At 41.7% G+C, this 72,089-nt stretch overlaps 2 non-coding genes across 2 annotated transcripts; both read right to left on the reverse strand.

Annotated features, from left to right (window-relative positions):
* Positions 1-7,659: 7,659 nt before the first annotated feature.
* LOC120577973 (small nucleolar RNA R71) lies at positions 7,660-7,766 on the reverse strand. The gene has a single exon (XR_005643949.1). It is a non-coding gene; the product is annotated as a small nucleolar RNA R71 (small nucleolar RNA).
* A 13,610-nt stretch (positions 7,767-21,376) lies between these two features.
* Positions 21,377-21,483, reverse strand: LOC120577981 (small nucleolar RNA R71). The gene has a single exon (XR_005643957.1). It is a non-coding gene; the product is annotated as a small nucleolar RNA R71 (small nucleolar RNA).
* Positions 21,484-72,089: the final 50,606 nt, after the last annotated feature.

The following is a 72,089-nucleotide window of genomic DNA, read 5'->3' on the forward strand; positions in this document are numbered from 1 at the left end:
GACCCCACAAAGCAGCATAAAAAGGACCAGAGCGAAACAGATGTTGAGTAGTCTCAAGATCACCACAACCAACCACACAGAACTGGTTGTCATGAGAAAGAACGCCACGCACACACAAGTTATCCTTCGTCGGTAATCTATTCCATAGGAGTCTCCAAGCAAGAATAGAAACCTTCAAAGGAACCTGTTTATGCCAAATTAAATCCGCTAGAGCTTCGGATATCTGAACCGGTTGACTGGTAAGCATCTGGTAAACACCGCTAACTGAGTATCCGCTCGACGGATCAAGTCTCCACACCCACTGATCTGTAGTATTAAGCTGCAAGGAAACGTTAGACAATAAAATCCTACACTCCCCTACCAACTCCTCCTCCCATGCCCACAACCGCCTACGCCACTGCCACGCCACCCCCCTTCGTCCCAACCTAACTCAAACATATCTGCCACCGAAATAGATTTATTGACAGCTAATTCGAACAAACGCCCAAAACGGACACTCAAAGGCACATCTCCTACCCACGGATCCAACCAAAACAACGTGTCTACCCCATCTCCAACCTTACGCTCGACATTGTCCCTAAACCACCCTTCACCTACATCACCTAACCCATCACGAATACTCGCCACCTCCTTCCACCACGAAGAAACACTCCGGCCCCCAACCACCAACCTCCCATCCTCCTCACCATAACACGCCACCAACACCCTATACCACATACTACCCTTATCAACTAATAACCTCCAACACCATTTACCTAACAGAGAAACATTAAACTCCCTCATCCTCCTCACCCCCAAGTCACCATTAATTTTACTAGCACAAATGTTGTTCCAACTAACCCATGAAATTTTCCTCTGATCCTCACTCCCACCCCAAAAAAATTTTATAAATAAAGATTCAAGGGTTGAGATTATACCTGATGGTGCTCTGAAGAAGGAAAAAGCATAGACAGGAAGAGAAGACAAGACAGACTTAAGGAGAACCAGACGACCACCAAAAGATAAGAATTTACTACGCCACCCTGATAATCTCTTTTTAACTCTAGCCACCACTGGCTCCCAAAACGACAATCGCCTCGGATCACCACCAATCGGAAGACCCAAATACAAAAAGGGAACCTTTCCCACTTTACAACCAAGCATAGACGCTGCTTCATTCAACCAAGAATCTGTAACATTAACCCCCACCAACAAACTTTTATGGAAGTTAACTTTTAGTCCCGACATCGCCTCAAAAAGAAGAAGAACAGCCCGCAAAGCACGAACATTAGCCCAACTTTTTACTCCCACAAGAAGTGTGTCGTCTGCAAACTGAAGATGGGAAACAACCATGGAATCATGCGCCCCTATAGAGTAGCCAGAAAAAATATTATTTTCAACCATAGATTGCATCAAAACATTCAAGCCTTCTGCTACTAATAAGAAAAGAAACGGGGATAAAGGATCTCCTTGTCTCAATCCCCTTTCTAACGGGAATTCAGTTGTCGGACTACCGTTAACCAATACAGACGTTGTTGCTGTGCAAACACATTCCTTAATCCATTTCCTCCACAAAGTCGGAAAGCCCATTCTAGCCATAACCGTATCAAGATAACACCAATCAACAGAGTCGTAAGCCTTTTCAAAATCAACCTTAAATAACATAAGCTCTTTTTTACTGTTACGAGCCTCATCGACTATTTCATTAGCAATAAGAATGCCATCAAGGATCTGTCTGTCTCTAACAAAAGCAGACTGTGACTCAGAAATTACACTTCCAATAACCAAACGCAATCTATTAGAAAGTAATTTCGCAAGGATCTTATACATGCTCCCCACCAAAGAAATAGGGCGAAAATCATTCAGTGTTTGAGGATTGTCAACTTTAGGTATGAGTGCTATAAAAGTGCTATTTATACCTTTAGTTAATTTCCCATTACGGTGAAATTCAGAGATAAAACACATGATATTATCCTTCAGCTCGCTCCAAAACTCCTTAATGAAGCCAAAATTCACACCATCAGGACCCGGGCTCTTATAACTGTCACAGTCCCACACTGCCGCCTTAACCTCCTCCACAGAAAATAATTTAATCAAATTCCCTCCTTCTGAGAAAGACAACCTCTTAAAAGGAAGGTTATCGGCATTTGGCCTTTCCACATTCAACGCTTTAAAATGAGACGCAAAAAGAGAAAAAACCGCATGACGAATAGGATTAACCCCCTCCACCGCCACATCCTCCACGAAGATAATTGAAATAGCATTTTTGCGCTTCCTGCTGGACAAAACGGAATGAAAGTACTTAGAATTTGCATCTCCTTCACGCAACCACTGTAACCGAGACTGTTGCCAGCATATACTAGTGTGAATCTGGGAAAAAGAATGGATATCAGTAGTAATATCATGCATCTCCTCGATCTCATCCTCTGACAAAACCGACTCCTCCGCTTTTTTATCCAATTCTGACAACCGCAATTTCAAAGTATCGACTTTTCCCGGCAAATTCTGACTATGATTATTATGCCACTCCTTCAGAGTGAATTTAATGAGTTTCAATTTCTCTTTCAGAACAAAACCACCCCGACCAGTGACATTGAAAGAATTCCATTTATCTGTGACGAACTGTTTAAAACCAGGAACATCTTGCCAATACTTCAACATACGAGAGGGTCTTGGACCCCAATTTTCCTCATCAACTGACAAAAGCAAGGGACAATGATCAGATAATCCTCGCAATTGAGCCACCTGAATACAATTCGGCCACACCAAGCACCACTCATCGTTAAGCAAAAATCTATCCAAACGACTCATAGACAAACTATCACCTTTATACCAAGTAAAAAGACGACCACACAACGGTAAATCCACCAGATCATTATCATCAATGAAGCGACTAAAGTGAACATGATCCAATGAACCCTGAGTGGTTCTAATAGATCTTCTCTCCTCCACGTTTCGAACAGCGTTGAAATCGCCACAAACACAAACCTTCTTTCCCCTAAGAGTTTCAAGCCGAGCTGACAAAGTAACACACTTGTTATTATTTCGGACTGTTTGCAGGTTGATGCATATGACATAAGTAATTTTGGAGAAGGGAAGAGAAACAAAGAATACAAAAACAAAGTTTAAAAGATAAGGAGAGTATCAAAAATCAAATATTTTTTTTAGAAGATTGGGTAGGGCTAGTGTGTTGGTTTGGGACCTTGAAGTGTGCTCCTCTCAAGATCAATTCTCCTCAGTGTCAATTTGAGTGACCTAGTTTGGCTTCTTTATTAAAAAAAAGAAAGATTAGAACCTTTTATGCCTTTGTTGTTTATGAATTTAGAAGTCAAGTATTAGATCATTCAATGACTAAATGTGATCGCCAAATTGAAAGTTAACAAAACTAGAGAGGATCTGAGTTCATTTTTTTTTTTTGAAAGGAGGATCTGAGTTCATGTGTGATATAGGAAGTTGTTCTTTTAAATATTTAATGGTTTTGTGAAAATAAAACATTTAACAAGCATCATTTTCTGTTTTAACCCTTCATTTAAAACACACTATTTTCTAACCAAAAAAATAAATAAATACACTATTTTATTTGAATGTATAGAAGATCATATCCTTTTCATTCCTTATTGTCTCCATATCTAGAGGTCCACCAATAAATTTATCGAGTAACTATAAAGGCAGCAAAGGTAAAAGAACATCGCAATCCATGGTTAATATTGGTAGATATCCGTTAAAAAACTTCAAGAATTTTGCAAACATAAAAATTTATCAAATATTGTTGTGTTATTTAATTCTTCATCAATAAAAATTTAACAAACAACAAAACAAATATGCATCTTGAAAGATTATATGAAGCCCTTAGATTCATCTACTGTTTAAGAGATCAATGCTCCTATATCAAGAACAAACAAGGCATGCCTAGTTTTAGGTTTTGCTAGTTCTTGTTTTGGTTTTTGTTTTCCTTTCTTGTATCTGTTACACATCTTTATTAATATATTTTGGGTTGGTTAGTGCTTTGCTACCAACTCCTCTTTAAAAATAAAAAAAAAAAAAAAAAAAGCTCCTAACAATTAATTGAAAGAATCCAACAGTTGATCGTTGTCTACAAAGGCACAAAAATAAAAAGAGGATCCAATTTGATGCTGGAAACATAAGAAGCTACATCTTAAAAAAATAAGAAAAGTGTAAAATTGCTTAATGAGAATTGCTTTTATCTTTTTATTTTTAATCATTCATATTAAACAAAGGACACACAGATATACATCACATATATGTTGTTAGAAATCATTTGGCAAATTTTTGTATTTATAAAAAATTATTTATGTTTTCATTTTAATAATCTAGACTAAATTAAATTAAAATCTAAAAAAAATTGGTACTGAATAGAATGAAAAATCGAAACAAGTATTGGATTAAGGGTTGAGAGGTAGATCCCTTATGTAAAAAAAAAAAAAAAATTAAATCTACAAAATTAATAAACAAATAATCATTCATCACATAGATAATTGATGAGAATAAGTTGTCATAAAAAAACATACTAAGAGGGATGAATTCTCCTTCAGAGCCACAACGTTTGCACACTGATCTCTGGAAAGCCTGAATTTGAAATAAAATAAAAAATTAAATTATAAATCTGCAAAAAAATTGTTAAGTTACAAAGAAAAGTTAGATCGAGATCAAACTATTTAGTTTTTAACTAAGAATTTTGATTTTTTTCAAAAACATAAATATGCATTAAAATATGGAACTTCCTAACGCGATCTGAATGGATCCAACATCATTGAACATGTAAATGTGTACTAACTGCAAAAAATCCAAACAGAAATAAAATTGAAACTTTTCTAAGAGAGCAAGAGATTACAAAACGATCCACATACTGATTAATATGGTGGGATACGTCAAGAACTTCTTGTTGACTATATTTGAGGAATGGACTGAGAATGAAATAGATGAGAAAGAAAAGAAAATTATGTTTGTGATTTGAGAATTTGAGAATGGTAAGAGATTGAAGAAGAAATTTGTTAAAAAGAAAAATGATCGAGGGCACACCGTCACTATATGAAAATATAACCAATAAAAAACACAAGTACCAATCATAGGCCTCCACGTATCCAAAAGTGGACCCCTTTTGTCTGTCACGATAGTGTTGGTAGGGTACATGATCAGAAAAGTGGACCCCAATATTTATTGCATATAAAATGTTTGAATTATTTTTTATTAAAAATAACCAAATAATTTATTACGAAACAAACAATTAACAATAAAAATTATAAAGTAATTAAGTGATATGATTAATTGGTTTGACCAAAATTTATCGATAAATTACTCCTAACAGATTAATTATATGCTTATTACTTCGAATAACTAACTAAAATAAGAATTTAATGATGTATTTTTTACCATCTAAAATAAGAACTTAATAATGAATTTTTGACCATGTAAAAAGATTAATTATATGCTTTTGAAAAAAACTAAATTTATTACTATATATTATTTTAATGTTGAAGTATTTAGTTTATTATAAAGTATGTGTATTTTTAAAGTTTTCTTACGTATAAATATTTTAATTTTTTTTTTTATTAATTATGATTAAATAGTTTCTTTTGGAAAGAAACAATTAATAGTGAAAATGAGAAAGTAATAATGTTATATGACAGATTGGTTTGACTAAAATTTATTGATAGATTAATAAGTGCTAGTTTAATCGTACGTGCGTTTAGAAGATCCAACCCAATTGATCATACCTGATCAGAAGGTGACTGTCGGTGTCGTGAATGTGGTGGTTGTGGGTGGTTGAATAAAATGCTTCTTGGAGCGGATAGGGGGTGTGTACCTGCAGACACTCCGACGCTCAAGTCAATAGAGATCAGAGAGTGAGGGTTTGAGAGGAAGAAAGATTCTACCTTGGGGACTGCTTTAAGTCCCCTATTTATAGAGGTGGATGGCTGCAGAGCCGTTGTAATGGCACACCTTACTCGGACGGTTACAAAATCGTGGGAAGTGTAACCGTGATGAGTCATTTAATATCTATTTTTATATGTTATTTAGTTTAGTTTTAAATAGATTTTATTTTATTTTATATTAGTATTATTTCCTTTTTGAGTTAGTTTACTACAAATTGCATTTTATTATATTTCAGGAACGAATATTGGATGAATTGAGTCTTGAAGCAAAAGAAAGGGACTTGGAGCTGATTTAGTACGAAAATACGAAGATTCAGAGACAAAAATATGTCTCCCCCAAAGTCAGAAGCTTGGCACGGCCGTGCCACCCTCCAGAGTCACTTTTGCTGCTTTTACTTAGATTTTAAGCTACTCTATTTTAGCCCGCAGTTTCTTGTGGAACATTCCAGTAATGTAATTGCTTAGATATTAAGTCGAATGTATACTATAAATAGAGTAGCTAGCCATCACAAATATTCATCTTTTCCTAGAATTCAATAAGTGACAATTGTCTTTCTAATAACACTTCTTTTCTTTTCTTATACTTTCTTGTCATTTACTTTTATGCTTTCTCTCTTCTTCCCCATGTCTACGATGAACATGAGTGAGTAGACTTCTCTTTGTCTTGGGATTGTTGGATAAGTCTAAATGACATAATCCTAATCAAGCCAATCTCTAAGCCTTAATCTTATGTAACCCTAATTTCTTATCTAAATTCACCGCTATAACATGGATCAACCTGTGGAAACGAAAGTGGAGGGTTTGATAATTGTTTATCCATTATCTCAAATATCAATTAATAAAACGAAAGTGGAGCTTTGATATTCGAACAAGTGAATTTAGACAAGGATTGCAAAGGCAGCGAAATAGTCTTTGCAATCTTTGAGGCATATAGTTTCGATCTTCAAGGGAACTAATAATGATCAAGTCAACGAAATAGGCTTGGTTGTTAGAGGAACCAAAATCTAATAGTAATCAAGTCAGCGAAATAGGCTTGGTTGCTAGAGGAACAAAAGAGAAACTGTCTTGAGAAATTAGGTCTAACATAAAGTTATAAGCTTATAGTTTGGTTTGTGAAGGACTTGTTATTTAGATGAACCAATGATCCCAAGGCTCCTTTTATATAAGACCGTGCACGTGCGGTTTTATCTCATCAAGTTTTTGGCGCCGCTGCCGGGGAGTAAACTAATTTAATTAACTCTTTCTTTGTGATTAGAACTCTTTCTTCTTCCTCTTTTCTTCTACTTCTTTCTTTCTTTGTGTTACCATTAACTTCTTGGGTTCTCAATTTCTTATGCGAAGAAGTAAAAGTCTCGGAGAATTTATTCCTGAGATTGAAAGATATTTGCATAAGAAAAAGAGAGAGGCGCAAAATAATATTGCTATGGCTGAACGCACTCTCAAAGAGTATGCTACTCCTTCAACGGAAGAGCCACAAGCTATTATTGTGTACCCGACGGTTGAGGGTAACAATTTCGAGATCAAGCCTGCACTACTCAATTTGGTGCAGCAAAATTAGTTTTCTGGATCATCCACTGAGGATCCAAATCTCCATATTTCTTCCTTCCTTAGACTCAGTGGCACTATAAAAGAGAACCAAGAAGCCGTAAGACTTCATCTCTTTCCCTTTTCCTTAAGGGATAGAGCTAGCGCTTGGTTCCATTCCCTAGAAGTCGGTTCCATCACTTCATGGGATCAAATGAGGCGAGCATTCCTTGCCCGATTCTTTCCCCCCTCTAAAACCTCCAAACTAAGAGACCAAATCACGTGGTTCAATCAAAAAGATGGGGAGTCTCTCTATGATGCGTGGGAGCGTTTCAAGGAAATGCTTAGACTTTGTCCCCACCATGGTTTAGAAAAGTGGCTCATAGTCCACACTTTTTATAATGGCCTAACTTATACTACTAAGATGTCTGTTGATGCAGCTGCAGGTGGAGCACTAATGAATAAGAACTACACGGAGGCTTATGCTTTGATTGAAGATATGGCTCAGAATCACTACCAATGGACCAACGAAAGAGCCATCACCGCCTCTACACCCTCCAAAAAGGAGGCAGGTATTTACGAGGTCTTTGATTATGATCACCTTGCTGCTAAGGTCGATGCATTAACTCAAAAATTTGAAAAACTTAATGTTAATGCTATCACACCTTCTCCTACATCTCCTCCTTGTGAAATTAGTGGTATATTTGGTCATATTGGTGTTGATTGTCAGTTAGGTAATGCTACTAATAGTATTGAGCAATTGAACTATGCTAAATACAACCAAGGAACGAGGCCAAATCAAAACTTTTACAAAAACCCTCAAGGTTCCTATGGACAAGTAGCACCACCTGGCTATACAAACAACCAGAGGGTGGCTCAGAAATCAAGTTTGGAAATTTTGTTGGAAAACTGCATGATGAATCAAAATAAACAACTTCAAGAACTGAAAAACCAAACAGAATTTCTGAATGACTCTCTCTCCAAACTCACTACCAAGGTTGATTCTATCGCCACACACACTAAAATGCTCGAGACCCAAATCTCCTAAGTGGCCCAACAAGTGGCCACCTCTTCTCAAACACCGGGAGTCTTTCCCGGTCAAACCGAAACAAACCCCAAAGCTCATGTCAATGCTATTTCTCTTGGGGGTAGTAAGTTAGAAGAGACTGTTGCTAAAGCCAAATGTGTCAAGGGAGAGAGTGTTAAGCTTCTAGGTTGATGGGATAAAACCGCAAGTGCACAGTCCTATCGAAGTAGTAAAAATAGAGTATCGTTCCGACAGGGAGTTAGGAATTCAATTAACTTTATATAATAATTAGACTAAGGGTTTATAAGGTAGAAAAGTTTGGGTTTTTTAATTAAAAGCAAATAATAAAAGAAAAGATAAAAGCCTTGGAATTATTGGTTCATCCTAATGACAAGTCCTTCACAAACCAAACTATTAAACTTATAACCTTATGTTAGACCTAATTTCTCAAGACAGTTTCTCTTTTGTTCCTCTAGCAACCAAGCCTATTTCGCTGACTTGATTACTATTAGATTTTGGTTCCTCTAACAACCAAGCCTATTTCGCTGACTTGATCATTATTAGTTCCCTTGAAGATCGAAACTATATGTCTCAAAGATTGTAAAGACTATTTCGCTACCTTTGCAATCTTTGTCTAAATTCACTTGTTCGAATATCAAAGCTCCACTTTCGTTTTATGAATTGATATTTGAGATGATGGATAAAGAATTATCAAACCCTCCACTTTCGTTTCCACAGTTTGATAATGGTTGATCCATGTTAAAGCGGTGAATTTAGATAAGGAATTAGGGTTACATAAGATTAAGGTTTAAAGCTTGGTTTGATTAGGATTATGTCATTAGACTTATCCAACAATCCCAAGACAAGAGAAGTCTACTCACTAATGTTCATCGTAGACAAGGAGAAGAAGAGAGAAAGCATAAAAATAAATAGCAAGAAAGTAAATGAACTTTTATTAGAAAGACAATTGTCACATATTGCATTCCAAGAAAAGATGAATATTTGTGATGGATAGCTACTCTATTTATAGCATACATTTGACTTAAAATCTAAGCAATTACATTACTGGAATGTTCCACAAGAAACTGCGGGCTAAAATAGAGTAGCTTAAAATCTAAGCAAAAGCAGCAAAAGTGACTCTGGAGGGTGGCACGGCCGTGCCAATCTTAGCACGGGCCGTGCCAAGCTTCTGACTTTGGGGAGACGTATTTTTGTCTCTGAATCTTCATATTTTCATACTAAATCAGCTCCAAGTCCCTTTCTTTTGCTCCAAGACTCAATCCATCCAATATTCGTTCCTGAAATATAATAAAATGCAATTTGTAGTAAACTAACTCAAAAAGGAAATAATACTAATATAAAATAAAATAAAATTTATTTAAAACTAAACTAAATAACATATAAAAATAGATATTAAATGACTCATCAAACTCCTCCACACTTGAATCTTTGCTTGTCCTCAAGCAAAAGGCATAAACATGGTAGCATAAAATAACATTATCATATGACAATTACATTAAGGCACATGTCTCCTCAAAGGCTTTTATTTCAAAGAGTACACTAATCACAAACTCAAGCATTTCTTTATAATCCTTTTTCAACCCAACAATCAAGTCTTAAGTGAGTGTGTGTGTGTGTAGTCCAACCCTTTTCTTGCTCCTGTATAAGATAGATATAATGAGGAACATGTTCTAATCCTAGTACTAAATTAACTAAGAAAAATTCTTCTTTCAATTCATATAAGAGAGATGGGAGTTTTTGTGATCTTTTTGATCTTTTGCCAATTACATTTTGGATACTTTATTTAAGTAACAACACCTTCACGTAGGAGGTTGGAGGGCCTACCCCCTTCCCCAATCTAGATTCAATGGTGCCCCGTAAAAACATCATCTTCACGTAGGAAGTCGGAGGGCCTACCCCCTTCCCCAATCTAGATTCAATGATGCCTTTTAAAGTTTTTTTTCCAAGATAACATTACCTTCACGTAGGAAGTCGGAGGGCCTACCTCCTTCCCCAATCTAGATTCAATAATGCAACCTTGAAATAAATTTTAAGCTTGGCTTTTTTTTTTATAAACTCCTTTATACTAACTTATATTATTTTTACTTTGAGAATTTTTAAAGGTTAACGTACCACTAAAATTAGAACGTATTTCCTTAAAATACCTATTCATACATTTACTCAAGGGAAGCAACTTGTGCATTTTTTTTTATTCACTTTAAAACAAGATGTGGGTATATAAGGAGAACTTAAAACACAAGAGTTTACTTTCATGTACAAGAAACGACCAATAAGAGGAGACAATAAAAAATTTATGTCATGATTTTTCAAAATAAAAACAAGCTACTTAATCATGCCTTTCACAATAAAACAAAACAAAAAGAATAAAGTTCAAGGGATTTTGGAAACACTACGACTAAAGACACTTTATTAGGCTTCCCCCACACTTAGGAGAAGCATTGTCCTCAATGATTCAAAATAAGAGAAATAAATAAGAAGGAGGAGGAGGAGGAGGAGGAGGAGGAGTAAGAGAAGAGAGGAAGAGGAAATCTCACATTTTTCATTGAGTTCTATAGGGAGGACCTTGGAGGTGAAAATGGTGCATCATGTTCCGAAGCATTTGGTTATTTTCTTCGGATATGCGGTTGCCCCTTAGGACATCATTCCTTAGTCCCGACAATTCAACACCTTGCTTTAGTTCCTTGGTGCTTATCCTCTCGGCCTCGGTATGCATCCATGCCCATTTTGCATTTTCATTTGTTTCTCCGGCATCATGGTCATGGTGCTCCTCATCATGGTGCAATTGTGCACCTTCCTCTTCTTGGTGCAAATGTGCATCTTCCTCGCCTTCATTATCGTGTTCTTCATGTACCTGTGGATCATCAACAACATACAACAAATTTTCTTCCACCTCGGTGTTAGTCCGAGATGGGTTAGAAAGTATAATCAAAATAGGCACATTGAGTTTGAGTGTGTAGGACATGGGTGGATGGGGCTTAATGAAGTTCATAAAGATAAGGGTCGCTATGTTAAGCCTATTGTTTCCCTCAATGTTGTTAATCCCTTGGTCCTCACCCACTCCCAATTGCCTAGCTATGTATGTGATGATACCGCCCACAACTATCTCTTCCCTACTATCAGACCTATTACCGACATGGGAAAGGTAATCAAGCAAGTAAAAGCATGTGTTAACGGGGTAGTTGTTAAGCATGGCCCACGACATGAAGAGTTCATCCGTCCTAGTGTTCCCCAATTCGGTCCTACCTCAAATAGTGCAAGTAATTACCCTTTGAAGGTACCTAAGCATCGGGTTGTGAATATTGCTTAGCTTTGTTTGAACATGTGTTAAATTGCCTAAGATCGGTGATATGTTCCCAAAAGATGGCGGGTTGATAGTCAGCCGGCTTAAGACTTTGATCCCAAGAGTCGTGGATGAACCCTGCATTAGCAAAGCCCATCTCATCACAAAAGTGTTGAAGAGACATCTTGTAATCAATGTTCATAAGCTGGAAAAAGATTCTATGATTAGGGTTATTAAAATTCATCCTATCCTTTCTAAAAACAATTGAACTTAAAAACTCATTGGTGAAATTTTCATAACCCCGCATAGGTCATAACTTAGCAACCCACCCTAATCGTCCTAGAAATTTAAACACATTGTCTCTAAGGCCTAGTGTAACCAAGTCATAATTATCAGGGTACCTGCAAGGATGTGAAAGGTTTAGAGATGACAGTTTTATACCTATCCCTTTGCTTGTTGTCCTTGAATATTATGCCATGATTCTTTGCCGGTACTTGCTTCTTTGGGGGAGGTCCTCTTGAAGATTTTGCAACTTCTTTTCCACTTCTTTTGGAAGCCATAGCCTTGACCTTGGTTGGAGTTGGTGTGGTTTTGGTGAAGGTTGGGTTTAGTGATTGTTTTTGGTGGAAGAGGTTGGTGTAGTGATGGGGAGAAGGTTTAAGTGAGTTTTAGGGGTTGGGTTGTGGAAATTGGTGATGAAGTTGTGGGTTTTGGGTGAGGTTAATGGGGGCTATGAATTTGGATGATTTTTGGATTGGATGGATGAAAGTTTTTTTTTTTTTTTTTGAATGAAAGGTTGTGGTTGGAATGGTTTTTGTGGTTATGAAGGTTTTAGAGAGAAGATGGAAGGATGAGAGATGTTTGGTTTGGTGAATGAGGGAAGAAAAAATGAGGTTTAACCTTACCTGGGGTCGGGCACGGCCGTGCTGAGGTTGGCACGGGCCGTGCCAAGTTCCTGGGTTTGGCTTGGGTTTGGAGAGGCAAGGTCTGGCACGGCCGTGCCAGTGTGAGCACGGGCCGTGCCAAGGTTCTGGAGACCGGGACTTCAAAAAAAAATCTTTTTCTTGAATCATTCTTGGACAATTACCTACAAAATAACTTAAAACAACAAGAAACAAATAAAACAAAAGCAATTAAATGCGTGGGTTGCCTCCCACGAAGCGCTCGTTTAAAGTCATTAGCTTGACGATCAAAGGGTTTCTCTATCCTATACCCAATCTTTCACAAAGGGACAATGGCATCAAACTGACATTCTCCTCCAAATCACACATGGCTCTTTCTATAATCTCGGATCCTACGACACATGGTTTGGAAAAATTCTTTGGATCCTTAAGTTTAGATGGCAAATTGGCTTGAATGATTTCAATAAATTTCCTAACCTGCTCATCTAGTTTGAACTCATCAAACCCTTGTGGGAAAGGAATTTTTGGTTCATACGGTGGTGATTTGTTAAGCTTTTCACTCTCTATCACAACTTTCTCACTTTGTGGCTTTTCACTCTCTACCTCTAATTGTTTACCATCCCTAAGTGTAACATCATTCGGTTGACCCTTTGGGTTAGCCTTAGGTTGGCTCAGAAGGATTATGGAGGTTTGGGAGGGAAAGGCTACTTGAGGGTTTTGAGTCTCTAGGATTTTGTTGTGAGTACAAAGAGAATCTACTTTTGAGGAAAGCCTATCGAGAGAGTCCTTCAAATTTCTAGCTTGGATTTCAAATTCTTTGTTATGCCTAGAGTTATCTAATACAAGATTTTCTAGCAAAAGTTCCAAGTTGGATCTTTGAGGGACTCCTTGGTTATTTTCAAAATCAGGTGGTGTTGTTTGTTGTGCAAAAGGATTTTGAGGGGTTTGAAAAAATTGATCGTTCCTAAACCCTTGATTATAATGAGCATAGGTTACTTGCTCAGGACTTCTAACAACACTACCTAGTTGACCAGTATGACCAAATATTCCATAACAAGGAGGAAAAACAGGGGAAGGAGTCCAAGGATAATAGTTTTGAGCCATGCGTGAAATCAGAACGATTCAAAGTGAAATAAAAGAGAATAAGATGGAGAGAGAGAGAGATATATTATAGCTAAAAATAAAAAAAATAAAAAAATAAAAATAAAAAAAAGTGGATAAGAAAAGGAAATAAAATATTTTATATATATATACATATATTATTTACTTGTAAAATTATATGTGTATATATATATATATATATATATATATATATATATATATATTTTATTTATTTATTATTTTTTTTTGGTTAGACTAACCACTATTAAAAAGTTAATCAAATTACAATAACTCCCCGGCAGCGGCGCCAAAAACTTGATGGGATAAAACCGCAAGTGCACGGTCCTATCGAAGTAGTAAAAATAGAGTATCGTTCCGACAGGGAGTTAGGAATTCAATTAACTTTATATAATGATTAGACTAAAGGTTTATAAGGTAGAAAAGTTTGGGTTTTTTAATTATGGCTTAATTGCACTTTTCCCCCCTATCTTTTGCCAATTGTGCGATTTTGCACCCCCTCTTTTTTTTTTGAGCGATTTTGCACCCCATCTTTTTGCCCCCTTTCTGATTTTGCACCTCATCTTTGTGTTCAATTGCACTTTTGCCCCTTATCTTTTTGCTAATTGTGCAATTTTGCACCCTCACTTATATTTTTTGAGCGATTTTGCACCCTATCTTTTGCCCCTTTTCCCCTCTTTTAATGATGATTTTGAACAAAACACAGTTGGCAAAAGATAGGGTGCAAAATCGCTCAAAAAAAAAGAGGGGGTGCAAAATCGCACAATTAACAAAAGATAGGGGGGAAAAGTGCAATTAAGCCTTTAATTAAATGCAAATAATAAAAGAAAAGATAAAAGCCTTGGAATTATTGGTTCATCCTAATGACAAGTCCTTCACAAACCAAACTATTAAACTTATAACCTTATGTTAGACCTAATTTCTCAAGACAGTTTCTCTTTTGTTCCTCTAGCAACCAAGCCTATTTCGCTGACTTGATTACTATTAGATTTTGGTTCCTCTAAAAACCAAGTCTATTTCGTTGACTTGATCATTATTAGTTCCCTTGAAGATCGAAACTATATGTCTCAAAGATTGTAAAGACTATTTCGCTGCCTTTGCAATCTTTGTCTAAATTCACTTGTTCGAATATCAAAGCTCCACTTTCGTTTTATGAATTGATATTTGAGATGATGGATAAACAATTATCAAACCCTCCACTTTCGTTTCCACAGTTTGATAATGGTTGATCCATGTTAAAGCAATGAATTTAGATAAGGAATTAGGGTTACATAAGATTAAGGTTTAAAGCTTGGTTTGATTAGGATTATGTCATTAGACTTATCCAACAATCCCAAGACAAGAGAAGTCTACTCACTAATTTTCATCGTAGACAAGGAGAAGAAGAGAGAAAGCATAAAAATAAATAACAAGAAAGTAAATGAACTTTTATTAGAAAGACAATTGTCACATATTGCATTCCAAGAAAAGATGAATATTTGTGATGGATAGCTACTCTATTTATAGCATACATTCAACTTAAAATCTAAGCAATTACATTACTGGAATGTTCTACAAGAAACTGCGGGCTAAAATAGAGTAGCTTAAAATCTAAGCAAAAGCAGCAAAAGTGACTCTGGAGGGTGGCACGGCCGTGCCAATGTTAGCACGGGCCGTGCCAAGCTTCTGACTTTGGGGAGACGTATTTTTGTCTCTGAATCTTCGTATTTTCGTACTAAATCAGCTCCAAGTCCCTTTCTTTTGCTCCAAGACTCAACCCATCCAATATTCATTCATAAAATATAATAAAATGCAAGTTGTAGTAAACTAACTCAAAAAGGAAATAATACTAATATAAAATAAAATAAAATTTATTTAAAACTAAACTAAATAACATATAAAAATAGATATTAAATGACTCATCATAGGTGAGAAGGATGTGATAGAGAAACCACTTGACAAGAACAAAGCCCTTTCCCCATTAAGGCTTGTTAAGCTTAACTTGGAGGCTCAATTTAATAAATTCTTAAACATACTTAAAAAGATTTGCATTAAGATTCCCTTTGCTGATGCTTTGTCTCGTATGCCTCTATATGCCAAGTTTTTAAAAGAAATTTTTTCAAAGAAAAAGGCTACAGAGCACAATTAGACAATAGCTTTGACAAGAGAAAGAAGTGCAATCATCAAGAAGCCACCTCCAAAGCTTAGAGATCCAGGAAGTTTTGCCATCCCTTGTATGATAGGGAGTGAAACTTTAAACCGAGCCTTATGTGATTTAGGAGCTAATGTTAGTCTGTTGCCCTAACCCCTCTTTAAAAGGATGGGAATAGGGGAATTAAAACCTACTGAAACAACATTGAAGTTAGCCGATCGTTCTGATATCCAACCTGTCGGATATGTTAAGGACATCCCCGTTAGAATAGAAGGGATATACATCCCAACTGATTTCATGGTGCTTGACATAGATGAGGACAATGAGTGCCCTATAATTCTAGGACGACCCTTTCTCGCTATTGCGGGTGCTATAGTAGATGTTAAGAATGGTAGGATTATTTTTCAAGTGAGTGATGAGATGATAGGATTTGAGTTGGAGAATTATATGAAAGGTCCCGCTCTTTATTCTTGTAACATGATTAAAGGTCATGATGTGAAAGAACGCTCATTAGCGTCATCTACACAATATGCCCTCTTTGATCCTTTCTAAGGACACTTTCTTAACGTCAAGCTAATGACTATAAAGAAGCGCTTCGTGGGAGGCAACCACGCATTTAACTGCTTTTGTTTTGTTGTTTATTTTGTTGTTTTAAGTTATTTTGTAGGTAATTGTCCGAGCATGATTCAAGAAAGCGGAAAATTTTGAAGCTCCTATGTCCAGAACCTTGGCACGGCCGTGCCAGACCTTGCCACACCAAGACCATGAAAAAAGAGCCAGGAACTTGGCACGTCCCGTGCCAACCTCAGCACGACCGTGCCCGACCCCAGGTAAGGATTATCCTCGTTTTTTTTCATCTTCTCCTTCCCTCATTCACCAAACCAATCATCTCTCATCCTTCCATTTTCTCTCTAAAACCTCCATAACCAAAAAACCTCAAACCTCCATATCTCCCACAAAACTTCACCAATTCACACAATTTCTCCACCCAATCAATCACAAACACCATTCCAATCATAACCCTCCATTCAAAAACAACTTTCATTCATCCAAACCAAAATCACCCAAATTCGTAACCCCCATTAACCTAACCCAAAAACCAGAAATTCATCACCCAACTCCACAACCCAACTCTTAAAACTCACTTAACCTTTAACCCCATCACTAAACCAACCATTTCCACCAAACACTTCCCCAAAACCCAACCTTTACCAACATCACAAAAGGTTAAACCAAGGTCAAGGATAATGGCATCTAGGAAAGGTGGAGCAAGCTCTTCCGGAGGACCACAATCAAAGAAGAAAACGCAAGTCAAGAATCATGGCATAATCTTCAAGGACACCAAGCAAAGGGACAAGTATAAGATTCTTATCTCTAAACGTTTACACCCTTGTCGATATCCCGATTCTTATACTTTGAGTGTGCTAGGACTAAGGGATAATGTGTTTAGCTTACTAGAAAATTTAGGATGCGTTGATATGCTTAGACCTATGCAAGGTTTTGAAAATTTCACTTATGAATTCTTAAGTTCTATTGAATTTACGAAGGATAAAGTGAACTTTGATAACCCCGACCATAGAGTCTCCTTCCGAATTTTGAATATAGATTACGAGATGTCTCTTGAAAATTTTTGTTTAGAGATGGACTTCGCAAATGCGGGGTTCATCCATGACTCTTGGAATCCAAATCTCAAGTCGGAAGACTATGATCCCGCTAGCTTTTGGAAACGCATTACCGGGTTAAGGCAATATAATCCTCGTAACAATAAGGCTAGTAACATTCACAACCCAGTGCTAAGATACCTCCAAAGAGTCATGGCTTGTACCATTTGGGGTAGAAAAGAGGTAGGAACAACTAGGACGGATGATCTCTTTATGCTTTGGGCAATGCTTAGTAACAACCCCGTTCATACTTGCTTCTACCTACTTAATTACCTTTCCTCCATAGGTGCTAGGCCTGATAATAGAGCTGAGATAGTAGTGATGAGTCATTTATTATCTATTTTAATATGTTATTTAGTCTCGTTTTCATTAGATTTAAGTTTATTTTATATTTATATTATTTCCTTTTTGAACTATTTTACTTTAATTCCATATTGTTATATTTCAGGAACGAATATTTGATGGATTGAGTCTTGGAGCAAAAGAAAGGGATTTGGAGCTGATTCGGTACGAAAATACGAAGATTTGGAGACAAAATATATCTCCCCCAAAGTCAGAAGCTTTGCACGGCCCGTGCTAGGCTTGGCACGGCCGTGCCACACTCCAGAACTACTTTTGCTGCTTTTTCTTATATTTTGTGAGCTCTCCTCTTCCTTTACTCTTCTTTACTTCTCTTCTTTCTTCATCCTCTTCTTCTTCTTCTTCTTCTTCTTCTTCTTCTTTTGAATCATTGAGGACAATGCTTCTCCTAAGTGTGGGGGGAGCCTAATAAAGTGTCTTGAGTCGTAGTGTTACCAAACTCCCTTGAACTTTATTCTTTTGTTTTGTTTTATTGTAAAAGGCATGATTAAATAGCTTGTTTTTATTATAAAATATCATGACATAAATTTTTTATTGTCTCCTCTTAATTGGTTATTTCTTGTACATGAAAGTGAACTCTTGTATTTTAAGTTTTCTTGATATACCCACATCTTGCTTCAAAGTGAATACAATTCTCCAATGAAACACAAGTTGCTTCCCTTGAGTAAGTGTATGAATAGGTATTTTAAGGAAATACGTTTTAATTTTAGTGGTACGTTGACCTTTAAAAACTCTCAAAGTAAAAGTAGTATAAGTTAGTATAAAGGAGTTTATAAAAAGCCAAATAGCCAAAATAATTTCAAGGTTGCATTATTGAATCTAGATTGGGGAAGGAGGTAGGCCCTCCGACTTCCTACGTGAAGGTAATGTTATCTTGAAAATTTTTAAAAAGCATCATTGAATCTAGATTGGGGAAGGGGGTAGGCCCTCCAACTTTCTACGTGAAGATGATGTTTTAAGGAGCACCACTGAATCTAGATTGGGGAAGGGGGTAGGCCCTCCGACTTCCTACGTGAAGGTGTTATTTCTTAAATAAAGTATGTTGAAATTCCAAAAATGTGCAAATGGCAAAGATCAAAAAGATTGCAAATACTCTCATCTCTCTTATATGAAATGAAGAAAGAGTTTTTCTTGGTTGGTTTAGTACTAGGATTAGAACATGTTTCCTCATAATATCTATCTCATACAGGAGCAAGAAAAGGGTTGGACTACACACACACACACACACACACACACACACACACACTCACTTGAAACTTGATTGTTGGGTTGAATAAGGTTTACAAGAAATGCTTGAGTTTGTGATTAGTGTACGCTTGAAATTGAAGCCCTTGAGGAGACATGTCTTTAATTGAATAGTCATATGATAATATTATTTTGTGCTACCATGTTTATGCCTTTTTCTTGAGGACAAGCAAAGATTCAAGTGTGGGGGAGTTTGATGAGTCATTTATTATCTATTTTAATATGTTATTTAGTCTCGTTTTAATTAGATTTAAGTTTATTTTATATTTATATTATTTCCTTTTTGAACTATTTTACTTTAATTTCATATTGTTATATTTCAGGAACGAATATTTGATGGATTGAGTCTTGGAGCAAAAGAAAAGGATCTGGAGCTGATTCGGTACGAAAATACGAAGATTTGGAGACAAAATATATCTCCCCCAAAGTCAGAAGCTTGGCACGGCCCGTGCTAGACTTGGCACGGCCGTGCCACACTCCAGAACTACTTTTGCTGCTTTTGCTTAGATTTTAAGCTACTCTGTTTTAGTTTACTTGTGGAACATTCTAGTGATTGCTTAGATTTTAAGTCGAATGTAACCTATAAATAGAGTAGCTAGCCATCACAAATATTCATCTTTTCTTGGAATGCAATATGTGACAATTGTCTTTCTAATAAAAGTTAATTTTACTTTCTTGTTATTTACTTTTATGTTTTCTCTCTTCTTCTCCTTGTCTACGATGAACATTAGTGAGTAGACTTCTCTTGTCTTGGGATTGTTGGATAAGTCTAATGGCATAATCCTAATCAAACCAAGCTTTAAACCTTAATCTTATGTAACCCTAATTCCTTATCTAAATTCACCGCTTTAACATGGATCAACCATTATCAAACTGTGGAAACGAAAGTGGAGGGTTTGATAATTGTTTATCCATCATCTCAAATATCAATTCATAAAACGAAAGTGGAGCTTTGATATTCGAAAAAATGAATTTAGACAAAGATTGTAAAGGCAGCGAAATAGTCTTTATAATCTTTGAGACATATAGTTTCGATCTTCAAGGGAACTAATAATGATCAAGTCAGCGAAATAGGCTTGGTTGTTAGAGGAACCAAAATCTAATAGTAATCAAGTCAGCGAAATAGGCTTGGTTGCTAGAGGAACAAAAGAGAAACTGTCTTTAGAAGTTAGGTCTAACATAAGGTTATAAGTTTAATAGTTTGGTTTGAGAAGGACTTGTCGTTAGGATGAACCAATAATCCCAAGGCTTTTATCTTTTCTTTTCTTTTATTTTCTTGTAATTAAAAATCCAAACTTTAAACTTTGAAACTTTCATCTAATCATTATTAAAAGTTAATTGAATTCATAACTCCCTGTCGGAACGATACTCTTTTATTACTACACCGGTGGAACCGTGCACTTGCGGTTTTATCCCATCAAGTTTTTGGCGCCGCTGCCGGGGAGTTATTGTAATTTGATTAACTTTTTAATAGTGGCTAGTCTAAAATATATATATATATATATATATATATATATATATATATATATATATATACATATAATTTTACAAGTAAATAATATATATCTAAAATATTTTTTTTATTTTTTTTATTTTTTATTTTTAGCTATAATATCTCTCTCTCTCTCTCTATAAAAAAATAAAAAATAAAAAATAAAAATATATATATATATATATATTTATATATAAAATATCTCTCTCTCTCTCTCTATAAATAAAAATATATATATATTTATATATAAAATCTCTCTCCCTCCCTTTCTCCTTATTTTATTTTATTTTATTTTTTTATTATTTTTTATTTTCTATCTTTAACCATTTTGATTTCAGGCATGACTCCAAGAAGATCCACACAATAATAACGATATGGCTGAAAAACGTGCTCTCAAAGAGTATCGCAATCACATCTTCAGATGAGCCGTACGATGCTATTGTGTACCCAACAGTTAAGGGTATTAAATTTGAAATAAAGCCTGCACTTATTTACGTAGTGCAGCAAAATCAATTTTTCGGATCACCCACTGAGGATTCGAATCTTCATGTTTCAATTTTTTTAAGACTCAGTGGAACTTTGAAGGCAAACCAATAGGCCGTAAGGCTGCACCTCTTTCCTTTCTCTTTGAGGGATAGAGCTAGTGCTTGGTTTCATTCATTGCAAATTGGTTCTATCACTTCATGGCACCAAATGAGGAAGGCATTTCTTTCCCAATTCTTTCCCCATAGTAAAATTGCTCAATTGAGAAGTCAAATCACATAATTCACTCAAAAAGATGGTGAATCTCTTTACAATGCGTGGGAGCGTTTCAAAGAAATGCTTAGGCTTTGCCCCCATCATGGTTTTGAGAATTGGGCTTATTATCAACACTTTTTATAATGGTCTTTTGTTTTCCACGAAAATGACTGTTGATGCAGCTGCAGGTGGAGCTTTAATGAATAAAACTTTCACAGGAGCATATGATTTGATCGAGGACATGGCACAAAACCACTATCAGTGGACAAGTGAGAGAGTTATCGCTGATGTTACTCCTCCACCCTCTAAAAAAGGGGTAGGTATGTGCCAAGTTTCTACCCTTGATCATCTATCTACTAAGGTGGACACACTTCTTCAAAAATTTGATAAATTAACTGTAAGTGTCGTCACACCTACTCTTGTTTCACCACCTTGTGAATTTTGTGGAATACTTGACCATACTGGTGTTGAATGCCAACTAGGTAGTGTTCCTAAAAGTCCCGAGCAAAAATTTTATACCTTTGGACAACAAACAACACCACCCGTTTATGCAAACAACGAAAGAGTCCCTCAGAAATCCAGCTTGGAAATTTTACTAGAAAAACATGCTATGGAGCAATCCAAGCAATTTCAAGAACTTAAAAATCAAACTGGATCTTTGAATGACTCTTTTGTCAAGCTTACATCTAAAGTGGACTCCATAGCTACTCACACTAGAATGCTAGAAACTCAAATCTCTCAAGTAGCCCAAAAAGTAGCTGCTTCCTCTCAAACCCCCGAAGTCTTTCCAGGTCAAACTGAAGCCAACCCCAAAGACCTTATAAATGCTATTCAACTTAGGGACGGTAATCAGTTAGAGGACCCCATTATGAAAACTAGGACAATTGAGGGTGAGATAGAGAGTGAAAAGCAACAAGGTGAGAAAGTCATAGGAGAGAGTGATAAGCCAATCGTTTCACCACCTTATAAACTCAAAATCCATGTCCCACAAAGGCTTGTTAAGCCTAACCTCATAGTGATTGAGAGGTTTTCCACCCCTTGTGTGATTGACAGTGAAACCATTGAAAAAGCTATGTGTAATTTGGGAGAGAATCTCAGGTTGATTCCACTATCCCTAAAAGATTGGGTATTGGGTAGAGAAACCTTCTAATCGTCAAGCTAATGACTCTAAAAGAGCGCTTCGTGGGAGGCAACCCACGAGTTTAATTGCTTTTATTTTGTTTGTTTTGTGTTGTTTTAATTTATTTTGTAGGTATTTGTCCAAATATGATGCAAAAAAACGAAGAAAAATTGAGCCTTGCACGTCCAGAAGCTTGGCACGGCCAGTGCCAATGTTGGCACGGCCGTGCCTGTGACCTAGCCAACATCCACCAACTTCCAGAGAGTTGGCACGACCCGTGCCTATGGTGGCACGGCCGTGCCATCGTCCCAGACCCTCTTTTACCATTTTTTTTCACTTTTCTTCTTCTTCCTTCATTCTCAAACACAAACTTCCCTCATCCTTCAACTTCTCTCTCTAAACCTCCATAACATCAATCTTCAAACCTCCATATCTATCCCCATTCACCATTCCAAAAAAATTCTTCACCAATCTCCACCATTCAACTCATAAACCTCACTAAAACCAAACCCCATCACTAAACCAACCCTTCCCACATAAACCTTGTCCAAGCCTAACCTCCACGCACACCCAAATCAAGCTAAGGTCAATGGAATAAAAAAGGAAAGGTGAGAAGATTGAAGCTTCCGAAAGTGGTGCAAGCAAGAAGCAATCAACAACCCGCAATCATGGGATCCAATTCAAGGATTCCGAGCAAAGAAATAGGTAAATCTCTAATCTTTAGAACTATCTCTCCTTGCAAGTACCTTGATGTTAATGCTATGGATAGACTAGAAATAGATGAACATATGATTAGGCTGTTGAATAAATTCAAAACCCTGTGCTTAGGTACCTTCACACGGTTATTGCTTGCACCATATGGGGTAGAAAAGAGGTAGGAATGATGATGAATGTTGAGCTATTTTTGTTGTGGGCTATGCTTTATAACCACTATGTTAACATTTTCTATTATTTGATTTATTATCCTATTTCAATTGCTAGAAAGAAATTGGATATAAAGGTGATATAGTGGTAGGTGGAATCATCACTTTCATTGTTAGAAAATTTGAGGTAAATGTGAATAAAAGGATAAATAGGATTGAGGGAAACTACTATCTAGACTTAGAAACCCTCACTACCATGTTTTTTTTTTAGAATTCATGGCCCTTCTCACAATTACCAATATGAGTGGAGAGTCAATGCTACTAATTTCTTGATCATTCTACCTAGTTCAGATATTACTAATCCGGAGGTGGTAGAAAACTAGGTTTATGTTGGCACTAACCCACAGGTACACAATGATGGTGATGATGGTGGTGATGAAGAGGAGGTAGGTGCAAACTTGCACCATTAACAAGAAGTCGGTGGAAACTATAATGATGAACGGTGGGCATTGATGCAAACCGAAGTTCAAAGAACATGCACCGAGCAACAAAGACAAGGTGTTGAAATGATCGGGCTAAGAAACGATGTCCTAAGGGGCAATCAAATAAATGAATAAAACAATCAAATGTTCCGATACATGATGCAACATCTTCACCTCCAAGGTCCACCTTATGGACTTCAATAAAATTGTGAGCTCTCCTCTTCCTTTACTCTTCTCTACTTCTCTTCTTTCTTCATCCTCTTCTTCTTCTTCTTCTTCTTCTTATTTTGAATCATTGAGGAAGGTCATTTTGAACGGTCGGATTAAACGTGGCTGGTGTCGTTCACGATCGAGGCACGTTTAGCAACCCGCAGTGAACTAGTTCCTAAGTTGACTAGTCAATTAGGTGATAGTTCGTCCGGATGACGTACCTCCGTGAACCCGATCTGAGAAATTCAAGTTTCTGCATCCTTCTATGTTTGATAAGGTCATTTTGAACGGTCGGATTAAACGTGGCTGGTCTCGTTCACGATCGAGGCACGTTTAAGTCCCCGCGGTGAACTAGTTCCTAAGTTGACTAGTCAATTAGATGATAGTTCGTCCGGATGACGTACCTCCGTGAACCCGATATGAGAAATTCAATTTTCTGCATCCTTCTATGTTTGATAAGGTCATTTTGAACGGTCGGATTGAAGGTGCTTGGTGTTCTTCACATTCTAGGCACGTTTAGGTCCCCACGGTGAACTAGTTCCTAAGTTGACTAGTCAATTAGGTGATAGTTCGTCCGGATGACGTACCTTCGTGAACCCGATATGAGAAATTCAAGTTTCTGCATCCTTCTATGTTTGATAAGGTCATTTTGAACGGTCGGATTGAACGTGGCTGGTGTCGTTCACGATCTAGGCACGTTTAGGTCCCCGCAGTGAACTAGTTCCTAAGTTGACTAGTCAATTAGGTGATAGTTCGTCCGGATGACGTACCTCCGTGAACTCGATCTGAGAAATTCAAGTTTCTGCATCCTTCTATGTTTGATAAGGTCATTTTGAACGGTCGGATTGAACGTGGCTGGTGTCGTTCACGATCGAGACACGTTTAGGTCCCCGCAGTGAACTAGTTCCTAAGTTGACTAGTCAATTAGGTGATAGTTCGTCCGGATGACGTACCTCCGTGAACCCGATCTGAGAAATTCAAGTTTCTGCATCCTTCTATGTTTGATAAGGTCTTTTTGAACGGTCGGATTGAACGTGGCTGGTGTCGTTCACAATCTAGGCACGTTTAGGTCCCGCAGCGAACTAGTTCCTAAGTTGACTAGTCAATTAGGTGATAGTTCGTCCGGATGACGTACCTCCGTGAATCCGATCTGAGAAATTCAAGTTTCTGCATCCTTCTATGTTTGATAAGGTCATTTTGAACGGTCGGATTGAACGTGGCTGGTGTCGTTCACGATCGAGACACGTTTAGGTCCCGCAGTGAACTAGTTCCTAAGTTGACTAGTCAATTAGGTGATAGTTTGTCCGGATGACGTACCTCCGTGAACCCGATCTGAGAAATTCAAGTTTCTGCATCCTTCTATCTTTGATAAGGTCATTTTGAACGGTCGGATTGAACGTGGCTGGTGTCGTTCACGATCGAGGCACGTTTAGGTCCCGCAGCGAACTAGTTCCTAAGTTGACTAGTCAATTAGGTGATAGTTCGTCCGGATGACGTACCTCCGTGAATCCGATCTGAGAAATTCAAGTTTCTGCATCCTTCTATGTTTGATAAGGTCATTTTGAACGGTCGGATTGAACGTGGCTGGTGTCGTTCACGATCGAGACACGTTTAGGTCCCCGCAGTGAACTAGTTCCTAAGTTGACTAGTCAATTAGGTGATAGTTCGTCCGGATGACGTACCTCCGTGAACCCGATCTGAGAAATTCAAGTTTCTGCATCCTTCTATGTTTGATAAGGTCATTTTGAACGGTTGGATTGAACGTGGCTGGTGTCGTTCACGATCGAGGCACGTTTAGGTCCCTGCAGTGAACTAGTTCCTAAGTTGACTAGTCAATTAGGTGATAGTTCGTCCGGATGACGTACCTCCGTGAACCCGATCTGAGAAATTCAAGTTTCTGTATCCTTCTATGTTTGATAAGGTCATTTTGAACGTTCGGATTGAAGGTGCTTGGTGTTCTTCACATTCTAGGCACGTTTAGGTCCTCGCGGTGAACTAGGTCCTAAGTTGACTAGTCAATTAGGTGATAGTTCGTCCGGATGACGTACCTCCGTGAACCCGATATGAGAAATTCGAGTTTCTGCATCCTTCTATGTTTGATAAGGTCATTTTGAACGGTCGGATTGAACGTGGCTGGTGTCGTTCACGATCGAGACACGTTTAGGTCCCGCAGTGAACTAGATCCTAAGTTGACTAGTCAATTAGGTGATAGTTCGTCCGGATGACTTACCTCCGTGAACCCGATCTGAGAAATTCAAGTTTCTGCATCCTTCTATGTTTGATAAGGTCATTTTGAACGGTCGGATTGAACGTGGCTGGTGTCGTTCACGATCGAGGCACGTTTAGGTCCCCACAGCGAACTAGTTCCTAAGTTGACTAGTCAATTAGGTGATAGTTCGTCCGGATGACGTACCTCCGTGAACCCGATATGAGAAATTCAAGTTTCTGCATCCTTCTATGTTTGATAAGGTCATTTTGAACGGTCGGATTGAACGTGGCTGGTGTCGTTCACGATCGAGACACGTTTAGGTCCCCGTAGTGAACTAGTTCCTAAGTTGACTAGTCAATTAGGTGATAGTTCGTCCGGATGACTTACCTCCGTGAACCCGATGTGAGAAATTCAAGTTTCTGCATCCTTCTATGTTTGATAAGGTCATTTTGAACGGTCGGATTGAACGTGGCTGGTGTCGTTCACGATCGAGGCACGTTTAGGTCCCACAGCGAACTAGTTCCTAAGTTGACTAGTCAATTAGGTGATAGTTCGTCCGGATGACGTACCTCCGTGAACTCGATCTGAGAAATTCAAGTTTCTGCATCCTTCAATGTTTGATAAGGTCATTTTGAACGGTCGGATTGAACGTGGCTGGTATCGTTCACGATCGAGACACGTTTAGGTCCCCGCAGTGAACTAGTTCCTAAGTTGACTAGTCAATTAGGTGATAGTTCGTCCGGATGACGTACCTCCGTGAACCCGATCTGAGAAATTCAAGTTTCTGCATCCTTCTATGTTTGATAAGGTCTTTCTGAACGGTAGGATTGAACGTGGCTGGTGTCGTTCACGATCTAGGCACGTTTAGGTCCCCGCAGCGAACTAGTTCCTAAGTTGACTAGTCAATTAGGTGATAGTTCGTCCGGATGACGTACCTCCGTGAATCCGATCTGAGAAATTCAAGTTTCTGCATCCTTCTATTTTGATAAGGTCATTTTGAACGGTCGGATTGAACGTGGCTGGTGTCGTTCACGATCGAGACACGTTTAGGTCCCCGCAGTGAACTAGTTCCTAAGTTGACTAGTCAATTAGGTGATAGTTCGTCCGGATGACGTACCTCCGTGAACCCGATCTGAGAAATTCAAGTTTCTGCATCCTTCTATGTTTGATAAGGTCATTTTGAACGGTTGGATTGAACGTGGCTGGTGTCGTTCACGATCGAGGCACGTTTAGGTCCCTGCAGTGAACTAGTTCCTAAGTTGACTAGTCAATTAGGTGATAGTTCGTCCGGATGACGTACCTCCGTGAACCCGATCTGAGAAATTCAAGTTTCTGCATCCTTCTATGTTTGATAAGGTCATTTTGAACGTTCGGATTGAACGTGCTGGTGTCTTCACATTCTAGGCACGTTTAGGTCCCGCAGTGAACTAGTTCCTAAGTTGACTAGTCAATTAGGTGATAGTTCGTCCGGATGATGTACCTCCGTGAACCCGATATGAGAAATTCAAGTTTCTGCATCCTTCTATGTTTGATAAGGTCATTTTGAACGGTCGGATTGAACGTGGCTGGTGTCGTTCACGATCGAGGCACTTTAGGTCCCTGCAGTGAACTAGTTCCTAAGTTGACTAGTCAATTAGGTGATAGTTCGTCCGGATGACGTACCTCCGTGAACCCGATCTGAGAAATTCAAGTTTCTGCATCCTTCTATGTTTGATAAGGTCATTTTGAACGGTTGGATTGAACGTGGCTGGTGTCGTTCACGATCGAGGCACGTTTAGGTCCCGCAGTGAACTAGTTCCTAAGTTGACTAGTCAATTAGGTGATAGTTTGTCCGGATGACGTACCTCCGTGAACCCGATCTGAGAAATTCAAGTTCTGCATCCTTCTATGTTTGATAAGGTCATTTTGAACGGTCGGATTGAACGTGGCTGGTGTCGTTCACGATCGAGACACGTTTAGGTCCCCGAGTGAACTAGTTCTAAGTTGACTAGTCAATTAGGTGATAGTTCGTCCGGATGACGTACCTCCGTGAACCCGATCTGAGAAATTCAGTTTCTGCATCCTTCTATGTTTGATAAGGTCATTGTGAACGGTCGGATTGAACGTGGCTGGTGTCGTTCACGATCGAGACACGTTTAGGTCCCCGTAGTGAACTAGTTCTAAGTTGACTAGTCAATTAGGTGATAGTTCGTCCGGATGACTTACCTCCGTGAACCCGATCTGAGAAATTCGAGTTTCTGCATCCTTCTATGTTTGATAAGGTCATTTTGAACGGTCGGATTGAACGTGGCTGGTGTCGTTCACGATCGAGACACGTTTAGGTCCCGTAGTGAACTAGTTCCTAAGTTGACTAGTCAATTAGGTGATAGTTCTCCGGATGACTTACCTCCGTGAACCCGATCTGAGAAATTCAAGTTTCTGCATCCTTCTATGTTTGATAAGGTCATTTTGAACGGTCGGATTGAACGTGGCTGGTGTCGTTCACGATCGAGACACGTTTAGGTCCCGCAGTGAACTAGTTCCTAAGTTGACTAGTCAATTAGGTGATAGTTCGTCCGGATGACTTACCTCCGTGAACCCGATCTGAGAAATTCAAGTTTCTGCATCCTTCTATGTTTGATAAGGTCATTTTGAACGGTCGGATTGAACGTGGCAGGTGTCGTTCACGATCGAGGCACGTTTAGGTCCCCAGCGAACTAGTTCCTAAGTTGACTAGTCAATTAGGTGATAGTTCGTCCGGATGACGTACCTCCGTGAACCCGATATGAGAAATTCAAGTTTCTGCATCCTTCTATGTTTGATAAGGTCATTTTGAACGGTCGGATTGAACGTGGCTGGTGTCGTTCACGATCGAGACACGTTTAGGTCCCCGCAGTGAACTAGTTCCTAAGTTGACTAGTCAATTAGGTGATAGTTCGTCCGGATGACTTACCTCCGTGAACCCGATCTGAGAAATTCAAGTTTCTGCATCCTTCTATGTTTGATAAGGTCATTTTGAACGGTCGGATTGAACGTGGCTGGTGTCGTTCACGATCGAGGCACGTTTAGGTCCCGCAGTGAACTAGTTCCTAAGTTGACTAGTCAATTAGGGATAGTTCGTCCGGATGACGTACCTCCGTGAACCCGATTGAGAAATTCAAGTTTCTGCATCCTTCTATGTTTGATAAGGTCATTTTGAACGGTCGGATTGAACGTGGCTGGTGTCGTTCACGATCGAGGCACGTTTAGGTCCCCGCAGCGAACTAGTTCCTAAGTTGACTAGTCAATTAGGTGATAGTTCGTCCGGATGACGTACCTCCGTGAACCCGATATGAGAAATTCAAGTTTCTGCATCCTTCTATGTTTGATAAGGTCATTTTGAACGGTCGGATTGAACGTGGCTGGTGTCGTTCACGATCGAGGACACGTTTAGGTCCCCGCAGTGAACTAGTTCCTAAGTTGACTAGTCAATTAGGTGATAGTTCGTCCGGATGACGTACCTCCGTGAACCCGATTGAGAAATTCGAGTTTCTGCATCCTTCTATGTTTGATAAGGTCATTTTGAACGGTCGGATTGAACGTGGCTGGTGTCGTTCACGATCGAGACACGTTTAGGTCCCCGCAGTGAACTAGTTCCTAAGTTGACTAGTCAATTAGGTGATAGTTCGTCCGGATGACGTACCTCCGTGAACCGATCTGAGAAATTCAAGTTTCTGCATCCTTCAATGTTTGATAAGGTCATTTTGAACGGTCGGATTGAACGTGGCTGGTGTCGTTCACGATCGAGACACGTTTAGGTCCCGCAGTGAACTAGTTCCTAAGTTGACTAGTCAATTAGGTGATAGTTCGTCCGGATGACGTACCTCCGTGAACCCGATCTGAGAAATTCAAGTTTCTGCATCCTTCTATGTTTGATAAGGTCATTTTGAACGGTCGGATTGAACGTGGCTGGTGTCGTTCACGATGTAGGCACGTTTAGGTCCCGCAGTGAACTAGTTCCTAAGTTGACTAGTCAATTAGGTGATAGTTCGTCCGGATGACGTACCTCCGTGAATCCGATCTGAGAAATTCAAGTTTCTGCATCCTTCTATGTTTGATAAGGTCATTTTGAACGGTCGGATTGAACGTGGCTGGTGTCGTTCACGATCGAGGCACGTTTAGGTCCCCGCAGTGAACTAGTTCCTAAGTTGACTAGTCAATTAGGTGATAGTTCGTCCGGATGACGTACCTCCGTGAACCCGATCTGAGAAATTCAAGTTTCTGCATCCTTCTATGTTTGATAAGGTCATTTTGAACGGTCGGATTGAACGTGGCTGGTGTCGTTCACGATCGAGGCACGTTTAGGTCCCCGCAGTGAACTAGTTCCTAAGTTGACTAGTCAATTAGGTGATAGTTCGTCCGGATGACGTACCTCCGTGAACCCGATCTGAGAAATTCAAGTTTCTGCATCCTTCTATGTTTGATAAGGTCATTTTGAACGGTCGGATTGAACGTGGCTGGTGTCGTTCACGATCGAGGCACGTTTAGGTCCCGCAGCGAACTAGTTCCTAAGTTGACTAGTCAATTAGGTGATAGTTCGTCCGGATGACGTACCTCCGTGAACCCGATCTGAGAAATTCAAGTTTCTGCATCCTTCTATGTTTGATAAGGTCATTTTGAACGGTCGGATTGAACGTGGCTGGTGTCGTTCACGATCTAGGCACGTTTAGGTCCCGCAGTGAACTAGTTCCTAAGTTGACTAGTCAATTAGGTGATAGTTCGTCCGGATGACGTACCTCCGTGAACCCGATCTGAGAAATTCAAGTTTCTGCATCCTTCTATGTTTGATAAGGTCATTTTGAACGGTCGGATTGAACGTGGCTGGTGTCGTTCACGATCGAGACACGTTTAGGTCCCGCAGTGAACTAGTTCCTAAGTTGACTAGTCAATTAGGTGATAGTTCGTCCGGATGACGTACCTCCGTGAACCCGATCTGAGAAATTCAAGTTTCTGCATCCTTCTATGTTTGATAAGGTCATTTTGAACGGTCGGATTGAACGTGGCTGGTGTCGTTCACGATCGAGCACGTTTAGGTCCCCGCAGTGAACTAGTTCCTAAGTTGACTAGTCAATTAGGTGATAGTTCGTCCGGATGACGTACCTCCGTGAACCCGATCTGAGAAATTCAAGTTTCTGCATCCTTCTATGTTTGATAAGGTCATTTTGAACGGTCGGATTGAACGTGGCTGGTGTCGTTCACGATCGAGACACGTTTAGGTCCCGCAGTGAACTAGTTCCTAAGTTGACTAGTCAATTAGGTGATAGTTCGTCCGGATGACGTACCTCCGTGAACCCGATCTGAGAAATTCAAGTTTCTGCATCCTTCTATGTTTGATAAGGTCATTTTGAACGGTCGGATTGAACGTGGCTGGTGTCGTTCACGATCTAGGCACGTTTAGGTCCCGCAGTGAACTAGTTCCTAAGTTGACTAGTCAATTAGGTGATAGTTCGTCCGGATGACGTACCTCCGTGAACCCGATCTGAGAAATTCAAGTTTCTGCATCCTTCTATGTTTGATAAGGTCATTTTGAACGGTCGGATTGAACGTGGCTGGTGTCGTTCACGATCGAGGCACGTTTAGGTCCCGCAGTGAACTAGTTCCTAAGTTGACTAGTCAATTAGGTGATAGTTCGTCCGGATGACGTACCTCCGTGAACCCGATCTGAGAAATTCAAGTTTCTGCATCCTTCTATGTTTGATAAGGTCATTTTGAACGGTCGGATTGAACGTGGCTGGTGTCGTTCACGATCGAGGCACGTTTAGGTCCCCGCAGGAACTAGTTCCTAAGTTGACTAGTCAATTAGGTGATAGTTCGTCCGGATGACGTACCTCCGTGAACCCGATCTGAGAAATTCAAGTTTCTGCATCCTTCTATGTTTGATAAGGTCATTTTGAACGGTCGGATTGAACGTGGCTGGTGTCGTTCACGATCGAGGCACGTTTAGGTCCCGCAGTGAACTAGTTCCTAAGTTGACTAGTCAATTAGGTGATAGTTCGTCCGGATGACGTACCTCCGTGAACCCGATCTGAGAAATTCAAGTTTCTGCATCCTTCTATGTTTGATAAGGTCATTTTGAACGGTCGGATTGAACGTGGCTGGTGTCGTTCACGATCGAGGCACGTTTAGGTCCCGCAGTGAACTAGTTCCTAAGTTGACTAGTCAATTAGGTGATAGTTCGTCCGGATGACGTACCTCCGTGAACCCGATCTGAGAAATTCAAGTTTCTGCATCCTTCTATGTTTGATAAGGTCATTTTGAACGGTCGGATTGAACGTGGCTGGTGTCGTTCACGATCGAGGCACGTTTAGGTCCCGCAGTGAACTAGTTCCTAAGTTGACTAGTCAATTAGGTGATAGTTCGTCCGGATGACGTACCTCCGTGAACCCGATCTGAGAAATTCAAGTTTCTGCATCCTTCTATGTTTGATAAGGTCATTTTGAACGGTCGGATTGAACGTGGCTGGTGTCGTTCACGATCTAGGCACGTTTAGGTCCCGCAGTGAACTAGTTCCTAAGTTGACTAGTCAATTAGGTGATAGTTCGTCCGGATGACGTACCTCCGTGAACCCGATCTGAGAAATTCAAGTTTCTGCATCCTTCTATGTTTGATAAGGTCATTTTGAACGGTCGGATTGAACGTGGCTGGTGTCGTTCACGATCGAGGCACGTTTAGGTCCCGCAGTGAACTAGTTCCTAAGTTGACTAGTCAATTAGGTGATAGTTCGTCCGGATGACGTACCTCCGTGAACCCGATCTGAGAAATTCAAGTTTCTGCATCCTTCTATGTTTGATAAGGTCATTTTGAACGGTCGGATTGAACGTGGCTGGTGTCGTTCACGATCTAGGCACGTTTAGGTCCCGCAGTGAACTAGTTCCTAAGTTGACTAGTCAATTAGGTGATAGTTCGTCCGGATGACGTACCTCCGTGAACCCGATCTGAGAAATTCAAGTTTCTGCATCCTTCTATGTTTGATAAGGTCATTTTGAACGGTCGGATTGAACGTGGCTGGTGTCGTTCACGATCGAGGCACGTTTAGGTCCCGCAGTGAACTAGTTCCTAAGTTGACTAGTCAATTAGGTGATAGTTCGTCCGGATGACGTACCTCCGTGAACCCGATCTGAGAAATTCAAGTTTCTGCATCCTTCTATGTTTGATAAGGTCATTTTGAACGGTCGGATTGAACGTGGCTGGTGTCGTTCACGATCAGGCACGTTTAGGTCCCGCAGTGAACTAGTTCCTAAGTTGACTAGTCAATTAGGTGATAGTTCGTCCGGATGACGTACCTCCGTGAACCCGATCTGAGAAATTCAAGTTTCTGCATCCTTCTATGTTTGATAAGGTCATTTTGAACGGTCGGATTGAACGTGGCTGGTGTCGTTCACGATCGAGGCACGTTTAGGTCCCGCAGTGAACTAGTTCCTAAGTTGACTAGTCAATTAGGTGATAGTTCGTCCGGATGACGTACCTCCGTGAACCCGATCTGAGAAATTCAAGTTTCTGCATCCTTCTATGTTTGATAAGGTCATTTTGAACGGTCGGATTGAACGTGGCTGGTGTCGTTCACGATCTAGGCACGTTTAGGTCCCGCAGTGAACTAGTTCCTAAGTTGACTAGTCAATTAGGTGATAGTTCGTCCGGATGACGTACCTCCGTGAACCCGATCTGAGAAATTCAAGTTTCTGCATCCTTCTATGTTTGATAAGGTCATTTTGAACGGTCGGATTGAACGTGGCTGGTGTCGTTCACGATCGAGGCACGTTTAGGTCCCGCAGTGAACTAGTTCCTAAGTTGACTAGTCAATTAGGTGATAGTTCGTCCGGATGACGTACCTCCGTGAACCCGATCTGAGAAATTCAAGTTTCTGCATCCTTCTATGTTTGATAAGGTCATTTTGAACGGTCGGATTGAACGTGGCTGGTGTCGTTCACGATCGAGGCACGTTTAGGTCCCGCAGTGAACTAGTTCCTAAGTTGACTAGTCAATTAGGTGATAGTTCGTCCGGATGACGTACCTCCGTGAACCCGATCTGAGAAATTCAAGTTTCTGCATCCTTCTATGTTTGATAAGGTCATTTTGAACGGTCGGATTGAACGTGGCTGGTGTCGTTCACGATCGAGGCACGTTTAGGTCCCGCAGTGAACTAGTTCCTAAGTTGACTAGTCAATTAGGTGATAGTTCGTCCGGATGACGTACCTCCGTGAACCCGATCTGAGAAATTCAAGTTTCTGCATCCTTCTATGTTTGATAAGGTCATTTTGAACGGTCGGATTGAACGTGGCTGGTGTCGTTCACGATCTAGGCACGTTTAGGTCCCGCAGTGAACTAGTTCCTAAGTTGACTAGTCAATTAGGTGATAGTTCGTCCGGATGACGTACCTCCGTGAACCCGATCTGAGAAATTCAAGTTTCTGCATCCTTCTATGTTTGATAAGGTCATTTTGAACGGTCGGATTGAACGTGGCTGGTGTCGTTCACGATCTAGGCACGTTTAGGTCCCGCAGTGAACTAGTTCCTAAGTTGACTAGTCAATTAGGTGATAGTTCGTCCGGATGACGTACCTCCGTGAACCCGATCTGAGAAATTCAAGTTTCTGCATCCTTCTATGTTTGATAAGGTCATTTTGAACGGTCGGATTGAACGTGGCTGGTGTCGTTCACGATCGAGGCACGTTTAGGTCCCCGCAGTGAACTAGTTCCTAAGTTGACTAGTCAATTAGGTGATAGTTCGTCCGGATGACGTACCTCCGTGAACCCGATCTGAGAAATTCAAGTTTCTGCATCCTTCTATGTTTGATAAGGTCATTTTGAACGGTCGGATTGAACGTGGCTGGTGTCGTTCACGATCGAGGCACGTTTAGGTCCCCGCAGTGAACTAGTTCCTAAGTTGACTAGTCAATTAGGTGATAGTTCGTCCGGATGACGTACCTCCGTGAACCCGATCTGAGAAATTCAAGTTTCTGCATCCTTCTATGTTTGATAAGGTCATTTTGAACGGTCGGATTGAACGTGGCTGGTGTCGTTCACGATCTAGGCACGTTTAGGTCCCGCAGTGAACTAGTTCCTAAGTTGACTAGTCAATTAGGTGATAGTTCGTCCGGATGACGTACCTCCGTGAACCCGATCTGAGAAATTCAAGTTTCTGCATCCTTCTATGTTTGATAAGGTCATTTTGAACGGTCGGATTGAACGTGGCTGGTGTCGTTCACGATCTAGGCACGTTTAGGTCCCGCAGTGAACTAGTTCCTAAGTTGACTAGTCAATTAGGTGATAGTTCGTCCGGATGACGTACCTCCGTGAACCCGATCTGAGAAATTCAAGTTTCTGCATCCTTCTATGTTTGATAAGGTCATTTTGAACGGTCGGATTGAACGTGGCTGGTGTCGTTCACGATCTAGGCACGTTTAGGTCCCGCAGTGAACTAGTTCCTAAGTTGACTAGTCAATTAGGTGATAGTTCGTCCGGATGACGTACCTCCGTGAACCCGATCTGAGAAATTCAAGTTTCTGCATCCTTCTATGTTTGATAAGGTCATTTTGAACGGTCGGATTGAACGTGGCTGGTGTCGTTCACGATCTAGGCACGTTTAGGTCCCGCAGTGAACTAGTTCCTAAGTTGACTAGTCAATTAGGTGATAGTTCGTCCGGATGACGTACCTCCGTGAACCCGATCTGAGAAATTCAAGTTTCTGCATCCTTCTATGTTTGATAAGGTCATTTTGAACGGTCGGATTGAACGTGGCTGGTGTCGTTCACGATCAGGCACGTTTAGGTCCCGCAGTGAACTAGTTCCTAAGTTGACTAGTCAATTAGGTGATAGTTCGTCCGGATGACGTACCTCCGTGAACCCGATCTGAGAAATTCAAGTTTCTGCATCCTTCTATGTTTGATAAGGTCATTTTGAACGGTCGGATTGAACGTGGCTGGTGTCGTTCACGATCTAGGCACGTTTAGGTCCCGCAGTGAACTAGTTCCTAAGTTGACTAGTCAATTAGGTGATAGTTCGTCCGGATGACGTACCTCCGTGAACCCGATCTGAGAAATTCAAGTTTCTGCATCCTTCTATGTTTGATAAGGTCATTTTGAACGGTCGGATTGAACGTGGCTGGTGTCGTTCACGATCTAGGCACGTTTAGGTCCCGCAGTGAACTAGTTCCTAAGTTGACTAGTCAATTAGGTGATAGTTCGTCCGGATGACGTACCTCCGTGAACCCGATCTGAGAAATTCAAGTTTCTGCATCCTTCTATGTTTGATAAGGTCATTTTGAACGGTCGGATTGAACGTGGCTGGTGTCGTTCACGATCTAGGCACGTTTAGGTCCCGCAGTGAACTAGTTCCTAAGTTGACTAGTCAATTAGGTGATAGTTCGTCCGGATGACGTACCTCCGTGAACCCGATCTGAGAAATTCAAGTTTCTGCATCCTTCTATGTTTGATAAGGTCATTTTGAACGGTCGGATTGAACGTGGCTGGTGTCGTTCACGATCTAGGCACGTTTAGGTCCCGCAGTGAACTAGTTCCTAAGTTGACTAGTCAATTAGGTGATAGTTCGTCCGGATGACGTACCTCCGTGAACCCGATCTGAGAAATTCAAGTTTCTGCATCCTTCTATGTTTGATAAGGTCATTTTGAACGGTCGGATTGAACGTGGCTGGTGTCGTTCACGATCTAGGCACGTTTAGGTCCCCGCAGTGAACTAGTTCCTAAGTTGACTAGTCAATTAGGTGATAGTTCGTCCGGATGACGTACCTCCGTGAACCCGATCTGAGAAATTCAAGTTTCTGCATCCTTCTATGTTTGATAAGGTCATTTTGAACGGTCGGATTGAACGTGGCTGGTGTCGTTCACGATCAGGCACGTTTAGGTCCCGCAGTGAACTAGTTCCTAAGTTGACTAGTCAATTAGGTGATAGTTCGTCCGGATGACGTACCTCCGTGAACCCGATCTGAGAAATTCAAGTTTCTGCATCCTTCTATGTTTGATAAGGTCATTTTGAACGGTCGGATTGAACGTGGCTGGTGTCGTTCACGATCTAGGCACGTTTAGGTCCCGCAGTGAACTAGTTCCTAAGTTGACTAGTCAATTAGGTGATAGTTCGTCCGGATGACGTACCTCCGTGAACCCGATCTGAGAAATTCAAGTTTCTGCATCCTTCTATGTTTGATAAGGTCATTTTGAACGGTCGGATTGAACGTGGCTGGTGTCGTTCACGATCTAGGCACGTTTAGGTCCCCGCAGTGAACTAGTTCCTAAGTTGACTAGTCAATTAGGTGATAGTTCGTCCGGATGACGTACCTCCGTGAACCCGATCTGAGAAATTCAAGTTTCTGCATCCTTCTATGTTTGATAAGGTCATTTTGAACGGTCGGATTGAACGTGGCTGGTGTCGTTCACGATCTAGGCACGTTTAGGTCCCGCAGTGAACTAGTTCCTAAGTTGACTAGTCAATTAGGTGATAGTTCGTCCGGATGACGTACCTCCGTGAACCCGATCTGAGAAATTCAAGTTTCTGCATCCTTCTATGTTTGATAAGGTCATTTTGAACGGTCGGATTGAACGTGGCTGGTGTCGTTCACGATCAGGCACGTTTAGGTCCCCGCAGTGAACTAGTTCCTAAGTTGACTAGTCAATTAGGTGATAGTTCGTCCGGATGACGTACCTCCGTGAACCCGATCTGAGAAATTCAAGTTTCTGCATCCTTCTATGTTTGATAAGGTCATTTTGAACGGTCGGATTGAACGTGGCTGGTGTCGTTCACGATCTAGGCACGTTTAGGTCCCGCAGTGAACTAGTTCCTAAGTTGACTAGTCAATTAGGTGATAGTTCGTCCGGATGACGTACCTCCGTGAACCCGATCTGAGAAATTCAAGTTTCTGCATCCTTCTATGTTTGATAAGGTCATTTTGAACGGTCGGATTGAACGTGGCTGGTGTCGTTCACGATCAGGCACGTTTAGGTCCCGCAGTGAACTAGTTCCTAAGTTGACTAGTCAATTAGGTGATAGTTCGTCCGGATGACGTACCTCCGTGAACCCGATCTGAGAAATTCAAGTTTCTGCATCCTTCTATGTTTGATAAGGTCATTTTGAACGGTCGGATTGAACGTGGCTGGTGTCGTTCACGATCTAGGCACGTTTAGGTCCCGCAGTGAACTAGTTCCTAAGTTGACTAGTCAATTAGGTGATAGTTCGTCCGGATGACGTACCTCCGTGAACCCGATCTGAGAAATTCAAGTTTCTGCATCCTTCTATGTTTGATAAGGTCATTTTGAACGGTCGGATTGAACGTGGCTGGTGTCGTTCACGATCTAGGCACGTTTAGGTCCCGCAGTGAACTAGTTCCTAAGTTGACTAGTCAATTAGGTGATAGTTCGTCCGGATGACGTACCTCCGTGAACCCGATCTGAGAAATTCAAGTTTCTGCATCCTTCTATGTTTGATAAGGTCATTTTGAACGGTCGGATTGAACGTGGCTGGTGTCGTTCACGATCTAGGCACGTTTAGGTCCCGCAGTGAACTAGTTCCTAAGTTGACTAGTCAATTAGGTGATAGTTCGTCCGGATGACGTACCTCCGTGAACCCGATCTGAGAAATTCAAGTTTCTGCATCCTTCTATGTTTGATAAGGTCATTTTGAACGGTCGGATTGAACGTGGCTGGTGTCGTTCACGATCAGGCACGTTTAGGTCCCGCAGTGAACTAGTTCCTAAGTTGACTAGTCAATTAGGTGATAGTTCGTCCGGATGACGTACCTCCGTGAACCCGATCTGAGAAATTCAAGTTTCTGCATCCTTCTATGTTTGATAAGGTCATTTTGAACGGTCGGATTGAACGTGGCTGGTGTCGTTCACGATCTAGGCACGTTTAGGTCCCGCAGTGAACTAGTTCCTAAGTTGACTAGTCAATTAGGTGATAGTTCGTCCGGATGACGTACCTCCGTGAACCCGATCTGAGAAATTCAAGTTTCTGCATCCTTCTATGTTTGATAAGGTCATTTTGAACGGTCGGATTGAACGTGGCTGGTGTCGTTCACGATCAGGCACGTTTAGGTCCCGCAGTGAACTAGTTCCTAAGTTGACTAGTCAATTAGGTGATAGTTCGTCCGGATGACGTACCTCCGTGAACCCGATCTGAGAAATTCAAGTTTCTGCATCCTTCTATGTTTGATAAGGTCATTTTGAACGGTCGGATTGAACGTGGCTGGTGTCGTTCACGATCTAGGCACGTTTAGGTCCCGCAGTGAACTAGTTCCTAAGTTGACTAGTCAATTAGGTGATAGTTCGTCCGGATGACGTACCTCCGTGAACCCGATCTGAGAAATTCAAGTTTCTGCATCCTTCTATGTTTGATAAGGTCATTTTGAACGGTCGGATTGAACGTGGCTGGTGTCGTTCACGATCTAGGCACGTTTAGGTCCCGCAGTGAACTAGTTCCTAAGTTGACTAGTCAATTAGGTGATAGTTCGTCCGGATGACGTACCTCCGTGAACCCGATCTGAGAAATTCAAGTTTCTGCATCCTTCTATGTTTGATAAGGTCATTTTGAACGGTCGGATTGAACGTGGCTGGTGTCGTTCACGATCTAGGCACGTTTAGGTCCCGCAGTGAACTAGTTCCTAAGTTGACTAGTCAATTAGGTGATAGTTCGTCCGGATGACGTACCTCCGTGAACCCGATCTGAGAAATTCAAGTTTCTGCATCCTTCTATGTTTGATAAGGTCATTTTGAACGGTCGGATTGAACGTGGCTGGTGTCGTTCACGATCTAGGCACGTTTAGGTCCCGCAGTGAACTAGTTCCTAAGTTGACTAGTCAATTAGGTGATAGTTCGTCCGGATGACGTACCTCCGTGAACCCGATCTGAGAAATTCAAGTTTCTGCATCCTTCTATGTTTGATAAGGTCATTTTGAACGGTCGGATTGAACGTGGCTGGTGTCGTTCACGATCTAGGCACGTTTAGGTCCCGCAGTGAACTAGTTCCTAAGTTGACTAGTCAATTAGGTGATAGTTCGTCCGGATGACGTACCTCCGTGAACCCGATCTGAGAAATTCAAGTTTCTGCATCCTTCTATGTTTGATAAGGTCATTTTGAACGGTCGGATTGAACGTGGCTGGTGTCGTTCACGATCTAGGCACGTTTAGGTCCCGCAGTGAACTAGTTCCTAAGTTGACTAGTCAATTAGGTGATAGTTCGTCCGGATGACGTACCTCCGTGAACCCGATCTGAGAAATTCAAGTTTCTGCATCCTTCTATGTTTGATAAGGTCATTTTGAACGGTCGGATTGAACGTGGCTGGTGTCGTTCACGATCTAGGCACGTTTAGGTCCCGCAGTGAACTAGTTCCTAAGTTGACTAGTCAATTAGGTGATAGTTCGTCCGGATGACGTACCTCCGTGAACCCGATCTGAGAAATTCAAGTTTCTGCATCCTTCTATGTTTGATAAGGTCATTTTGAACGGTCGGATTGAACGTGGCTGGTGTCGTTCACGATCTAGGCACGTTTAGGTCCCGCAGTGAACTAGTTCCTAAGTTGACTAGTCAATTAGGTGATAGTTCGTCCGGATGACGTACCTCCGTGAACCCGATCTGAGAAATTCAAGTTTCTGCATCCTTCTATGTTTGATAAGGTCATTTTGAACGGTCGGATTGAACGTGGCTGGTGTCGTTCACGATCTAGGCACGTTTAGGTCCCGCAGTGAACTAGTTCCTAAGTTGACTAGTCAATTAGGTGATAGTTCGTCCGGATGACGTACCTCCGTGAACCCGATCTGAGAAATTCAAGTTTCTGCATCCTTCTATGTTTGATAAGGTCATTTTGAACGGTCGGATTGAACGTGGCTGGTGTCGTTCACGATCTAGGCACGTTTAGGTCCCGCAGTGAACTAGTTCCTAAGTTGACTAGTCAATTAGGTGATAGTTCGTCCGGATGACGTACCTCCGTGAACCCGATCTGAGAAATTCAAGTTTCTGCATCCTTCTATGTTTGATAAGGTCATTTTGAACGGTCGGATTGAACGTGGCTGGTGTCGTTCACGATCTAGGCACGTTTAGGTCCCGCAGTGAACTAGTTCCTAAGTTGACTAGTCAATTAGGTGATAGTTCGTCCGGATGACGTACCTCCGTGAACCCGATCTGAGAAATTCAAGTTTCTGCATCCTTCTATGTTTGATAAGGTCATTTTGAACGGTCGGATTGAACGTGGCTGGTGTCGTTCACGATCTAGGCACGTTTAGGTCCCCGCAGTGAACTAGTTCCTAAGTTGACTAGTCAATTAGGTGATAGTTCGTCCGGATGACGTACCTCCGTGAACCCGATCTGAGAAATTCAAGTTTCTGCATCCTTCTATGTTTGATAAGGTCATTTTGAACGGTCGGATTGAACGTGGCTGGTGTCGTTCACGATCTAGGCACGTTTAGGTCCCGCAGTGAACTAGTTCCTAAGTTGACTAGTCAATTAGGTGATAGTTCGTCCGGATGACGTACCTCCGTGAACCCGATCTGAGAAATTCAAGTTTCTGCATCCTTCTATGTTTGATAAGGTCATTTTGAACGGTCGGATTGAACGTGGCTGGTGTCGTTCACGATCTAGGCACGTTTAGGTCCCGCAGTGAACTAGTTCCTAAGTTGACTAGTCAATTAGGTGATAGTTCGTCCGGATGACGTACCTCCGTGAACCCGATCTGAGAAATTCAAGTTTCTGCATCCTTCTATGTTTGATAAGGTCATTTTGAACGGTCGGATTGAACGTGGCTGGTGTCGTTCACGATCTAGGCACGTTTAGGTCCCGCAGTGAACTAGTTCCTAAGTTGACTAGTCAATTAGGTGATAGTTCGTCCGGATGACGTACCTCCGTGAACCGATCTGAGAAATTCAAGTTTCTGCATCCTTCTATGTTTGATAAGGTCATTTTGAACGGTCGGATTGAACGTGGCTGGTGTCGTTCACGATCTAGGCACGTTTAGGTCCCCGCAGTGAACTAGTTCCTAAGTTGACTAGTCAATTAGGTGATAGTTCGTCCGGATGACGTACCTCCGTGAACCCGATCTGAGAAATTCAAGTTTCTGCATCCTTCTATGTTTGATAAGGTCATTTTGAACGGTCGGATTGAACGTGGCTGGTGTCGTTCACGATCTAGGCACGTTTAGGTCCCGCAGTGAACTAGTTCCTAAGTTGACTAGTCAATTAGGTGATAGTTCGTCCGGATGACGTACCTCCGTGAACCCGATCTGAGAAATTCAAGTTTCTGCATCCTTCTATGTTTGATAAGGTCATTTTGAACGGTCGGATTGAACGTGGCTGGTGTCGTTCACGATCAGGCACGTTTAGGTCCCCGCAGTGAACTAGTTCCTAAGTTGACTAGTCAATTAGGTGATAGTTCGTCCGGATGACGTACCTCCGTGAACCCGATCTGAGAAATTCAAGTTTCTGCATCCTTCTATGTTTGATAAGGTCATTTTGAACGGTCGGATTGAACGTGGCTGGTGTCGTTCACGATCTAGGCACGTTTAGGTCCCGCAGTGAACTAGTTCCTAAGTTGACTAGTCAATTAGGTGATAGTTCGTCCGGATGACGTACCTCCGTGAACCCGATCTGAGAAATTCAAGTTTCTGCATCCTTCTATGTTTGATAAGGTCATTTTGAACGGTCGGATTGAACGTGGCTGGTGTCGTTCACGATCTAGGCACGTTTAGGTCCCGCAGTGAACTAGTTCCTAAGTTGACTAGTCAATTAGGTGATAGTTCGTCCGGATGACGTACCTCCGTGAACCCGATCTGAGAAATTCAAGTTTCTGCATCCTTCTATGTTTGATAAGGTCATTTTGAACGGTCGGATTGAACGTGGCTGGTGTCGTTCACGATCTAGGCACGTTTAGGTCCCGCAGTGAACTAGTTCCTAAGTTGACTAGTCAATTAGGTGATAGTTCGTCCGGATGACGTACCTCCGTGAACCCGATCTGAGAAATTCAAGTTTCTGCATCCTTCTATGTTTGATAAGGTCATTTTGAACGGTCGGATTGAACGTGGCTGGTGTCGTTCACGATCTAGGCACGTTTAGGTCCCGCAGTGAACTAGTTCCTAAGTTGACTAGTCAATTAGGTGATAGTTCGTCCGGATGACGTACCTCCGTGAACCCGATCTGAGAAATTCAAGTTTCTGCATCCTTCTATGTTTGATAAGGTCATTTTGAACGGTCGGATTGAACGTGGCTGGTGTCGTTCACGATCTAGGCACGTTTAGGTCCCGCAGTGAACTAGTTCCTAAGTTGACTAGTCAATTAGGTGATAGTTCGTCCGGATGACGTACCTCCGTGAACCCGATCTGAGAAATTCAAGTTTCTGCATCCTTCTATGTTTGATAAGGTCATTTTGAACGGTCGGATTGAACGTGGCTGGTGTCGTTCACGATCTAGGCACGTTTAGGTCCCGCAGTGAACTAGTTCCTAAGTTGACTAGTCAATTAGGTGATAGTTCGTCCGGATGACGTACCTCCGTGAACCCGATCTGAGAAATTCAAGTTTCTGCATCCTTCTATGTTTGATAAGGTCATTTTGAACGGTCGGATTGAACGTGGCTGGTGTCGTTCACGATCGAGGCACGTTTAGGTCCCCGCAGTGAACTAGTTCCTAAGTTGACTAGTCAATTAGGTGATAGTTCGTCCGGATGACGTACCTCCGTGAACCCGATCTGAGAAATTCAAGTTTCTGCATCCTTCTATGTTTGATAAGGTCATTTTGAACGGTCGGATTGAACGTGGCTGGTGTCGTTCACGATCTAGGCACGTTTAGGTCCCGCAGTGAACTAGTTCCTAAGTTGACTAGTCAATTAGGTGATAGTTCGTCCGGATGACGTACCTCCGTGAACCCGATCTGAGAAATTCAAGTTTCTGCATCCTTCTATGTTTGATAAGGTCATTTTGAACGGTCGGATTGAACGTGGCTGGTGTCGTTCACGATCTAGGCACGTTTAGGTCCCGCAGTGAACTAGTTCCTAAGTTGACTAGTCAATTAGGTGATAGTTCGTCCGGATGACGTACCTCCGTGAACCCGATCTGAGAAATTCAAGTTTCTGCATCCTTCTATGTTTGATAAGGTCATTTTGAACGGTCGGATTGAACGTGGCTGGTGTCGTTCACGATCTAGGCACGTTTAGGTCCCGCAGTGAACTAGTTCCTAAGTTGACTAGTCAATTAGGTGATAGTTCGTCCGGATGACGTACCTCCGTGAACCCGATCTGAGAAATTCAAGTTTCTGCATCCTTCTATGTTTGATAAGGTCATTTTGAACGGTCGGATTGAACGTGGCTGGTGTCGTTCACGATCTAGGCACGTTTAGGTCCCCGCAGTGAACTAGTTCCTAAGTTGACTAGTCAATTAGGTGATAGTTCGTCCGGATGACGTACCTCCGTGAACCCGATCTGAGAAATTCAAGTTTCTGCATCCTTCTATGTTTGATAAGGTCATTTTGAACGGTCGGATTGAACGTGGCTGGTGTCGTTCACGATCTAGGCACGTTTAGGTCCCGCAGTGAACTAGTTCCTAAGTTGACTAGTCAATTAGGTGATAGTTCGTCCGGATGACGTACCTCCGTGAACCCGATCTGAGAAATTCAAGTTTCTGCATCCTTCTATGTTTGATAAGGTCATTTTGAACGGTCGGATTGAACGTGGCTGGTGTCGTTCACGATCTAGGCACGTTTAGGTCCCCGCAGTGAACTAGTTCCTAAGTTGACTAGTCAATTAGGTGATAGTTCGTCCGGATGACGTACCTCCGTGAACCCGATCTGAGAAATTCAAGTTTCTGCATCCTTCTATGTTTGATAAGGTCATTTTGAACGGTCGGATTGAACGTGGCTGGTGTCGTTCACGATCTAGGCACGTTTAGGTCCCGCAGTGAACTAGTTCCTAAGTTGACTAGTCAATTAGGTGATAGTTCGTCCGGATGACGTACCTCCGTGAACCCGATCTGAGAAATTCAAGTTTCTGCATCCTTCTATGTTTGATAAGGTCATTTTGAACGGTCGGATTGAACGTGGCTGGTGTCGTTCACGATCTAGGCACGTTTAGGTCCCCGCAGTGAACTAGTTCCTAAGTTGACTAGTCAATTAGGTGATAGTTCGTCCGGATGACGTACCTCCGTGAACCCGATCTGAGAAATTCAAGTTTCTGCATCCTTCTATGTTTGATAAGGTCATTTTGAACGGTCGGATTGAACGTGGCTGGTGTCGTTCACGATCTAGGCACGTTTAGGTCCCCGCAGTGAACTAGTTCCTAAGTTGACTAGTCAATTAGGTGATAGTTCGTCCGGATGACGTACCTCCGTGAACCCGATCTGAGAAATTCAAGTTTCTGCATCCTTCTATGTTTGATAAGGTCATTTTGAACGGTCGGATTGAACGTGGCTGGTGTCGTTCACGATCTAGGCACGTTTAGGTCCCGCAGTGAACTAGTTCCTAAGTTGACTAGTCAATTAGGTGATAGTTCGTCCGGATGACGTACCTCCGTGAACCCGATCTGAGAAATTCAAGTTTCTGCATCCTTCTATGTTTGATAAGGTCATTTTGAACGGTCGGATTGAACGTGGCTGGTGTCGTTCACGATCTAGGCACGTTTAGGTCCCGCAGTGAACTAGTTCCTAAGTTGACTAGTCAATTAGGTGATAGTTCGTCCGGATGACGTACCTCCGTGAACCCGATCTGAGAAATTCAAGTTTCTGCATCCTTCTATGTTTGATAAGGTCATTTTGAACGGTCGGATTGAACGTGGCTGGTGTCGTTCACGATCTAGGCACGTTTAGGTCCCCGCAGTGAACTAGTTCCTAAGTTGACTAGTCAATTAGGTGATAGTTCGTCCGGATGACGTACCTCCGTGAACCCGATCTGAGAAATTCAAGTTTCTGCATCCTTCTATGTTTGATAAGGTCATTTTGAACGGTCGGATTGAACGTGGCTGGTGTCGTTCACGATCTAGGCACGTTTAGGTCCCGCAGTGAACTAGTTCCTAAGTTGACTAGTCAATTAGGTGATAGTTCGTCCGGATGACGTACCTCCGTGAACCCGATCTGAGAAATTCAAGTTTCTGCATCCTTCTATGTTTGATAAGGTCATTTTGAACGGTCGGATTGAACGTGGCTGGTGTCGTTCACGATCTAGGCACGTTTAGGTCCCCGCAGTGAACTAGTTCCTAAGTTGACTAGTCAATTAGGTGATAGTTCGTCCGGATGACGTACCTCCGTGAACCCGATCTGAGAAATTCAAGTTTCTGCATCCTTCTATGTTTGATAAGGTCATTTTGAACGGTCGGATTGAACGTGGCTGGTGTCGTTCACGATCTAGGCACGTTTAGGTCCCCGCAGTGAACTAGTTCCTAAGTTGACTAGTCAATTAGGTGATAGTTCGTCCGGATGACGTACCTCCGTGAACCGATCTGAGAAATTCAAGTTTCTGCATCCTTCTATGTTTGATAAGGTCATTTTGAACGGTCGGATTGAACGTGGCTGGTGTCGTTCACGATCTAGGCACGTTTAGGTCCCGCAGTGAACTAGTTCCTAAGTTGACTAGTCAATTAGGTGATAGTTCGTCCGGATGACGTACCTCCGTGAACCCGATCTGAGAAATTCAAGTTTCTGCATCCTTCTATGTTTGATAAGGTCATTTTGAACGGTCGGATTGAACGTGGCTGGTGTCGTTCACGATCTAGGCACGTTTAGGTCCCCGCAGTGAACTAGTTCCTAAGTTGACTAGTCAATTAGGTGATAGTTCGTCCGGATGACGTACCTCCGTGAACCCGATCTGAGAAATTCAAGTTTCTGCATCCTTCTATGTTTGATAAGGTCATTTTGAACGGTCGGATTGAACGTGGCTGGTGTCGTTCACGATCTAGGCACGTTTAGGTCCCCGCAGTGAACTAGTTCCTAAGTTGACTAGTCAATTAGGTGATAGTTCGTCCGGATGACGTACCTCCGTGAACCCGATCTGAGAAATTCAAGTTTCTGCATCCTTCTATGTTTGATAAGGTCATTTTGAACGGTCGGATTGAACGTGGCTGGTGTCGTTCACGATCTAGGCACGTTTAGGTCCCGCAGTGAACTAGTTCCTAAGTTGACTAGTCAATTAGGTGATAGTTCGTCCGGATGACGTACCTCCGTGAACCCGATCTGAGAAATTCAAGTTTCTGCATCCTTCTATGTTTGATAAGGTCATTTTGAACGGTCGGATTGAACGTGGCTGGTGTCGTTCACGATCTAGGCACGTTTAGGTCCCGCAGTGAACTAGTTCCTAAGTTGACTAGTCAATTAGGTGATAGTTCGTCCGGATGACGTACCTCCGTGAACCCGATCTGAGAAATTCAAGTTTCTGCATCCTTCTATGTTTGATAAGGTCATTTTGAACGGTCGGATTGAACGTGGCTGGTGTCGTTCACGATCAGGCACGTTTAGGTCCCGCAGTGAACTAGTTCCTAAGTTGACTAGTCAATTAGGTGATAGTTCGTCCGGATGACGTACCTCCGTGAACCCGATCTGAGAAATTCAAGTTTCTGCATCCTTCTATGTTTGATAAGGTCATTTTGAACGGTCGGATTGAACGTGGCTGGTGTCGTTCACGATCTAGGCACGTTTAGGTCCCGCAGTGAACTAGTTCCTAAGTTGACTAGTCAATTAGGTGATAGTTCGTCCGGATGACGTACCTCCGTGAACCCGATCTGAGAAATTCAAGTTTCTGCATCCTTCTATGTTTGATAAGGTCATTTTGAACGGTCGGATTGAACGTGGCTGGTGTCGTTCACGATCTAGGCACGTTTAGGTCCCGCAGTGAACTAGTTCCTAAGTTGACTAGTCAATTAGGTGATAGTTCGTCCGGATGACGTACCTCCGTGAACCCGATCTGAGAAATTCAAGTTTCTGCATCCTTCTATGTTTGATAAGGTCATTTTGAACGGTCGGATTGAACGTGGCTGGTGTCGTTCACGATCTAGGCACGTTTAGGTCCCCGCAGTGAACTAGTTCCTAAGTTGACTAGTCAATTAGGTGATAGTTCGTCCGGATGACGTACCTCCGTGAACCCGATCTGAGAAATTCAAGTTTCTGCATCCTTCTATGTTTGATAAGGTCATTTTGAACGGTCGGATTGAACGTGGCTGGTGTCGTTCACGATCTAGGCACGTTTAGGTCCCGCAGTGAACTAGTTCCTAAGTTGACTAGTCAATTAGGTGATAGTTCGTCCGGATGACGTACCTCCGTGAACCCGATCTGAGAAATTCAAGTTTCTGCATCCTTCTATGTTTGATAAGGTCATTTTGAACGGTCGGATTGAACGTGGCTGGTGTCGTTCACGATCTAGGCACGTTTAGGTCCCCGCAGTGAACTAGTTCCTAAGTTGACTAGTCAATTAGGTGATAGTTCGTCCGGATGACGTACCTCCGTGAACCCGATCTGAGAAATTCAAGTTTCTGCATCCTTCTATGTTTGATAAGGTCATTTTGAACGGTCGGATTGAACGTGGCTGGTGTCGTTCACGATCTAGGCACGTTTAGGTCCCGCAGTGAACTAGTTCCTAAGTTGACTAGTCAATTAGGTGATAGTTCGTCCGGATGACGTACCTCCGTGAACCCGATCTGAGAAATTCAAGTTTCTGCATCCTTCTATGTTTGATAAGGTCATTTTGAACGGTCGGATTGAACGTGGCTGGTGTCGTTCACGATCTAGGCACGTTTAGGTCCCCGCAGTGAACTAGTTCCTAAGTTGACTAGTCAATTAGGTGATAGTTCGTCCGGATGACGTACCTCCGTGAACCCGATCTGAGAAATTCAAGTTTCTGCATCCTTCTATGTTTGATAAGGTCATTTTGAACGGTCGGATTGAACGTGGCTGGTGTCGTTCACGATCTAGGCACGTTTAGGTCCCGCAGTGAACTAGTTCCTAAGTTGACTAGTCAATTAGGTGATAGTTCGTCCGGATGACGTACCTCCGTGAACCCGATCTGAGAAATTCAAGTTTCTGCATCCTTCTATGTTTGATAAGGTCATTTTGAACGGTCGGATTGAACGTGGCTGGTGTCGTTCACGATCTAGGCACGTTTAGGTCCCCGCAGTGAACTAGTTCCTAAGTTGACTAGTCAATTAGGTGATAGTTCGTCCGGATGACGTACCTCCGTGAACCCGATCTGAGAAATTCAAGTTTCTGCATCCTTCTATGTTTGATAAGGTCATTTTGAACGGTCGGATTGAACGTGGCTGGTGTCGTTCACGATCTAGGCACGTTTAGGTCCCCGCAGTGAACTAGTTCCTAAGTTGACTAGTCAATTAGGTGATAGTTCGTCCGGATGACGTACCTCCGTGAACCCGATCTGAGAAATTCAAGTTTCTGCATCCTTCTATGTTTGATAAGGTCATTTTGAACGGTCGGATTGAACGTGGCTGGTGTCGTTCACGATCTAGGCACGTTTAGGTCCCCGCAGTGAACTAGTTCCTAAGTTGACTAGTCAATTAGGTGATAGTTCGTCCGGATGACGTACCTCCGTGAACCCGATCTGAGAAATTCAAGTTTCTGCATCCTTCTATGTTTGATAAGGTCATTTTGAACGGTCGGATTGAACGTGGCTGGTGTCGTTCACGATCTAGGCACGTTTAGGTCCCCGCAGTGAACTAGTTCCTAAGTTGACTAGTCAATTAGGTGATAGTTCGTCCGGATGACGTACCTCCGTGAACCCGATCTGAGAAATTCAAGTTTCTGCATCCTTCTATGTTTGATAAGGTCATTTTGAACGGTCGGATTGAACGTGGCTGGTGTCGTTCACGATCTAGGCACGTTTAGGTCCCCGCAGTGAACTAGTTCCTAAGTTGACTAGTCAATTAGGTGATAGTTCGTCCGGATGACGTACCTCCGTGAACCCGATCTGAGAAATTCAAGTTTCTGCATCCTTCTATGTTTGATAAGGTCATTTTGAACGGTCGGATTGAACGTGGCTGGTGTCGTTCACGATCTAGGCACGTTTAGGTCCCCGCAGTGAACTAGTTCCTAAGTTGACTAGTCAATTAGGTGATAGTTCGTCCGGATGACGTACCTCCGTGAACCCGATCTGAGAAATTCAAGTTTCTGCATCCTTCTATGTTTGATAAGGTCATTTTGAACGGTCGGATTGAACGTGGCTGGTGTCGTTCACGATCTAGGCACGTTTAGGTCCCCGCAGTGAACTAGTTCCTAAGTTGACTAGTCAATTAGGTGATAGTTCGTCCGGATGACGTACCTCCGTGAACCCGATCTGAGAAATTCAAGTTTCTGCATCCTTCTATGTTTGATAAGGTCATTTTGAACGGTCGGATTGAACGTGGCTGGTGTCGTTCACGATCAGGCACGTTTAGGTCCCGCAGTGAACTAGTTCCTAAGTTGACTAGTCAATTAGGTGATAGTTCGTCCGGATGACGTACCTCCGTGAACCCGATCTGAGAAATTCAAGTTTCTGCATCCTTCTATGTTTGATAAGGTCATTTTGAACGGTCGGATTGAACGTGGCTGGTGTCGTTCACGATCTAGGCACGTTTAGGTCCCCGCAGTGAACTAGTTCCTAAGTTGACTAGTCAATTAGGTGATAGTTCGTCCGGATGACGTACCTCCGTGAACCCGATCTGAGAAATTCAAGTTTCTGCATCCTTCTATGTTTGATAAGGTCATTTTGAACGGTCGGATTGAACGTGGCTGGTGTCGTTCACGATCTAGGCACGTTTAGGTCCCCGCAGTGAACTAGTTCCTAAGTTGACTAGTCAATTAGGTGATAGTTCGTCCGGATGACGTACCTCCGTGAACCCGATCTGAGAAATTCAAGTTTCTGCATCCTTCTATGTTTGATAAGGTCATTTTGAACGGTCGGATTGAACGTGGCTGGTGTCGTTCACGATCTAGGCACGTTTAGGTCCCGCAGTGAACTAGTTCCTAAGTTGACTAGTCAATTAGGTGATAGTTCGTCCGGATGACGTACCTCCGTGAACCCGATCTGAGAAATTCAAGTTTCTGCATCCTTCTATGTTTGATAAGGTCATTTTGAACGGTCGGATTGAACGTGGCTGGTGTCGTTCACGATCTAGGCACGTTTAGGTCCCCGCAGTGAACTAGTTCCTAAGTTGACTAGTCAATTAGGTGATAGTTCGTCCGGATGACGTACCTCCGTGAACCCGATCTGAGAAATTCAAGTTTCTGCATCCTTCTATGTTTGATAAGGTCATTTTGAACGGTCGGATTGAACGTGGCTGGTGTCGTTCACGATCTAGGCACGTTTAGGTCCCGCAGTGAACTAGTTCCTAAGTTGACTAGTCAATTAGGTGATAGTTCGTCCGGATGACGTACCTCCGTGAACCCGATCTGAGAAATTCAAGTTTCTGCATCCTTCTATGTTTGATAAGGTCATTTTGAACGGTCGGATTGAACGTGGCTGGTGTCGTTCACGATCTAGGCACGTTTAGGTCCCGCAGTGAACTAGTTCCTAAGTTGACTAGTCAATTAGGTGATAGTTCGTCCGGATGACGTACCTCCGTGAACCCGATCTGAGAAATTCAAGTTTCTGCATCCTTCTATGTTTGATAAGGTCATTTTGAACGGTCGGATTGAACGTGGCTGGTGTCGTTCACGATCTAGGCACGTTTAGGTCCCGCAGTGAACTAGTTCCTAAGTTGACTAGTCAATTAGGTGATAGTTCGTCCGGATGACGTACCTCCGTGAACCCGATCTGAGAAATTCAAGTTTCTGCATCCTTCTATGTTTGATAAGGTCATTTTGAACGGTCGGATTGAACGTGGCTGGTGTCGTTCACGATCTAGGCACGTTTAGGTCCCCGCAGTGAACTAGTTCCTAAGTTGACTAGTCAATTAGGTGATAGTTCGTCCGGATGACGTACCTCCGTGAACCCGATCTGAGAAATTCAAGTTTCTGCATCCTTCTATGTTTGATAAGGTCATTTTGAACGGTCGGATTGAACGTGGCTGGTGTCGTTCACGATCTAGGCACGTTTAGGTCCCCGCAGTGAACTAGTTCCTAAGTTGACTAGTCAATTAGGTGATAGTTCGTCCGGATGACGTACCTCCGTGAACCCGATCTGAGAAATTCAAGTTTCTGCATCCTTCTATGTTTGATAAGGTCATTTTGAACGGTCGGATTGAACGTGGCTGGTGTCGTTCACGATCTAGGCACGTTTAGGTCCCCGCAGTGAACTAGTTCCTAAGTTGACTAGTCAATTAGGTGATAGTTCGTCCGGATGACGTACCTCCGTGAACCCGATCTGAGAAATTCAAGTTTCTGCATCCTTCTATGTTTGATAAGGTCATTTTGAACGGTCGGATTGAACGTGGCTGGTGTCGTTCACGATCTAGGCACGTTTAGGTCCCCGCAGTGAACTAGTTCCTAAGTTGACTAGTCAATTAGGTGATAGTTCGTCCGGATGACGTACCTCCGTGAACCCGATCTGAGAAATTCAAGTTTCTGCATCCTTCTATGTTTGATAAGGTCATTTTGAACGGTCGGATTGAACGTGGCTGGTGTCGTTCACGATCTAGGCACGTTTAGGTCCCCGCAGTGAACTAGTTCCTAAGTTGACTAGTCAATTAGGTGATAGTTCGTCCGGATGACGTACCTCCGTGAACCCGATCTGAGAAATTCAAGTTTCTGCATCCTTCTATGTTTGATAAGGTCATTTTGAACGGTCGGATTGAACGTGGCTGGTGTCGTTCACGATCTAGGCACGTTTAGGTCCCGCAGTGAACTAGTTCCTAAGTTGACTAGTCAATTAGGTGATAGTTCGTCCGGATGACGTACCTCCGTGAACCCGATCTGAGAAATTCAAGTTTCTGCATCCTTCTATGTTTGATAAGGTCATTTTGAACGGTCGGATTGAACGTGGCTGGTGTCGTTCACGATCTAGGCACGTTTAGGTCCCCGCAGTGAACTAGTTCCTAAGTTGACTAGTCAATTAGGTGATAGTTCGTCCGGATGACGTACCTCCGTGAACCCGATCTGAGAAATTCAAGTTTCTGCATCCTTCTATGTTTGATAAGGTCATTTTGAACGGTCGGATTGAACGTGGCTGGTGTCGTTCACGATCTAGGCACGTTTAGGTCCCCGCAGTGAACTAGTTCCTAAGTTGACTAGTCAATTAGGTGATAGTTCGTCCGGATGACGTACCTCCGTGAACCCGATCTGAGAAATTCAAGTTTCTGCATCCTTCTATGTTTGATAAGGTCATTTTGAACGGTCGGATTGAACGTGGCTGGTGTCGTTCACGATCTAGGCACGTTTAGGTCCCCGCAGTGAACTAGTTCCTAAGTTGACTAGTCAATTAGGTGATAGTTCGTCCGGATGACGTACCTCCGTGAACCCGATCTGAGAAATTCAAGTTTCTGCATCCTTCTATGTTTGATAAGGTCATTTTGAACGGTCGGATTGAACGTGGCTGGTGTCGTTCACGATCTAGGCACGTTTAGGTCCCCGCAGTGAACTAGTTCCTAAGTTGACTAGTCAATTAGGTGATAGTTCGTCCGGATGACGTACCTCCGTGAACCCGATCTGAGAAATTCAAGTTTCTGCATCCTTCTATGTTTGATAAGGTCATTTTGAACGGTCGGATTGAACGTGGCTGGTGTCGTTCACGATCTAGGCACGTTTAGGTCCCGCAGTGAACTAGTTCCTAAGTTGACTAGTCAATTAGGTGATAGTTCGTCCGGATGACGTACCTCCGTGAACCCGATCTGAGAAATTCAAGTTTCTGCATCCTTCTATGTTTGATAAGGTCATTTTGAACGGTCGGATTGAACGTGGCTGGTGTCGTTCACGATCTAGGCACGTTTAGGTCCCCGCAGTGAACTAGTTCCTAAGTTGACTAGTCAATTAGGTGATAGTTCGTCCGGATGACGTACCTCCGTGAACCCGATCTGAGAAATTCAAGTTTCTGCATCCTTCTATGTTTGATAAGGTCATTTTGAACGGTCGGATTGAACGTGGCTGGTGTCGTTCACGATCTAGGCACGTTTAGGTCCCCGCAGTGAACTAGTTCCTAAGTTGACTAGTCAATTAGGTGATAGTTCGTCCGGATGACGTACCTCCGTGAACCCGATCTGAGAAATTCAAGTTTCTGCATCCTTCTATGTTTGATAAGGTCATTTTGAACGGTCGGATTGAACGTGGCTGGTGTCGTTCACGATCTAGGCACGTTTAGGTCCCCGCAGTGAACTAGTTCCTAAGTTGACTAGTCAATTAGGTGATAGTTCGTCCGGATGACGTACCTCCGTGAACCCGATCTGAGAAATTCAAGTTTCTGCATCCTTCTATGTTTGATAAGGTCATTTTGAACGGTCGGATTGAACGTGGCTGGTGTCGTTCACGATCTAGGCACGTTTAGGTCCCGCAGTGAACTAGTTCCTAAGTTGACTAGTCAATTAGGTGATAGTTCGTCCGGATGACGTACCTCCGTGAACCCGATCTGAGAAATTCAAGTTTCTGCATCCTTCTATGTTTGATAAGGTCATTTTGAACGGTCGGATTGAACGTGGCTGGTGTCGTTCACGATCTAGGCACGTTTAGGTCCCGCAGTGAACTAGTTCCTAAGTTGACTAGTCAATTAGGTGATAGTTCGTCCGGATGACGTACCTCCGTGAACCCGATCTGAGAAATTCAAGTTTCTGCATCCTTCTATGTTTGATAAGGTCATTTTGAACGGTCGGATTGAACGTGGCTGGTGTCGTTCACGATCTAGGCACGTTTAGGTCCCCGCAGTGAACTAGTTCCTAAGTTGACTAGTCAATTAGGTGATAGAACTTTGCAAGCTCCACAAATTTTGCAGCATACTCAACAACAGACATATCACCCTGCTTCAACTCCAGGAATTCAATCTCCTTCCTACCTCGAACATCTTCCGGGAAATACCTATTCAGAAATTCCCTTCTGAACACTGCCCAGGTCACTACAGCTCCATTCTGTTCCAACACTGGTAACAAACTTACCCACCAGTCGTCTGCCTCCTCAGCCAACATGTGCGTCCCGAACCGCACCTTTTGCACTTCAGAGCACTGCATGACTCTGAAAATCCTTTCCACTTCCTTCAACCATGACTGGGCACCATCTGGATCATACCTTCCTTTGAATGCTGGGGGATGATTTCTCAAAAAGGTCTCCAGCATCCTCACTTCTCCATTACCAGCTTGCGGTTGCTGTTGAACAGCTTGAGCTACAGCCTCAAGTGCAGCAGCAATAGCAGCGTCGTTTCTACCAGCCATCTTAAGATTCTACATAATGAACAACAGTTCAGAACAACAATAACAACAACACAACAACACAACAATGTTAGAGTTGACACTCTATCCTAGGTGGCTCAACACGACTCTACTACTTGGCCGGACGGACCAACCTGCTCTGATACCAATTGTAACACCCCGTTTCCCAAAATCAATTTAATTATAAATTATAAAATCAGAGTTCCACATTAAACGGCATGTCACACTACAAAATATAAATTCTTAAATAGATTAAAACTATTTAACAACATCCTTCATTAAACTGCAGCGGAATAATCTTTAAATTAAACTCCATTATCCAAAATAATCTTGGCATTAAGCCTCAACATAAAATATTCCATCAATCATAGGGCTACAACAACATTAACCAAAATTTGATACATAGAATGAATTTAAACAATAAAATCCCATCCCACGTATCAGAGCCCTAGACACTTGAGCCACCACCAACTACTCAGGATCACCTGCAAGTTACCCATAGGAAGGGCAACATTTTCAAGCAGAAGGGGTGAGATTCACAACAAAATATAGATAAAGAATACATCAATTGAATCTAACACCCTATCATAAATCATCAACATTATTATTGTTTATATAACATCATTTTCGCATCTTATCACAATATTAATTCATACACCTCTCAACATATATACAACTTATCACCACTCCACTAAGACTCCTCTAAACACCCATGCATGTGGTACCAAAAATCAGGGCCGTGACCCACACCGCTGTCGAATGGTTAAAGCATTCTCAACAGGACATAAGTCCTCACCACTACACCACTTTGAGTAACTAGTACTCCACCACTTTGAACGACTAAGCATTCCAGAGCCGAAGCTCTCCCACTGTTATGTTAATGCAACTAATCCCCATAGAGTATATCTACATACCAACCAACCTAGACATATACATATATATGATTCACCAACCAACTTACACCTTTAAGGGAATTTAATTAAATACAACATTCATTCAGTCAGCATCCATTCATCAAAACCAACCAAAACGTCCAGGGAAATATATATCAGCATACAAGCCATGCAATAATTCAACCAATACACAATCCAAACAACAACAGAAATTAACCAACCAAATACTGGGCAGCTCGCCTCGCGAGCTCATCTACTCGCTATGGCGAGCTCAGAAAAACAGGTACTCGCCATGGCGAGTTGGAGGCGAACTCGAGGCGAACAGAAATATGGTGCTCTCGGGAAAAATGACATTTTTCTCACTCAAACCTCAATTCTAAGCTCCCTAATCATCTTTTACACTTAAAACTTGCTCTAGTCCTCTTAAGAATCATCTAGGTACACGAAACTACCCAAAATACGGCTTATAACAACTTTTTCAAAATCCAGATTTTTACAAGGTTACTCGCCATGGCGAGCTGTATCACTCGCGAGGCGAGCGATGAAGTTGTTCACTCGCTATGGCGAGTAATGGCTACTCGCGAGGCGAGCGATGAACTTCTGTACGGGCAGAATGCAGGTTTTTCCCAAAAATCCCATTTTTCCTCAAATCACTCCCCAAATTAGTTTACAGATATGAAATGAAAGGTTTTATGCACCCAGAACCCATTTCTACCTTCAATTCTATGATTCCTACACCCAAAACTCCTTAATCAACAAAAACCCAATTTCTCCCAAATCCTCACATAAACCTGTTAGAACACAATCAACATTCAGAATCTATATAATTGCGGTAAACCTCACCCTTACCTTAGAATTGCAGAAAAAATACAGCAGCAATGATTCCTAAGCTTCTCTCCCTTGCACTAGCTTTTCTCCCAAAACCAGACTGTTTTCACGTAAAACTGTTTTCTCTATTTTTCTTTCCTTTTCTCAACTCCCAAAATGTAACCTCCCACTCCCTAATTAGCAATTAACTCCCTACTAATTATGTTAATTATTTCATAACCCCCAAATAATAATTAATCCTATTCTTATATTATTTTAATTATTTAATAAAATAATCATATAATAAATAAATATACACTACATAAATCACCAAAAATCACATAAATGACACCACACAATTAAAAATAATTAAATAAAAATTAGAGTGTTACAACTCTCCCCAAATTACTGAATTTCGTCCTCGAAATCTTACCTCAAACAAACAACTCAGGATAAGAGTCCCTCATCTTACTTTCCAGCTCCCAAGTCAAACTTTCACCAGTTGCTCCGCCCCAAACGACTCTCACCAAGGGTATTTCCTTGCCCCTCAATGCCTTTACTTTCCGATCATCGATCCTCAACGGCAAAGTCTCAACTGTGAGATTGTCCCGAACCTGTACATCATCTCTCGGAATAACATGTGAAGGATCTGCTACATACTTCCGAAGTTGTGACACGTGAAACACATCATGCAAGTTCGATAGATGTGGTGGCAAGCCAACTCTATATGCCACCGTTCCGATTCTCTCTGAAATCTGATACGGACCAATGAACTTCGGAGTCAACTTTCTCGATTTCAAAGCACGTCCTACACCCGTCATCGGAGTCACTCTTATAAATACATGATCACCCTCTTGAAACTCAAGGGCCTTTCTCCGCTTGTCATGGTAACTCTTCTGTCGACTCTGTGACGCTTTCATCTTCTCTCTGATCATCTTGACTTTTTCTGTAGTCTCCTGAACCAAATCCGGTCCCAGCACAACACTTTCTCCTGACTCAAACCAACACAACGGAGTCCTGCACCTTCGACCATACAAAGCTTCGAATGGTGCCATTCCTATACTCGAGTGATAACTGTTGTTGTAGGTGAACTCTATCAATGGTAGGTGACTATCCCAAGCTCCACCCTGTTCAAGCACACACACTCTCAACAAGTCTTCCAATGATTGGATCGTTCTCTCCGACTGACCATCTGTCTGAGGATGATAAGCCGAACTCAGCCTCAACTTCGAACCCAAAGCGTCCTGTAAACTCTTCCAGAACCTAGAAGTGAACCTCGGATCCCTATCCGACACAATACTCGAAGGAACTCCATGTAGCTTCACAACACTATGTATATAAATCTCAGCCAACTGAGCTACCGGATAACTAATGTTGATAGGAATAAAATGTGCCGACTTCGTCAACCTATCAACCACAACCCAAATCGAATCATGTCCCCTCGGAGTGTTTGGTAAACTCGTCACAAAATCCATAGAAATGCTATCCCATTTCCACTCCGGTACATCCAATGGTGTCAACAATCCTGCAGGTTTCTGGTGTTCAACCTTAGACTTCTGACAAGTTAAACATGCATACACAAAATGAGCAACATCTCGCTTCAACCCAGACCACCAAAACAGCTTTTTCAAATCATGATACATCTTCGTAGCTCCCGGATGAATGCTTAAGCTACTCTTATGACTTTCCTCTAGGATTAACTTTTTCATTTCTTCATTATCAGGAATACAAATTCTACCTCTGAATCTCAACACACCCTGATCATCAACCTTGAAGTCACTATCTTCAATACTATTACCAGTAACCATTAGATCAACCAACTTGACATCCACTTGCTGTGCTTCTCGAATACTATTCAGGAAATCGCTGTTAATCTTTAGCATCCCCAACTGTATGCTTTGAGGCGACAACTCACACACCAAACTCATGTCTCTAAACTGTTCCAATAAATCAAATTCTTTCATCATCATAGCAGACATATGGAGTGTCTTCCTACTCAACGCATCCGCGACTACATTAGCTTTTCCCGGATGGTAATTCAACCCAAAATCATAATCTTTTAACAGCTCAAGCCATCTCCTCTGCCTCATATTCAATTCCTTCTGGTCAAACAAATATTTCAAGCTCTTGTGGTCACTGAACACTTCAAATCTGGAACCATACAAGTAGTGTCTCCAAATTTTCAAAACAAAAACCACCGCAGCTAACTCCAAATCATGAGTGGGATAATTCTTTTCGTGCACCCTCAGTTGCCTAGAAGCATATGCTACCACCTTGCCATCTTGCATCAAAACACCTCCTAAACCCAGCTTAGACGCATCACAGTAAACAACGAATGGCTCTTCCGGCTTAGGTAAGATCAAAATAGGAGCAGTTGTCAATCTTTTCTTTAATTCATTGAAACTACCCTCACACCGAGCATCCACACAAAGGACTTACCCTTACAGGTTAACTGAGTCAACGGCAATGCTAACTTTGAAAATCCTTCTATAAATCTGCGGTAATAACCAGCCAAACCCAAGAAGCTTCTGATTTCAGTCACCGACTTCGGAGTCTCCCATTGCGATACTGCATCAACTTTTGATGGATCAACCGCTATACCATCACCAGAAATAATATGACCAAGGAAACTCACTTCACTTAGCCAAAACTCACATTTCGACAATTTGGCATACAACTTCTTCTCTTTCAAAACTTGCAGCACAATTCTCAGATGTTCTGCATGCTCTTCTTCAGTCTTCGAATAAATCAGAATATCATCAATAAATACCACCACGAATTTATCCAGAAAAACATGAAAAATTCGATTCATATACTCCATGAACACACCGGGCGCGTTAGTAACACCGAAAGGCATCACTTTGTATTCGTAATGACCGTATCGTGTCCTAAAAGCCGTCTTCTGCATATCTTCATCTTTCACCTTAATTTGATGGTAACCTGACCTCAAGTCAATCTTACTGAACACCTTTGCACCCACTAGCTGGTCCATCAAGTCATCAATCCTCGGAAGCGGATATCTATTCTTAATTGTAACTTTGTTCAATTGACGATAGTCAATGCACAACCTCATACTACCATCCTTTTTCTTCACCAACAACACAGGTGCTCCCCACGGCGAAACACTGGGTCTTACAAACTTCTTATCAAGTAAATCTTCCAACTGTTTCTTCAATTCAGCTAACTCAGAAGCTGACATACGGTACGATGCCATCGACACCGGCTTTGTTCCGGGAACAAGGTCAATTGAAAACTCCACCTCCCTTTCTGGCGGCACATCAGGAATCTCATCAGGGAACACCTCCGGAAACTCATTCACCACTGCTAGCTTGTCAATCACAGCTTGGTTTTCTAACGACAGATATGCCATTAGAGAAAACATCAGAATTCCATCACGTTCTAACTGCTTCATCTGCTTTGTAGATAAAATTTCAACTCCACTCTCTTCTTCAGCAGAAGAAAAATGCACAGTCTTGTTAAAGCAATTGATATGAACTCGGTTATACTCTAACCAATTCATCCCAAAAATAACATCCATTCCCGTCAGCGGCAAACAAACTAAGTCTACTTCAAAATCTCTACCAAACATAGAAATTGGACACCTCAAGCAAACAAGAGAAGTAGTCACTGAACCCTTAGCTGGAGTTTCAACAACCATTTCTCCTTTCATATCAGACACAATCAAACCCAGTTTATAAGCACATTCTAAAGCAATGAAACAATGAGTAGCACCAGTGTCTATAATAGCAATTAAAGGAGTACTATTAAAGAAACAAGTACCTCTGATGAGACGGTCCTCATTAGCAGTCTGTGTACCAGTCAAAGCAAAAACTATTCCACCAACTCTAACCTTCTTCGGCTGTGTGCACTGAGTACTGATGTGGCCCTCTTCATTACAATTATAGCACACAACATCACCGCGCTTGCAATCGGCTAGCATGTGACCCTTCTGTCCACATCTGAAACACTTCTTCTCATCCTTGGTACAAACGTTACTCTTGTGACCTTTCTCGCCACACTTAAAGCACACTATCTCAGCAGGAGCATCCCTCTTACTCGGCCTCCTCTCATCATTAAGTCTCTGCTTACCCTTATCAGTCGGGGCACTATACGGTTTAGGACGATTCTGATGTCCCTTACCTCTTCGCTCACTCATCACTTTATAATGAGCTTTGGTGTCCTCCTCGTAGATCCTACAGCGACTCACCAAATCAGAGAAAATTCTAATCTGCTGGTATCCTATGGCTCTCTTGATGTCAGCTCTCAAGCCATTCTCAAACTTTATGCACTTGGAGAATTCAGCTGTCTCCGGGCATAATGGGGATAGAACTTTGCAAGCTCCACAAATTTTGCAGCATACTCAACAACAGACATATCACCCTGCTTCAACTCCAGGAATTCAATCTCCTTCCTACCTCGAACATCTTCCGGGAAATACCTATTCAGAAATTCCCTTCTGAACACTGCCCAGGTCACTACAGCTCCATTCTGTTCCAACACTGGTAACAAACTTACCCACCAGTCGTCTGCCTCCTCAGCCAACATGTGCGTCCCGAACCGCACCTTTTGCACTTCAGAGCACTGCATGACTCTGAAAATCCTTTCCACTTCCTTCAACCATGACTGGGCACCATCTGGATCATACCTTCCTTTGAATGCTGGGGGATGATTTCTCAAAAAGGTCTCCAGCATCCTCACTTCTCCATTACCAGCTTGCGGTTGCTGTTGAACAGCTTGAGCTACAGCCTCAAGTGCAGCAGCAATAGCAGCGTCGTTTCTACCAGCCATCTTAAGATTCTACATAATGAACAACAGTTCAGAACAACAATAACAACAACACAACAACACAACAATGTTAGAGTTGACACTCTATCCTAGGTGGCTCAACACGACTCTACTACTTGGCCGGACGGACCAACCTGCTCTGATACCAATTGTAACACCCCGTTTCCCAAAATCAATTTAATTATAAATTATAAAATCAGAGTTCCACATTAAACGGCATGTCACACTACAAAATATAAATTCTTAAATAGATTAAAACTATTTAACAACATCCTTCATTAAACTGCAGCGGAATAATCTTTAAATTAAACTCCATTATCCAAAATAATCTTGGCATTAAGCCTCAACATAAAATATTCCATCAATCATAGGGCTACAACAACATTAACCAAAATTTGATACATAGAATGAATTTAAACAATAAAATCCCATCCCACGTATCAGAGCCCTAGACACTTGAGCCACCACCAACTACTCAGGATCACCTGCAAGTTACCCATAGGAAGGGCAACATTTTCAAGCAGAAGGGGTGAGATTCACAACAAAATATAGATAAAGAATACATCAATTGAATCTAACACCCTATCATAAATCATCAACATTATTATTGTTTATATAACATCATTTTCGCATCTTATCACAATATTAATTCATACACCTCTCAACAATATATACAACTTATCACCACTCCACTAAGACTCCTCTAAACACCCATGCATGTGGTACCAAAAATCAGGGCCGTGACCCACACCGCTGTCGAATGGTTAAAGCATTCTCAACAGGACATAAGTCCTCACCACTACACCACTTTGAGTAACTAGTACTCCACCACTTTGAACGACTAAGCATTCCAGAGCCGAAGCTCTCCCACTGTTATGTTAATGCAACTAATCCCCATAGAGTATATCTACATACCAACCAACCTAGACATATACATATATATGATTCACCAACCAACTTACACCTTTAAGGGAATTTAATTAAATACAACTGTCGCGTCATTTTTCGGAGATCAAGGCTATTTGATTAGCTTTTGACTCACTAATTTATTTCACGACCGAACATTTAATTTTTAAGGAAAAGGGGAAAAAGTTCAAAATGCCCCATATTGAAAAGATTTAGGGTTCGGGGGTTAGTTACATAAAGGGAAGGTATTAGCACCCTTTACGTCCGTAGTACTCTACGGGAACCTCTTGGTTTTATTTAATTTAATGTGCTATAACTTGCTTGCTTTTGAAAAGAAGGAATTAATGTGATGAAAAAGAAAATAAAGTGAGACCTAATTTATCTACATTTTTTATTGTTTGGAAGGACATGGTCCTCTGCCTACGTACCCGTGAGGGATCAAAACCTCGTAGTTCGGGGTAGAAATTGACGTTTGATTGGTTGTGTGTTTTTTATTAGTTTTGAAAAAGGTTTTAAAAATAAAAGCCAAGTGGCAAAATAAGCTTGTTTGTGTTTTTTAAAGAAAAAGGACTCAAAGATGATTAGATTGATTGAAGTTTGATTAAGAAAATAAAATAAAAAGGACGATCACTTGATTTAGGATCAAGGTTTATTATAAAAAATACTTTTTGTGATTTTTTTTTGGTTATTTGCATGTTTTTGTTGTTTTTGAATAATTGCTAAACTAACGGAGCATAAAGAATAAAAACGCGGCTACCCTAAGTTAGAAATATAAAATCTATGACTATTACATAAAAACCTATTTACATTCTAAGGTCTGCAATAAAAATAAAAATGCTAAAAAATAAATAAACAAATACGAAAAGGAATAAGAAAAAAAAAAAAAAAAGGTCCAAACACAAGGTGGGGTGCAGTAGTAAACAGGGGTGTGCAGAAAGCAAAAAAAAGGAACTGGGCTTAAGGAAAACGAACCGGGTCGCGGGTCATGGGTCATGGGTTGACCCGTTTGGGGGATATATAAGGGCTGTTGGGCCCTTTTTCTTTCATTTTTCTTTTTCTTTCTCTCTCTTCCTCACCGGTCTCTCTCTTCTTCTCTGTTCTCTCTCTAGCTCTCTTCTTCTCCGGCGAAGGGGATGGGGGTTCCGGCGGTGGTTGGCCGGCCAGTGCGGCGGCGCCACCGCGCCGGAACCCTAACAGCTTTATTTTTTTTAATTTTTTTGCTCTTTCTCTTCTACTTCTCTCCCTCTGCTCACTTCTAACCTTCAAATTCTCAAAACCTTTACCTAAACGTCTAGATCTAAAAAAGAAAGAGATTTATACCTTTTTGTTTCTTGTGGTTCCGGTTTTGTTATGGTGTTGGTTCGCGATTTCCTTTTGTGTGTGCGTTGCCGTGTTCTGTGTTCACGTTGAGTTGTGCGCGTGCGTGCTTGTGTTGCGCGCCTGTGCGTGTGTTTGTTGTGTTACCGTGCCGTGTTGCGATGCCGTGTGTGGGTGTTTGTGCGATGCCGTTGTTGTTGTTGCGGTTCTGCCGTGTTGCGATGCCGTGTGTGGGTGTTTGTGCGATGCCGTTGTTGTTGTTGCGGTTCTGCCGTGTTCTTCCTCTCTTTTTTCGTGTGCTCTGCTGCGTTCTGTTGTCCTCTGTTTTTTGTTTGTTTTTTATTGTTGTGCAGGTCTCTATTTATAGAGTGAGTTTGAGGCTAGGTTTGTTACTGATGAGCAAAAAAGCAGTGGCTTGTGGAGGAGAAAAAAGGAAATGCGTCTGTTTTTTACTGGATTTGTTTCAGATGAGGCATGAACTGGATTTGGGATTGGGATGGAAAAGGAACAGAACGTGTATAAGGATTGAGATGAATTTGGACTATTTTGTTGGACTTATTTTGGACAATTTTGGGATTTTAATTAAAAAGAAAAAAAAAAATTAATAATAATAAAAGGATAATGTCTATATTTTTGTTTTTTAAAAAGGATAAAAAAGGAAAATTTAAAATGGGAATAAAAGAAATTTAATCTAAATTGGACTAAAATTAAAATTAGAGTTCTAAATTAAAAGATGGAAATAAATAATTAAAGACTGAGAGAAGAGGGCCCGATTCGGAACTTTATGAGGTATTTCAAAATACCTCCCTGCCGAATTTTTCACTGAAATGCGAGTCTGGTCCGAGTTCGGAGACGTGTGTGTCAGTGGGACCTTAGGTCAAAATTTGGGGTATGACAGATGCCCCTATTTAAGTTTCTTCGCTCAGAGATTCGAAGGTAAAATCTTTGACTCGATGAGCCGAAGAGGCTTAAATACAAAAGTGCACCAATTTTGACCTAAGAGGTTTATGAATGCTCATGATTTAATTATGAATGCATGATGACAGTGACGGCTTGACTGGAATGAAAAGACACTAGGATACCCAAATTCTTCGAAGAAAGGGATCCGACTTTACTAGGGAATCTGGTTTCACTGGGGAAGATGGTTGTTCCTCATTGTCTCGACATCTCGAAACAAAGTGCAAAGGTTCAGACTTCAATGTCCATTTGTGGACTTGGTTTTGAAAATGAAATAATAGAAGGGTGCAAGCTATTTGTTGGTTGAAATTGGCCACTTGTTACAGGCTGTTCGTTGGTTGGAACTGGTCGCTGAGCATAAAGATAAAAGATTGACATGAGTTGTTCGTTTGTTGGAACTAGTTGCTCGGAAGGTAAGAGATATTGGCATAGGCTATTCGTTTGTTGGAATCGGTCGCTGGGCATAAAGATAAAAGATTGACATGAGTTGTTCGTTTGTTGGAACTAGTTGCTCGGAAGGTAAGAGATATTGGCATAGGCTATTCGTTTGTTGGAATCGGTCGCTGGGCATAAAGATAAAAGATTGACATGAGTTGTTCGTTTGTTGGAACTGGTTGCTCGAAAGGGAAAAAAACTGACATAGGCTATTCGTTTGTTGGAATCGGTCGCTTGAAAGGTTTGGATTGGTGACATCTCTAGAACAGCTACGCTGGGGATGATACCTGGAGTTTGAAGTTGACATCGAGATTAACTAGCGTTGTGACTAGTACGGCTTTCCACCGGGGATGACACTTCGAAACTAAAGTTGAAATTGGCATTGATTAGTGACATGACTTAGCACGGCTTTTCGCCGGGCATGACACCTTTGAAATTTGAAATTGACATTGATTAGTGACATAACTAGCACGGCTTTACGCCGGGGATGACACTTTTGAATTTGAAATTGAAATTGACATTCATTCGTAGAAACTTGCGGCTTGACACAATGGTAAGCTTTGACTGATGCAATTATGTGTGAATTGATGTTATGCATATGTTGTGTACGCGTAAACGTATGATTATGTGAAAATATTGGTGAATGCATGATTGCATGATGTATGGATATATGGATGCACATGACACGTGAATCGATGAACTGAGACAAGATAGGTAAGATGGGAGTTGGACCGACATTGCATTACAAACACTCGGCAACCTTCCTTGGAGATGATATTATTGTGAGCAAATCGAGCCGTTGATGGTGTAAGAACCTGGCACTAGGTAGCCACTGGTGCCTCCTGGGGGGTGAGCCCATTGTCGATGAAAGAAGTCTGGAAGAAGTCGCCATTTGTAAACCGGCACAGAGTGTCCTTCCATTGGTATGCTTCAGCAGTCATACCTTTTGTTTTATTGAAAGATCCCTAATTTTTGCCTGGACCGCCCTTTCGGGTTTTCAGTCCACCGGGAATATTTTTTGTTTTGCCCCTAATTTTTGCCTGGACCGCCCTTTCGGGTTTTCAGTCCACCGGGACGCTCTCTGTTGCCTAAGTCGCCTTTTCAGGTTTTCAACTTAGCGAGCTTCTTTGTTTTATTTTTGTATTTGTTTACTCTGAGACTTTCCTTAGTGTCGAGCCACGCTTTTAGCAGGATCTAACCTCACTTGAGTTGATATATGCCTCTTTTACTCCCGAGTGCCAAACTGTATCTATTTGTTTATGCTTTTTTTATATAATGTTTTAGAAATCCATTTCAAAATATTATCATCAATAAAAGAGGAAAAATTCGTGAAACAAAACAAATGGGAATCAAAAGAGAGGTAAAGGCTCAAAGTTTATTAATCGAATGACGCTACGCCAATGGCATGACTTCATGGAGTTATTTACAAAGTTTGAAAAGAAATGGTAATTTAAAATGGAAAGGTACGTTGAACTTCATAACGCTATCGTTCTCTAGCAACTTTGAAATCCGTTATCTTGTGACTCGACTGTTTTTGATATCAGGTATGCCCCAAGTGTATCTGTGTTCGACTGGATGCAGTTACTTTGTCTCTTTTTCCCTTTTTTATTATTTTTTTTTTTTTTTTTTTAAAATCCTTAATTTTTGCATAGACTGCCCTTTCAGGTTTTCACTCTATCAGGATAATGATCTCTGTTTATTGTCTCTAATTTTTGCCTGGACCGCCCTTTTCGGGTTTTCAGTCCACCGAGACGCTCATTTTTGCCTAAGTCGCCCTTTTCGGGTTTTCGACTTACCGAGCTGTTCTTTTAAAATTTTTAGACAAAGTATTTCTTGACTGCATCTGTGTTCACAGGTCGTGGAAGTTCTTCACCGTCCATGGTTTGTAGAGTCATGGCACCACCTGAGAAGGCTCTTTTAACAACATACGGACCTTCATAATTAGGAGCCCACTTGCCTCGGGAGTCTGGTTGGAAAGAGAAAATCTTTTTGAGCACGAGATCACCTTCTTTAAACTCACGGGGACGAACTTTCTTGTCAAAGGCCTGCTTCATCCTTTTTTGATATAATTGTCCGTGACATAGGGCTGTCATGCGCTTTTCTTCAATTAGATTCAACTGGTCGTATCTATTCTGAACCCATTCAGCTTCCGATAAGTCAGCCTCCATTAAGACTCTCAATGATGGAATTTCGACTTCTACAGGGAGTACTGCCTCCATGCCATATACCAGGGAAAAGGAGTTGCCCCTGTTGATGTGCGTACAGAAGTACGATATCCATGTAATGCAAAGGGAAGCATTTCATGCCAATCTTTATAAGTCACCACCATCTTCTGGACAATCCTCTTTATATTCTTGTTCGCAGCTTCGACAGCACCATTCATTTGAGGTCTGTAAGGTGAAGAGTTATGGTGCTCGATCTTGAAATCATCACACAATTCTTTCATCATCTTGTTGTTTAGATTTGTCCCGTTGTCGGTGATGATCCGGTTGGGGATGCCATAGCGACAAATGATATGATTCTTGATAAATTTGACCACTACTTGTTTGGTCACATTGGCATACGATGCGGCCTCAACCCACTTAGTGAAGTAGTCAATAGCCACTAGGATAAAACGGTGTCCATTTGAAGCTTTGGGCTCAATCCTTCCGATCATGTCAATGCCCCACATAGAGAAAGGCCACGGAGAGGAAAGCAAATTGAGTGTAGTTGGCGGCATATGAATCTTGTCGGCGTATATCTGGCACTTGTGACACTTTCTGGTATGCTTGTAGCAATCTGATTCCATTGTCATCCAGTAGTAGCCTGCTCGCAATATCTTTTTAGCCATTGTGTGCCCATTAGGATGAATTCCGAAGGATCCTTCGTGTATTTCATGTATCAATAAATCAGCTTCATATTTGTCTACACATCTGAGCAAGACCGTGTCAAAGTTTCTTTTGTACAAGATATCCCCATTCAGGAAGAAATTACTAGATAATCTTCTGAGAGTCTTCTTATCTTTGTTGGATGCTCCAGGAGGATACTCTCGAGTTTGGAGAAACACCTTAATATCATGAAACCAAGGTTTATCGTCGAAAACTGCTTCAGCGGCAAACACATAAGCGGGTCTATCAAGGAATTTGACACTGATTAGTGGCACGTCATTGTGATGATTCACCTTGATCATTGAAGACAAAGTAGCCAAGGCATCCGCCATCTGATTCTCATCCCGAGGAATATGATGTAATTCCACTTTGTTGAAGAAGGTCAATAAACGTCTTGCATAGTCTCGATAAGGTATTAGTCCTGCGTGAAGAGTTTCCCATTTTCCTTTGATCTGGTTGATTACAAGAGCTGAATCTCCATATATTTCGATGTTCTTGATTCTTAGATCAATGGCTTCTTCAATACCCATGATGCAGGCCTCATATTCAGCGATGTTGTTTGTGCAGTCAAACCGGAGTCTTGCTGTGAAAGGGATGTGAGTACCCTTAGGAGTAAGGAGTACTGCTCCTATGCCGTTGCCGTATACATTGACAGCCCCATCAAATATCAAACCCCACACTGAATCTGGATCAGGACCTTCTCCGAATAGTGGCTCGTCGCAATCTTTCATTTTTAAATACATAATCTCTTCATCAGGAAAGTCAAACTTGATAGGCTGATAGTCCTCAAGCGGTTGGTGAGCCAAGTGATCAGCAAGAATACTGCCTTTAATTGCCTTCTGGGAACGGTACTTGATATCATATTCAGATAGTAGCATCTGCCACCGTGCAATCCTTCCTGTCAAAGCGGGTTTCTCAAATATGTACTTGATTGGATCCATTTTAGATACCAGCCAAGTAGTGTGGTTAATCATATAATGACGGAGGCGCTTGGCAGCCCAGGCTAGAGCACAACATGTCTTCTCGAGCATGGAGTAGCGAGATTCACATTCAGTAAACTTCTTGCTTAAATAATAAATGGCGTGCTCTTTTCTTCCGGTTTCATCTTGTTGTCCGAGCACACAACCCATGGAATCTTCTAACACCGTTAGGTACATGATCAAAGGTCTTCCTTCAACTGGAGGGATGAGAATCGGTGGTTCTAGCAAGTACTTCTTTATGCTGTCAAAAGCCTTCTGGCAATCTTCGGTCCACACAATACCTTGTTCTTTGCGGAGTAGTTTGAATATCGGCCCACAAGTTGCAGTCATATGAGAAATGAACCGGGAGATATAATTTAGTCGTCCAAGAAAACCCTTACTTCTTTTTCTGTTCTCGGAGCAGGCATCTCTCTGATGGCTTTGACTTTGTCAGGATCTACTTCGATGCCTTTCTGGCTGACAATGAAACCTAGAAGCTTTCCGGATCTGACACCAAAAGTGCATTTGTTGGGATTTAGACGAAGTTTGTACTTCCTCAGGCGCTGGAACATCTTCTGTAGATACTTGACATGGTCTTCTTCAGTAATCGACTTGACTATCATATCATCCACATAGACCTCAATCTCTTTATGTATCATATCGTGGAAAAGAGTAGTCATACCCCTCTGATAAGTAGCTCCGGCATTGATTAAACCGAACGGCATTACTTTGTAACAGAAAGTGCCCCAAGGTGTAATAAATGATGTTTTCTCTCTATCTTCGGGTGCCATCTTGATTTGATTATAACCGGAGAATCCATCCATGAATGAGAAGACTTTAGACTTTGCAGTACTGTCAACCAACACGTCAATATGAGGTAAAGGAAAGTCGTCTTTCGGGCTAGCTTTGTTTAAATCACGGTAGTCAACGCACATTCTGACCTTACCATCTTTCTTTGGAACAGGCACTATGTTAGCTAACCATTGGGGGTAATTTGATGTGATGAGGAAACCTGCGTCGATCTGCTTCTGTACCTCTTCTTTGATTTTGAGAGCCATGTCAGGACGTGTTCTTCTCAATTTTTGTTTGACTGGCGGACATTCAGGTTTCAAAGGTAGGTGATGTACCACAATATCAGTGTCTAGACCCGGCATATCTTGGTAGGACCAGGCAAACACATCAACATATTCTTTGAGGAGCTCTATCACTTGCTTTTTAACACTTGTTTCGAGCGATGCCCCAACCTTGATTTCTTTCTTGTCTTCTTTGGTGCCCAAATTAATCACTTCTAGTTCGTCCCCATAAGGCTGAATGGTCTTCTTCTCTTGTTCGAGTAGTCGAGAGATTTCGTCAGGGATCTCTTCATTCTCTTCTTCCTCCGCTTCATACACAGGGAACTCAAAGTTGGGAGAGATCATAGGGTTATGTTGTTCAACGGGTTCGTCGATTTCTAATCTGCACATGTGATGGATGATTTTTTAGAAAAAGATACATGCAGATTTTTTTGAAAATTCATGTTGGGTTTTTTGTATTACCACTTTTCAGAAAAGCATAAAGAAGATGAGACAAAACATCGGGAAAAAAAGACATTTTTATTTTATTGATGATAATTTCTTGAAATAAAAAGCCCTAGATAAGTTCACTTTCGCTTGGGGCGGGGCGAAAGGATTTTTTTTGAAAAGAAAAGCATAAACTAGACAAATGCATTACTTGGACAAGTGAGCAACAAAAGGAACATCTACGGCAACCCAATTGTGGCTGGATACTCCTGGCGTTATAAAACCTCGTGGCACACTTTCAGGATCATCTTCAATGATTGCATGGATAAAGCCCGAACTGTGGAAAGTGCCCTTCTTTGCTGTGGACAAACCAGTAGATGGGAAGAAACCCAAACCTTCTCGGTGCTTGTTTTCTGGAAGCTCTATCAGCTTTCCCCAGCTTGTGGACCCTCCTGCTTGTATGACCTTCTGAGCATCTTTCAGAGACGAGATAGAGGCTTCATTCTTCTTGGTATTCTTATCTTCTATAGTAAACCCTTGAAAAGGTGTCCCTTCGACATCGTCTGCCCCAATGAAAGAGAAAGATGACAAATGACTCACCAATAAAGCCTCTTCACCGTTTACAGTTACTAGCTTCCCATTCTTCACAAACTTCAGCTTTTGATGCAGCGTGGATGTGACAGCCCTGCCTCGTGAATCCAGGGTCGACCCAGTAGCAACTATATGAAGCTTGAATGTCCATGACTTGAAAATTAACTTGAAAACTTGTGGCCCAACTGTGATGGGTAGAACCACCTCTCCAAGGACATCCTTCCTCGAGCCATCAAAAGCTTTCACCATTACCCCACTTCGTCTCAAAGGTGCGTCTTGGTAAGCGAGTTGGGTATAAGTTGTTTTGGACAACACATTCAAAGATGATCCAGTATCCACCAGCACTTTGACAAAGCATCGGTTTTACAGTTCACAGATATATGCAGCGCCCGATTGTGGTTCCTTCCTTCTGCTGGGAGCTCTTCATCACTGAAACTCAAGTTGTTGCATGCAGTGATGTTCCCTACTATTCCGCCAAACTGACCCACCGTTACATCATAATCCACAAAAGCTTGTTCTAAGACCTTCATTAATGCATCTTTATGGGCCTCAGAATTTAGTAATAA

This window comes from Medicago truncatula, chromosome 1 (assembly GCF_003473485.1).
Source record: "Medicago truncatula cultivar Jemalong A17 chromosome 1, MtrunA17r5.0-ANR, whole genome shotgun sequence".
NCBI lineage: Eukaryota > Viridiplantae > Streptophyta > Magnoliopsida > Fabales > Fabaceae > Medicago > Medicago truncatula.